This window comes from Electrona antarctica (assembly GCF_951216825.1).
Source record: "Electrona antarctica genome assembly, contig: scaffold_164, whole genome shotgun sequence".
Classification (NCBI taxonomy): domain Eukaryota; kingdom Metazoa; phylum Chordata; class Actinopteri; order Myctophiformes; family Myctophidae; genus Electrona; species Electrona antarctica.
Window position 1 is genome coordinate 1 of NW_027637772.1, and position 72,089 is coordinate 72,089.

At 49.5% G+C, this 72,089-nt stretch overlaps 2 protein-coding genes across 2 annotated transcripts; both read right to left on the bottom strand.

The window, feature by feature from the left end:
- Positions 1 to 3,478: 3,478 nt before the first annotated feature.
- Positions 3,479 to 13,975, bottom strand: LOC306918665 (solute carrier family 2, facilitated glucose transporter member 1-like; the record flags this gene model as incomplete). Its single annotated transcript, XM_079531549.1, has 5 exons — positions 3,479 to 3,641; positions 4,605 to 4,845; positions 12,051 to 12,211; positions 13,302 to 13,400; positions 13,925 to 13,975. Coding segments are annotated over 5 exons (715 nt in total), but the record flags the coding sequence as incomplete, so codon positions are not given.
- Positions 13,976 to 45,114: 31,139 nt separating this feature from the next.
- LOC306918668 (uncharacterized protein) lies at positions 45,115 to 52,190 on the bottom strand (the record flags this gene model as incomplete). Its single annotated transcript, XM_079531551.1, has 17 exons — positions 45,115 to 45,525; positions 45,722 to 45,832; positions 45,986 to 46,033; positions 46,148 to 46,357; positions 46,477 to 46,762; positions 46,847 to 47,095; positions 47,577 to 47,740; positions 47,889 to 47,960; positions 48,092 to 48,318; positions 48,391 to 48,562; positions 48,709 to 48,927; positions 49,085 to 49,117; positions 49,202 to 49,285; positions 49,372 to 49,440; positions 49,521 to 49,643; positions 51,904 to 52,000; positions 52,119 to 52,190. The coding sequence occupies 17 exons, from the start codon at positions 52,188 to 52,190 to the stop codon at positions 45,299 to 45,301; spliced, it is 2,463 nt and encodes an 820-aa protein (XP_079387677.1). The 3' UTR covers positions 45,115 to 45,298.
- Positions 52,191 to 72,089: the final 19,899 nt, after the last annotated feature.

Sequence of the window (72,089 nt, forward strand, 5' to 3'; positions counted from 1 at the left end):
GAAGGCTCTGTTCCATTCTGGTCAAACAGAGTCAGTGTAATGATGCTAACGAAGGCTCTGTTCCATTCTGGTCAAACAGAGTCAGTGTTAATGATGCTAATGAAGGCTCTGTTCCATTCTGGTCAACAGAGTCAGTGTTAATGATGCTAACGAAGGGCTCTGTTCCATTCTGGTCAAACAGAGTCAGTGTTAATGATGCTAACGAAGGCTCTGTTCCATTCTGGTCAAACAGAGTCAGTGTTAATGATGCTAACAAAGGCTCTGTTCCATTCTGGTCAAACAGAGTCAGTGTTAATGCTGCTAACGAAGGCTCTGTTCCATTCTGGTCAAACAGAGTCAGTGTTAATAATGCTAACGAAGGCTCTGTTCCATTCTGGTCAAACAGAGTCAGTGTTAATGATGCTAACGAAGGCTCTGTTCCATTCTGGTCAAACAGAGTCAGTGTTAATGATGCTAACGAAGGCTCTGTTCCATTCTGGTCAAACAGAGTCAGTGTTAATGATGCTAACGAAGGCTCTGTTCCATTCTGTCAAACAGAGTCAGTGTTAATGATGCTAACGAAGGCTCTGTTCCATTCTGGTCAAACAGAGTCAGTGTTAATGATGCTAACGAAGGCTCTGTTCCATTCTGGTCAAACTGAGTCAGTGTTAATGATGCTGATGGAAGGCTCTGTTCCATTCTGGTCAACAGAGTCAGTGTTAATGATGCTAACGAAGGGCTCTGTTCCATTCTGGTCAAACAGAGTCAGTGTTAATGATGCTAATGAAGGCTCTGTTCCATTCTGGTCAGACAGAGTCAGTGTTAATGATACTAATGAAGGCTCTGTTCCATTCTGGTCAGACAGAGTCAGTGTTAATGTCCTCTCCTCCTCTCCTCTCCTCTCCTCTCCTCTCCCCCCCTCCATTCCAATCCCTCTCTCATCTGCCCCCTGTCTCCCAACCTCTGTCCTGCGGCCTATAGCTGCCGTTTGTCAATTACAAATCTCTCTCCCTCTCTCTCCCTTCCCTCTCCCTCTCCCTCCCCCCTCTCCTCTCCTCTCCCTCTCCCTCTCCCTCTCCCTCTCCCTCCCCCTCCCCCTCCCCCTCTCTCTCTCCCCTCTCCCCTCTCCCTCTCCCTCTCCCTCTCCCTCTCCCTCTCCCTCTCCTCTCCCTCTCCCTCTCCCTCTCTCTCTCTCTCTCTCTCCCTCTCCCTCTCTCTCTCTCTCTCTCTCTCTCCTCTCCCTCTCCCTCTCCCTCTCTGTGTCTCTGTGTCTCTCTCTGTGTCTCTGTGTCTCTCTCTCTTATTGTAGCCAATATTAGAACAGTTTGTATACAGAACAAAACCAAACAGAACAGAGGATGATAAGACACATTAAAGAGGCAAGCAGCAGTTACAGTATAATAATTATGACCCTTATGGATCTTCTTTATTCTATAAAATGAAACTTAAAGGACAACTTTAGTTTTTTTCAACCAAGGTTCATGTTTTAGGATGTTATTAGAGAAAGTAAAAGATGAGTGTCATTTTTTTTTCATTTGCTGCTTTCTTTCGTTTTAGGGATTTTAGCTGTTTTTGACAGGGGGGCGGGGGCATTCGAGCATGGGGCTAAATATGTATTTTTTTACAAAATATTATGGCGATTTATTTTTTTATTATTTACTATAGTCCTAATAAACCCCAGGAAATTACATCTGTCCACAAAAAAATCACAGGATCTACTGAATGTGAAGGTAGCCTACTGGGGGGAAGCCACACTGTGTGTCATAGGCTCAATATCAGTTTGACACATTCAGTAGATCTTGTGATGTTTTGTGGCCAGATGTAATTTCCTGGGGTTTATTAGGACTATAGTAAATAATTAAAAAAGAAATCGCTATAAAATGTTGTAAAAGAATACATATTTAGCCCCATGCTCGAATGCCCCCGCCCCCCTGTCAAAAACAGCTAAAATCCCTAAAACGAAAGAAAGCAGCAAATGAAAAAAAAAGGACACTCATCTTTTACTTTCTCTAATAACATCCTAAAACATGAACCTTGGCTGAAAAAAACTAAAGTTGTCCTTTAATCTTGGTTTGGTTGGGGGCCGTATAGACGAATTCAGAAACGGGTCTCATGGTCGCAGCTTACATATTTCCCGTAGGCCAAAAAAACAAACAAAAAACAAATGTAAAAATATCTACCGCTGTGGCTGAGACCAGAGGTGACTGAGACCAGAGACCAGAGACCAGACTGAGACCAGAGACCAGACTGAGACCAGAGGAGACTGAGACCAGAGACCAGAGGTGACTGAGACCAGAGGTGACTGAGACCAGAGACCAGAGGTGACTGAGACCAGAGACCAGACTGAGACCAGAGACCAGACTGAGACCAGAGGTGACTGAGACCAGAGACCAGAGGTGACTGAGACCAGAGACCAGACTGAGACCAGAGGTGACTGAGACCAGAGACCAGAGGTGACTGAGACCAGAGGTGACTGAGACCAGAGACCAGACTGAGACCAGAGGTGACTGAGACCAGAGACCAGAGGTGACTGAGACCAGAGACCAGACTGAGACCAGAGGTGACTGAGACCAGAGACCAGACTGAGACCAGAGACCAGACTGAGACCAGAGGTGACTGAGACCAGAGACCAGAGGTGACTGAGACCAGAGACCAGACTGAGACCAGAGACCAGAGGTGACTGAGACCAGAGCGGTGACTGAGACCAGAGCGACTGAGACCAGAGCGGTGGCTGAGACCAGAGCGGCGTCATTGAGTTATTCTTTTTAATGTTGCCACTATTGTTGGAGCAGCCATAAACTACACAGGTTCATCTCGATGTTCTGGAGCATCTTTGTAATGTTAGTGTTAGTAAAAAGCAGGTAAAAGAGTAACGTTTGAGGCAGACTAACATCAGTCACTCTACCGTTCACTGTAGTGGAAGAGGTGCGCCTGGTGAGGGTTTAAACCCCGCAGCTACGTCGGCTCCGCCTACAGGAAATACGTAAGCTGCGACCATGAGACCCGTTTCTGAATTTGTCTATAGCTTTGCGTGCCTGCATGCTCCTCCTGGCTGAGGTTGATCAGCAGGAAGCAGGTCAGGGTTAGGTTTCTGATTTATCACCTATGGGTTAAAGTTAGGTATAGTGTAGGGTATAGGGTTTAGCGTTTAGGGTTCAGGGTTTAGGGTTTAGGGTTCAGGGTTTAGGGTTTAAGGTTCAGTGTTCAGGGTATAGGGTTTAGGGTTAGGGTTTAGGGTTTAGGGTTTAGGGTTTAGGGTTTAGGGTTAGGGTTAGGTTTAGGGTTTGGGGTTTAGGGTTTAGGGTTTAGCGTTTAGGGTTTAGGGTTACCTTTGCGTGCCTGCTCCTCCTGGTTGAGGGTTAGGGTTAGGTTTAGGGTTACCTTTGCGTGCCTGCTCCTCCTGGTTGAGGGTTAGGGTTAGGTTTAGGGTTACCTTTGCGTGCCTGCTCCTCCTGGTTGAGGTTAGGTTTAGGGTTTAGGGTTTAGGGTTTAGGGTTACCTTTGCGTGCCTGCTCCTCCTGGTTGAGGTTGATGAGCAGGAAGCGAGGGCTCTCGGGGCAGAAGGGCAGCAGGATGCACTGCAGCACGGCGGGGGCCACCGTCAGGGACAGCAGCAGGGGCCACAGCTTGTCAGAGCCCAGGAGGGCCTCCAGGCCGAACACCTGGAACCATGAGGAGACAGGGTTAGGGCCAGGGGCCACAGGGGTAGGGCCAGGGGCCACATGAGGACAGGGTTAGGGCCAGGGGCCACAGGGTTATAGGGTCAGGGGCCACATGAGGACAGGGTTAGGGCCAGGGGCCACAGGGTTATAGGGTCAGGGGCCACATGAGGACAGGGTTAGGGCCAGGGGCCACAGGGTTATAGGGTTAGGGGCCACATGAGGACAGGGTTAGGGCCAGGGGCCACAGCCCGTCGCTAGGTACAGAGTAATATAGTAAGAGAGTGGCGACACTAGCGTTGACTCCCACTGTAACAATGGAATGCGGAAGTGCTCATTCTATCTCAATGGGATAGTTCCAATGTTTGGAGCTATAGCCCATAGCACCCCGCTTTGTCTCAATGGGATAGTTCCAATGTTTGGAACTATAGCCCATAGGCACCCCGCTTTGTCTCAATGGGATAGTTCTAATGTTTGGAACTATAGCCCATAGGCACCCTGCTTTGTGGCGAGATCAAAGTGTGTCGGAAAACCAAACAGTAGAAAACCTGTCATTTATTCTAACTAGCCCTTACCCGTTGTGAAATACTTGCCGCCTTGTGGCCACGGGGGGTACTGCGCCCTGTGGCCACGGTGGGTACTGCGCCCTGGGTGCGTTTTAGCATTTATAATTCAGTAATAAATTCATACTATATAGAAGTGTCTATTTGTACGTCTCTAAATGTTTTGATGAATTGAACAAGGTGGACCCTCTTGTAAACAAGTGTAATGCTTAATTGGGTCGTCCACTCACAGTTAACAGTCTTTGTATTGAGTTTGTGCTTGAAATGTACTGTAATTCTGCAAACTGTTAATAAATATTTCAATCAATCAATCAATCAATCAACCAATCAATCAATCAATCAATCAATCAATCAATCAATCAATCAATCAATCAATCAATCAATCAATCAATCACACACTGACCTGTGCGATCAGGATGCCCAGCACCACTCCCAGCTGGTGCAGGGTGCCGAAGGCCCCTCTCAGGGGCGTCGGGGACACCTCGCCAACGTACATGGGCGTCAGGCCGGTGAACAGGCCGCAGAACAGGCCGATGACCAGACGGCCGGCGATCACCATCTCGTAGGAGGAGCAGATTGTGGAGAAGCCCATCAGCAGACCGCCGATCACGGCCAGGACGTTGACCAGGAACATGGAGCGACGTCTGGCGAGCAACGGAGAAGGAGAGGTCATTAACCCATTTTGGGTGCCGGGAACCCCTTTCGGTTTTTTAAACATTGTTATAATTTAGCTATTGATAAAAAGCAGATCTACAAGCTCATAGCGCTACGAGCTTGTAGGTCTGCTATTTTTGAGAAATCCTGAAAATGTGGCACAAATCTTTGAATATATATTCTTTCAGAGTGAATGTTTTCACTCAATTTGTTTCTGGTGGGGGGGGGGGTCCCTGGAACAACATATTTTCAGATGGGGGTCGGAGGCCAATTACATATCATTCTGGGGATCCTTGACGTGACAATGTTTGAGAACGACTGACGTAGAAACATGGGGTTTTCAGAAAACTGTCAGGATTTAGAAGACATTTGTAGAATGGAGCTCAGGTCTAAATGGGTTAATGTGCCAACGACCAGGACGTTGACCAGGAACATGGAGCGACGTCTGGCGCGCAGCGGAGAGGGAGAGGTCATTATGCAACATGCGTTGTAACGGCTAGGATATTTCACTTTAAAAAAAACCTTTTGGTCATTTTATCATCTACTCAGGCTTATGTGAACACCCCAGACAGTTTATCATCTACTCAGGCTCATGTGAACAAAACTGAACACCCCAGACAGTTTATCATCTACTCAGGCCCATGTGAACAAAACTGAACACCCCAGACAGTTTATCATCTACTCAGGCCCATGTGAACAAAACTGAACACCCCAGACAGTTTATCATCTACTCAGGCCCATGTGAACAAAACTGAACACCCCAGACAATTTATCATCTACTCAGGCCCATGTGAACAAAACTGAACACCCCAGACAATTTATCATCTACTCAGGCCCATGTGAACACCCCAGACAGTGTATCATCTACTCAGGCTCATGTGAACCCCCCAGACAGTGTATCATCTACTCAGGCTCATGTGAACACCCCAGACAGTTTATCATCTACTCAGGCCCATGTGAACAAAACTGAACACCCCAGACAATTTATCATCTACTCAGGCCCATGTGAACACCCCAGACAGTTTATCATCTACTCAGGCTCATGTGAACACCCCAGACAGTGTATCATCTACTCAGGCTCATGTGAACCCCCCAGACAGTGTATCATCTACTCAGGCTTATGTGAACAAAACTGAACACCCCAGACAGTTTATCATCTACTCAGGCTCATGTGAACCCCCCAGACAGTGTATCATCTACTCAGGCTCATGTGAACCCCCCAGACAGTTTATCATCTACTCAGGCTTATGTGAACAAAACTGAACACCCCAGACAGTGTATCATCTACTCAGGCTTATGTGAACACCCCAGACAGTTTATCATCTACTCAGGCTCATGTAAACACCCCAGACAGTGTATCATCTACTCAGGCTCATGTAAACACCCCAGACAGTGTATCATCTACTCAGGCTTATGTGAACAAAACTGAACACCCCAGACAGTTTATCATCTACTCAGGCTCATGTGAACACCCCAGACAGTGTATCATCTACTCAGGCTCATGTGAACACAGACAGTGTATCATCTACTCAGGCTCATGTGAACACCCCAGACAGTTTATCATCTACTCAGGCTTATGTGAACACCCCAGACAGTGTATCATCTACTCAGGCTTATGTGAACACCCCAGACAGTGTATCATCTACTCAGGCTCATGTGAACACCCCAGACAGTTTATCATCTACTCAGGCTTATGTGAACACCCCAGACAGTGTATCATCTACTCAGGCTCATGTGAACACCCCAGACAGTTTATCATCTACTCAGGCTTATGTGAACACCCCAGACAGTGTATCATCTACTCAGGTTCATGTGAACACCCCAGACAGTTTATCATCTACTCAGGCTTATGTGAACACCCCAGACAGTGTATCATCTACTCAGGCTCATGTGAACACCCCAGACAGTTTATCATCTACTCAGGCTTATGTGAACACCCCAGACAGTGTATCATCTACTCAGGCTTATGTGAACACCCCAGACAGTGTATCATCTACTCAGGCTCATGTGAACACCCCAGACAGTTTATCATCTACTCAGGTTCATGTGAACACCCCAGACAGTGTATCATCTACTCCTATATACAAACCCATTATAACTTCAAATGTGAAATATCCCTTTAAAGGACCACTTCACCACTTTTCAACCTATCTTCATATAATAGGTCCTCACTAATAATCATGAAAAAATTGCACAATTGTTTTGTCTGTGTCTCATAGGACGGCTGTGGGCAGTTTAGAAACCGTCTTCCAGTGACATCATCATTAGGCAGATTATTTTTTTAAACAAGATTTCTTTACAAAAATATTTCGATTTTCATTATCGTGAGAACGATGGCTTCCATTTTCGCATTGCAACTTTTCAGGACTAGAAAGCCTGCAGTTTCTATTAGCTTGTATTCCCCATCGATGTCACTGGAAGACGGTTTCTGAACTGCCCACAGCCCTCCTATGAGACACAGACTGAGTAGAAAAAAATTGCACCATTTTTTCATGATTATTAGTGAGGACCTATTATATGAAGATAGGTTGAAAAGTGGTGAAGTGGTGCTTTAAGTATAAAATGTGAGTACGTTCTTCCACCACAATGTAGCTCAAGTTAAAAAGAATAAACATTGGAGACAAACATGCACTGATGTGTTACTGTAATTACTGTAATCCTAAACCGTCTGTTGCATCACGTGTCATGGTGATCGAGGTACAGTATATATCATGTACAGTATTTGGAGAAACGTAATTATTAAGTCATTTGTTCAACGTTGCCTTCCTAACGATGCAGTAATTGGTGGAGGGAAAATGGACCCTCAAAATGAGTTTAAGAACGTGACGATGTGCTCTTCTGTTTCTACCATTGTCTTGTTTCTTTGATTTGACCTAATCTGATTGATTTACATTTGATCTGATTTATTGGTCCAATTTCCAAACTGGACTGGGTTACTTTCAAATGCAGGACAGGGAACTGCAAAGTATAGCCTCCAAATAATTGGCAAAACAGTAAGATTTGTATGATAATATAATAATATAACATATGTGTTCTTTAAAATGTACTTTTCATTGTGATACCGATAGATATAGGAACATGTTCGGCTGCCAACCGAATTGGGCTCTCCACAGAGCCCAATGACGTCACATTGTAGTCTCTACAGAGCCGAGTCACAGGCTCCACAGAGCCCAATGACATCACATTGTAGTCTCTACAGAGCCCAATGACATCACATTGTAGGCTCTAAAGAGCCCAATGATGTCACATTGTAGTCTCTACAGAGCCCAATGATGTCACATTGTAGTCTCTACAGAGCCCAATGACGTCACATTGTAGTCTCTACAGAGCCCAATGACGTCACATTGTAGTCTCTAAAGAGCCCAATGACGTCACATTGTAGTCTCTAAAGAGCCCAATGACGTCACATTGTAGTCTCTAAAGAGCCCAATGACGTCACATTGTAGTCTCTACAGAGCCCAATGATGTCACATTGTAGTCTCTACAGAGCCGAGTCACAGGCTCTACAGAGCCCAATGACGTCACATTGTAGTCTCCACAGAGCCCAATGACATCACATTGTAGGCTCTAAAGAGCCCAATGACGTCACATTGTAGTCTCTAAAGAGCCCAATGATGTCACATTGTAGTCTCTACAGAGCCCAATGACGTCACATTGTAGTCTCTACAGAGCCCAATGACGTCACATTGTAGTCTCTACAGAGCCCAATGACGTCACATTGTAGTCTCTACAGAGCCCAATGACGTCACATTGTAGTCTCTAAAGAGCCCAATGACGTCACATTGTAGTCTCTACAGAGCCCAATGACGTCACATTGTAGTCTCTAAAGAGCCCAATGACGTCACATTGTAGGCTCTACAGAGCCCAATGACGTCACATTGTAGGCTCTACAGAGCCCAATGACGTCACATTGTAGTCTCTACAGAGCCCAATGACGTCACATTGTAGTCTCTACAGAGCCCAATGACATCACATTGTAGGCTCTAAAGAGCCCAATTACGTCACATTGTAGTCTCTAAAGAGCCCAATGATGTCACATTGTAGTCTCTACAGAGCCCAATGATGTCACATTGTAGTCTCTACAGAGCCCAATGACGTCACATTGTAGTCTCTACAGAGCCCAATGACGTCACATTGTAGTCTCTAAAGAGCCCAATGATGTCACATTGTAGTCTCTACAGAGCCCAATGACGTCACATTGTAGTCTCTACAGAGCCCAATGACGTCACATTGTAGTCTCTACAGAGCCCAATGACGTCACATTGTAGTCTCTAAAGAGCCCAATGACGTCACATTGTAGTCTCTACAGAGCCCAATGACGTCACATTGTAGTCTCTACAGAGCCCAATGACGTCACATTGTAGGCTCTACAGAGCCCAATGACGTCACATTGTAGGCTCTACAGAGCCCAATGACGTCACATTGTAGGCTCTACAGAGCCCAATGACGTCACATTGTAGTCTCTACAGAGCCCAATGACGTCACATTGTAGTCTCTACAGAGCCCAATGACGTTACATTGTAGGCTCTACAGAGCCCAACCCACTTTTATTCGGCTCTAAAATAGGAGTATGAATCGCTTTGGAGATCTTTTGAGTAGGCTCTCTGATCCAGACAAGGCTGCAGGGGAACCGCCGCTCTAGAAAAACAACAACAAATCATTTAAAAACAAAATGGAGGCCTGAAAGAACAAGCCAAGGCAACGCTAAACGGAAGGTGTAAAGACAGCCCAAATGCTTCCATTAAGGTTAACCCATTCTGACCTGAGATCAGATTCTAAAAATGTCTTCTATACATCCTGACAGTTTTCTGAAAAAGCTATGTTTCTATGTCAGCGGTTCTTCGATTTTTCAAAAAATAGCAGACCTACAAGCTTGTACATCTGCTATTTTTCAATAGCTAAAGCATAACATAATGCTAACACCAAAAGGGGTTCCCGCCCAAAATGGGTTAATAGCTTTTTGACAGCTATCACCTCAAGCTCAATTCAGGAAACACAAGAGACACTTTAAAAGGACCATAAGAATCCACTTAGCAACAGCAGCCGTGCATTAAAATGTTTCAACTATACGACAGCCTGATCAATACTCGCAAACAAAGATAATCCTTCTGGGAGATAGCAGAGACTTGAGAATGAGACCTGTTTGTATCATTTGGAAATCAGTCCAAATCCATATCTGACCCACTAGGTGTCACGATCCGTGACGTTTTCTGCTGTGTTCTAGTGTTCCTTGTTCCTAGTTTGTGTGTTTTAATGCTGTGCTCTTATTTTGTAGTATTTAGTGCCCTGGTTTTCTTTGTGGTTATGGTTCCCTGTCTTGTCTCACCTGTGATTATTAGTTTGCTCCACCTGTGTTCTGTTGGTCTCTCAGCCTATCACTGTCTTGATTTTGAGGTTTGTTCACCTGTGCCCTGTTTTCCCTGTGTGTATTTATAGCCCTGGTTTGTTGAGTTCCTTGTCAGTTCATTGTTGTATGTTAAGTGTGATGTTGCCTTGTATCCTGTATTTTGGAATAAACCCTCTAGCATCTAGACTTCTCTGCCTCTGCGCCTCCCTGTTCTGCACTTGGGTCCTACCTTATTGATTCACACCGTGACACTAGGTAGGTGGTCAACGTGCTCCAACTCAACGTAACATCCATCGAAATGCGTATAGTAGCTCCTATTCGCTACTTTTTCATGGACACTCTCAGTAGTCTTCTCTATTAGTACACTACTCTATTTTTAGACGACACCCCAGACAATTTTCCAGTTGCTTGATTCAGTATTTAGATATTTAATGTTCATTTAAAAACCTTTAAAGATGGAGTGCCATGATTTTTTTCCACCCTAAAACATGATCATCATGTATTATTATAATATAAGGAGGAAGAACTTTTTCCAAAAAGTGTACAGTATTTGTTAAAATCATGCTTTTATGTGGACACGCCCACCAGTTCATTAAGTATGCCTTGTTTGCCTGGTGGGTGGTGATCCACCTGAACTGAAGCCGCACCCACAGCTGTAGTTGTATGATAAAGGGGGAGGGGTTAGGGGAGGGGCTGATAGTGTGATGTCACTATATTACTGTTTATTTCATTGGCCTGTTTGACTGTCAAGGGTTCAGCCTCCAGGAAGAAACCCTAAATACAAAGTTAATACACCATTGCAGTAAACGACTCCAGGGTGTCTAATGAAGTACTGTCACCGCATAGACACATGAAAAACTGGAAAAACATTGTGGCACTCCATCTTTAAAACATTTAAAATGTGTGTACGTTCTTCCACCGCATGCTGAAATGTAGTGGTTCAAAAGAATTAACATTGGATGTGTTACTGTAATAATTACAGTAACACTGTAATAATTACAGTAACACATCAGTGCATGTTTGTCTCCAATGTTAATTACTGTAATCCTAAACCGTCTGTTGCACACGTGTCAGGGCGATGGAGGTATAAATCATGTACAGTATTTGGAGAAACGTAATTATCAAGTAATTTGTTCAACGTTGCCTTCCTAACGATGCAGTAATTGGTGGAGGGAAAATGGACCGTCAATCACAGCACGTGCGTGACTGTGTGACTGTGTGTGTGAGACGTGAGAGAGAGAGAGAGAGAGAGAGAGAGAGAGAGAGAGAGAGAGAGAGAGAGAGAGAGAGAGAGAGAGAGAGAGAGAGAGAGAGAGAGAGAGAGAGAGAGAGAGAGAGAGAGAGAGAGAGAGAGAGAGAGAGAGAGAGAGAGAGAATGAATACCAAGAGAGTATATTGGTATATTGCCATTGGTCGATTTGCCTGTCTACTTCCTGATTGGTTAGTCATTTCGACCGGGTTTTTTTTCCGACCAATGACAAAGCTTCTAGGAACATCTTTGAATGCAGATTGCGGCCCCTAGATGTGTCACAGAGACTCATTTTTTGGGGGGAGCGTTTTACTCATGGCTACCAAAAAAGGGGGAAAAAATCATAAAAATGTTGGCATAAATTATTGCTTATAGCTACTTTAAATCACTTATTTTAGATATTATTTTAGTAATAGTATAACATAAGGTTCCTTTCTCTGTCCGACTCGCTTTCTCGGTTAGCGGTTAGCATGTTGTTAGCGGTTAGCCCTGAACAGGTTCCTCTGTCTGTCTTACCGTCCGAAGCGGTTAGCCATGCGGTTAGCGGTTAGCCATGCGGTTAGCGGTTAGCCCTGAACAGGCTCCTCTGTCTGTCTTACCGTCCGAAGCGGTTGGCCATCACGCCCACGCTGAAGGACCCCACCATGCCTCCGATGCTGAAGATGGCGACGGAGAAACTCCAGACGACGGTCTGGACGCCCGGGCTGATGGGCTCTCCGTAGCGCTCCATCCACGTGGCGTTGAAGAACGCACGCAGTTTCTGCAGGAGGGGAGGGGAGGGGAGGGGGGAGGGGGAACACGATTTATTATTATTCATAATTTGTTATGCATGTTGAATTGATCTGTCCCTTAGTTTTTAACCTGTCGTAATATGTGCTCTATAAATAAAGTTTGACCTGAGTTCAGTTGAGTGAATATATATAGGCTATAGTGTTATATATATAGGCTATAGTGTTATATATATAGGCTATAGTGTTATATATATAGGCTATAGTGTTATATATATAGGCTATAGTGTTGACCCCGTCGACAAAAAAACGTGACGAAAAATGTTAGTCGACTATACCTTTTTTCACTGACGAAAACTGAATAAAAAGTAAATTAAAACACAATTCCTGCCACCATTAATTAATCCCTCGTTCGCACATTGCCATGGTTTAATCGCGCGTAACACTTACTTTGAAGATCCAAATATCCGGAACCGAATGTTACAATGACAAACTGCCACGTGTGGTCTCATGCCCGGATGTTGTTGTGTCGGTCGGTGGTGGAAAAAGGCGACCGCGAGTGTCAGCCCGCCTCCTACAGCCCGTTAAAAACCCCTGTATTCACCAGAAACGGACCCTCAATGTCCTTTCTGAGATACAGAGCTGTGAATGGTGGGCTTAGACTGGAAGTGGATGCGCGCGCATCTTCAAAATGGCCGCGGCAACTGTCTCACTCGGACTGTTGTGCTAACGAACGGTAGCTAACGATTCGATCGTATTAAAACATGTATTAAAGAATACATCGCTGTTAAAACGGCTTTTCCGGGTGTGGCGCGGTAGGCTACTAATTTAACCCTCTATGTTCCTGGCAGGCTTCGTGTTATTAAGAACTGAGCCGCGATGACTTAAAAGACTAAATATACCTTTCAGTATAGTAAGACAATTTCGTCAACAAATTAAAAACTACGCTAAAATGTTAGGGAGGGTGTTGCGCTCTGAAGATAGCAGAGCTCCAAGCTCAATTGGGAGCTTGTAGATCGGCTGTTTTCAGAGCGCAACCAAGTGTAAAATCAGGCATTACGATTCCATCAAGGCTTGAAGTGGTTAAAAAGAAATTCACAAAAGATGAAAGTGTTGTCTGACCATTTCAGGAGCATTGATGACCCCGGTGTTGTATCCAAACTGCAGGGAGCCGATGACCGCTGTGCACAACGAGAAGAGGAGGTAGCCGGTTACCTTATTCTGGAGAGGAGAGGAGAGGGGAGGGGAGGAGAGGAGAGGAGAGGAGAGGAGAGGAGAGGAGAGGAGAGGAGAGGAGAGGAGAGGAGAGGAGAGGAGAGGAGAGGAGAGGAGAGGAGAGGAGAGGAGAGGAGAGGGGGTCAGGAGAGAGAGAGACGGAGAAAGACAGGAGAGACACAACATTAATAATTTATCAAAGCTTATTACTTGACCTTTTGCCACACCATGACCAGACAGACAGACAGACAGACAGACAGACAGACAGACAGACAGACTTCAGCTCTCCTGTATGTAAACAACTTGTCTTTTCATCCAGTATCATCGTCAGACTGTCTGTGACATGTTGCACGTTTGATAAAGTCTGTGTTTGGTCTGTGGGACATTATGTAATATCCGCACGCACGCACGCACGCACGCACGCACGCACGCACGCACGCACGCACGCACGCACGCACGCACGCACGCACGCACGCACGCACACACACATTGATTGGTATATTAATATGCAGGAAGAACAGCCAGGCAACCTTAGGCACACAGGTGCCAACGTTGGCACAGGAGAGGGTGATCACTGGCATCAGGCCAAGATTTAACCAGCTGCGTGCGTGCGTGCGTGCGTGCGTGCGTGCGTGCGTGCGTGCGTGCGTGCGTGCGTGCGTGCGTGCGTGCGTGCGTCTGTTGATCATTACATCCTGATGTGAAAGAAAATATTCCCTAACAATATAAAGGTTACTGGGTATATGTATACTGTAGCATTATGGACAATGAAAATCTGTTGGACATCTAAATTAAACTTAACACATTTTGGGCGGGAACCCCTTTTGGTGTTAGCATTATGTTATGCTTTAGCTATTGAAAAATAGCAGATATACAAGCTCGTAGCGCGGCACTCGGTGGCACGCTACGAGCTTGTATATCTGCTATTTTTGAAAAATCGAAGAACCACTGACATAGAAACATAGCTTTTTCAGAAAACTGTCAGGATGTAGAAGACATTTTTTGAATCTGATCTCAGGTCAAAATGGAGTTGACACGTTGTAGCACACAGACTATCAAAGTCAAGACAATGAAAACATGGCACTTCATGTCATAAAGGTCGCCGACTCTTTTTATACAGTATATGCAAAATAAGTGTGACTCTTTTTGATACAGAGACAGTCATGGCTGATGGCAGTAAGACTAACTGTTCAGGAGATTATTCTTTTATGCAAAATGAGTTAACCCATTCTGACCTGAGATCAGATTCTAAAAATGTCTTCTACATCCTGACAGTTTTCTGAAAAAGCTATGTTTCTACATCAGTCGTTCTTCGATTTTTCAAAAATAGCACACCTATCAAGCTCGTGAGCTTGTAGATCTGCTATTTTTCAATAGCTAAAGCATAACATAATGCTAACACCAAAATGGGTTAATAGCACGTCTGAAATAAATGTCAGAGCTGAAATCGACAATAAACATGTAGCTAAGTGTAATGTTAGAGACCACAGAAGACATGTAAATATGAAATAAATGCTTAAACATGTAGCTAGGTGTAATGTTAGAGACCACAGAAGTGAACCTTTCAAGCCTGTTTTCTCAACTCGCTGTTTCTCTGCAAGACATTACTCTATAAGCCATATCTCCACAACAGGTGGGTCAAACTGAACAACCAATATGAAGCTCTGACTCCCTGCTTTCATAAAAAATTAAAAACGAAAATAAAAAATAAATAATGAAGGACTTAGCCTGAGGTAGGAAACGTTATGCATGAAACAGGTGAAAGAAAGATCACCAATGAGAGCAACCTCTAAGGCCGATATCTGGTGAAAGGAGTCAAAGGATAAACCGTATCTGGAGCCTAACTTTAAAGGAGTCAAAGGATAAACCGTATCTGGAGCCTAACTTTTATACTGAATCATTACGGTGTTACTGTATAAAACATAAACACATGGGTGGTTCAGCAATATAAGCTACTGTGGTTTTGCCTGAGTGTATTTGTCAGATGACATGATTGTAACCCTACACCTGCCCACTATGGCAGCCAGGCACACATCCACCCACCATGTGCCTTGTCTACACCTGCCCACTATGGCAGTCAGGCACACATCCACCCCTGATGTGCCTTGTCTACACCTGCCCACTATGGCAGCCAGGCACACATCCACCCACCATGTGCCTTGTCTACACCTGCCCACTATGGCAGCCAGGCACACATCCACCCATCATGTGCCTTGTCTACACCTGCCCACTATGGCAGCCAGGCACACATCGACCCATCATGTGCCTTGTCTACACCTGCCCACTATGGCAGCCAGGCACACATCGACCCATCATGTGCCTTGTCTACACCTGCCCACTATGGCAGCCAGGCACACATCGACCCATCATGTGCCTTGTCTACACCTGCCCACTATGGCAGCCAGGCACACATCGACCCATCATGTGCCTTGTCTACACCTGCCCAGACCTTAGAGTATATATTAATAGAGACGGCACCCGAGTTCTCCTCCATCCACTTGCATTAAATTGCTCTAAAGCGCATGAGGCGATTTCACTCCTCCTTCCTTGTAGGAACAGAGTGCATTCTGGGATGGATTTGCACCAAACACATGAACGTGCTGGTCCGTTGACTATCATTACACGTGTTCACGTGCGTTCACGTATGAACCAGCGTTCACGTGTCATCGTGAACGTGCACAATGATAGTCAACGGACCAGCGCGTTCATGTGTTTGGGCCCACGCTGCAATGCCAAATTGTAGCCAAAACACCCCCGAGGCGATCGACGACAACGGGAGGTATGATTAATTCTAACGCGACTAGCGACAGGACCGCGATGCGCCGTCTAAAATGTAATCTTTGGTTAGAATTAGACGGATTGAGTTAGATCAAGAGTTATTCACGTTTTAAGATTTTCGGTCTCATCCACTAAAATGGGGGGGAACACTTTAGATGACGTCCCAACCGGAAATGACATCGAATGTTGCCCCAACAGCCTGTTGGCTAAATTGTCAATTATTACTTATAAGAAAGAGGCAATCATTGTGACAATAGGGCTTGTAGGGCTATTTTCACAATATTTATCTGTGAAACAAACTAAACGTAATGCCTACAATTCCAAGTGCTTGTCAGGGTTGGGGCGTCCCCAGGGGGTCCCCTGGGGTCCCTGGTCAGCTGACCCCCAGGGGACCGATTATTTGAACCCAGGGGGTCCCCGAGGGTCCCCGGTCGGCTGACCCCGAGGGTCCCTGGTCGGCTGACCCCCAGTGAGGGGTCCCCGAGGGTCCCTGGTCGGCTGACCCCCAGGGAAAACCTTTTCATATTTTTGGGGGTCACTGACATTGTTTGAAGACCACTGGCCTTGTACAGCATCAGTCCACTGTGCTGACGTGACACCTTGTGCAGAGAGAGAGAGAGAGAGAGACCTTGTGACAGTGTGCAGAGAGAGAGAGAGAGAGAGAGAGAGACACCTTGTGACAGTGTGCACAGAGAGAGAGAGAGAGAGAGAGAGAGAGAGAGAGAGAGAGAGAGAGACACCTTGTGACAGTGTGCACAGAGAGAGAGAGAGAGAGAGAGAGAGAGAGTCATGCTGACAGGACAGTATTGTTGGAAGTTATATGAGACACTGGGAGGCCTGAACCCTTCCTCAGGTGACCTGATGCCCTTCGTGGGCCACCTCTAGCGTGCGTGCGTGCGTGCGTGCGTGCGTGCGTGCGTGCGTGCGTGCGTGCGTGCGTGCGTGCGTGCGTGCGTGCGTGCGTGCGTGCGTGCGTGCGTGCGTGCATGCGATAGAGAGAGAGAGTTGTGTGTATCAATATTCATCTCTCAGCACCATTCACTGCCCTAAACATGTAGTGTTGTTGTTAGTAGGAATAAACACAGAAGCACCCAGAAGGAAGTGGACGCCCCCCCCCCGTTTACCCAATGGGTTCCATGATTGACTCTTAGTGCAAAAACAAATTACTAATTAAAATAACTCAGTCATTGCATCATATCCAGAACATGAGCACATACTTTTGACCACTCACTATTAATGTGTTTTCTAGCTCCTTTGCCAGCAGGCCTTTATATTTATGCAATGCGGGCTGTTAAGATTTATATGTGGCATTTAGGAGAAGTCAATATTCAGGCCTCTACTGTCCAGAGAGACGCAGAGATATTATGAATGAATCTTCTGTCGGGACAATGATCTATAACTCTGTAACTCTGACAGTATCCACTCTCTGAGTAAACCCATTCAGGCCTGACGTTGAAATAAAAAAAAAAGTTCATTCTGAAAGAATATATATTCAAAGATTTGTGCCGCATTTTTACTATTTTTCATAAATAGCAGATCTACAAGCTCATAGCGCGCCACCGAGTGGCGCGCTACGAGCTTGTAGGTCTGCTATTTTCCAATAGCTAAAGTATAACATAATGCTTAGTTAAAACACCAAACGGGGTTCCCGTCCATGCAGAATGGGTTCAATTAACACTGTGAATTTACAGCGCATATTGGTGTCCCCCACAATGCACAATTTACAATTTAGGCATTTAGCAGACGTTCTTAATCCAGTGCGAATCAAATACCTAAAAAACAGTCATCAAGAATCTAAGAAGCTAAGAACATAACATCCATAACATCCCTAACATCCATAACATCCCTAACATCCCTAACATCTCAACATCTTTTCCTCATTGGTCACTTCATGGGGCTTCAGTCCAATGGAGGCTCTCCTACATAGACTTCTATTGGTCACTTCATGGGGCTTCAGTCCAATGGCGGCTCTCCTACATAGACTTATATTGGTCACTTCATGGGGCTTCAGTCCAATGGCGGCTCTCCTACATAGACTTCTATTGGTCACTTCATGGGGCTTCAGTCCAATGGCGGCTCTCCTACATAGACTTCTATCGGTCACTTCATGGGGCTTCAGTCCAATGGAGGCTCTCCTACATAGACTTCTATTGGTCACTTCATGGGGCTTCAGTCCAATGGAGGCTCTCCTACATAGACTTCTATTGGTCACTTCATGGGGCTTCAGTCCAATGGAGGCTCTCCTACATAGACTTCTATTGGTCACTTCATGGGGCTTCAGTCCAATGGAGGCTCTCCTACATAGACTTCTATTGGTCACTTCATGGGGCTTCAGTCCAATGGAGGCTCTCCTACATAGACTTCTATTGGTCACTTCATGGGGCTTCAGTCCAATGGAGGCTCTCCTTAATAGACTTCTATCGGTCACTTCATGGGGCTTCAGTCCAATGGAGGCTCTCCTACATAGACTTCTATTGGTCACTTCATGGGGCTTCAGTCCAATGGAGGCTCTCCTACATAGACTTCTATTGGTCACTTGGGGCTTCAGTCCAATGGAGGCTCTCCTACATAGACTTCTATTGGTCACTTCATGGGGCTTCAGTCCAATGGAGGCTCTCCTACATAGACTTCTATTGGTCACTTCATGGGGCTTCAGTCCAATGGAGGCTCTCCTACATAGACTTCTATCGGTCACTTCATGGGGCTTCAGTCCAATGGAGGCTCTCCTACATAGACTTCTATTGGTCACTTCATGGGGCTTCAGTCCAATGGATGCTCTCCTACATAGACTTCTATTGGTCACTTCATGGGGCTTCAGTCCAATGGAGGCTCTCCTACATAGACTTCTATTGGTCACTTCATGGGGCTTCAGTCCAATGGAGGCTCTCCTACATAGACTTCTATTGGTCACTTCATGGGGCTTCAGTCCAATGGAGGCTCTCCTACATAGACTTATATTGGTCACTTCATGGGGCTTCAGTCCAATGGAGGCTCTCCTACATAGACTTCTATCGGTCACTTCATGGGGCTTCAGTCCAATGGAGGCTCTCCTACATAGACTTCTATCGGTCACTTCATGGGGCTTCAGTCCAATGGAGGCTCTCCTACATAGACTTATATTGGTCACTTCATGGGGCTTCAGTCCAATGGAGGCTCTCCTACATAGACTTCTATCGGTCACTTCATGGGGCTTCAGTCCAATGGAGGCTCTCCTACATAGACTTCTATCGGTCACTTCATGGGGCTTCAGTCCAATGGAGGCTCTCCTACATAGACTTCTATCGGTCACTTCATGGGGCTTCAGTCCAATGGAGGCTCTCCTACATAGACTTCTATTGGCTTCAGTCCAATGGAGGCTCTCCTACATAGACTTCTATTGGCGAAGAGCATAGTGAAGAGTGACAATGTCCTGGGCCCAGGGACGGATTAACCCCAACGAGGGCCCCTGGGTCGTTCAGTTTTGCAGGGCCCCTATAGCTCGCGTGCGCGCGGCATTTTTGCGTTTTTCCGTGTTTTTATCATCTTTTTGACCTAAATTTAACAAAATCAATGGCCAATGAAGGGCCCCTGGAGCCCTTTTCAGGGCGTCAAACCTAGTACCACACTGTCCAATTTCCCTGAAGGGCCCCTGAGAGCCAAGGGCCCCTGGGCCACGGCCCCACTGGCCCAATGGCTAATTTGTCCCTGCCTGGGCCGTGAATGCACGGGACTCAGGGCAACAGTCCGGCTTGAATCCCTTTTATTTTAGATCGTTTTTTGTTTTTTTTAGTACAACATAAACATTACAGAGACTTTAGTTGTGACTGTACAAAAAACTTTAAAACAGTTGTCATGATGCGCGCATGGCTAAGAATTCTGATATTTTGCGCCGCCCTCGTTGAAAACAATGTATTCCCAACTCCAGCTTATTGTCCCAGTCCAGGCTGCATGAACAGCTTATTGTCCCAGTCCAGGCTGCATGAACAGCTTATTGTCCCAGTCCAGGCTGCATGAACAGCTTATTGTCCCAGTCCAGGCTGCATGAACAGCTTATTGTCCCAGTCCAGGCTGCATGAACAGCTTATTGTCCCAGTCCAGGCTGCATGAACAGCTTATTGTCCCAGTCCAGGCTGCATGAACAGCTTATTGTCCCAGTCCAGGCTGCATGAACAGCTTATTGTCCCAGTCCAGGCTGCATGAACAGCTTATTGTCCCAGTCCAGGCTGCATGAACAGCTTATTGTCCCAGTCCAGGCTGCATGAACAGCTTATTGTCCCAGTCCAGGCTGCATGAACAGCTGCTTATTGTCCCAGTCCAGGCTGCATGAACAGCTTATTGTCCCAGTCCAGGCTACATGAACAGCTTATTGTCCCAGTCCAGGCTGCATGAACAGCTTATTGTCCCAGTCCAGGCTGCATGAACAGCTTATTGTCCCAGTCCAGGCTGCATGAACAGCAGCTTATTGTCCCAGTCCAGGCTGCATGAACAGCTGCTTATTGTCCCAGTACAGGCTGCATGAACAGCTGCTTATTGTCCCAGTCCAGGCTGCATGAACAGCGCTGCTCGAGCGCTCAGTTTTCTGCCCCCTCAATGTCGTAACTCCGTTTTATACTCGTTTTATTTATGGAGATGCTTGAAATTAAATTAAATTAATATAAAGCAGAGGTTTCTTCTGTAAATGAACCCCACCCCCGCTCTGTACGCTGTTGCCATCCCTGACCTCAATTTCACCTTCCTCTTTCCCTCTCTTCCTCCCCCCCCCCCCCCCCCCCCCTTCTCTTTTTGTAAGCTCACCATGACTCAGTAGAAAGCACAGCGAGGTCACATGACGGCCACTACATCAACCTGATGTTTGGGTTGAGGAAGGAAGCGACCCGACGCAGCCGTAATGTCAACAAACGATGGCAGCAGCCGGCCGCCACGGCACGGCCGCCACGGCACGGCTGATGTAACCACGTGTACCATTTATGCAATTCAGGCATTTAGCAGACGCTCTTAATCCAGAGCGATTTACATTAAAACCCATTTTGGGCGGGAACCCCTTTTGGTGTTTTAAGCATTATGTTGTACTTTAGCTATTGAAAAATAGCAGATCTTCAAGCTCGTAGCGCGGCACCGAGTGGCGCGCTATGAGCTTGTAGATCTGCTATTTTTGAAAAATCGAAGTACGACTGACATAGAAACATAGCTTTTTCAGAAAACTGTCAGGATGTAGAAGACATTTTTAGAATCTGATCTCAGGTCAAAATGGGTGGAATAAAACAACGACCTCTGCGTCCACGGGATGCGCTACTGTACTGTACTACTGTACTGTACTACTGTACTCAGAATGTCCAGTAAATATAATCCACGTCAAAAGAAAATCGCGAAAAGAAATTGCGGTAGTTTATGTTGCTAGCTTTAGTTATAATAATCATTTCTTCTTCTGTTTTCTACATGAATATAACCACATTATAAGCATATACAATGAAACGGGAGTTAAATGCTGCAATTTGTAAAAAGAAAAAGGCAAAATATGACTCCTAACGTCGTTGAAGTGGGACTCGTATAATGTCCCTGGGACTCATTTCTAAAAGACCATCCCTGCATCCTGGGACTCATTTCTAAAAGACCATCCCTGCATCCTGGGACTCATTTCTAAAACACCATCCCTGCATCCTGGGACTCATTTCTAAAAGACCATCCCTGCATCCTGGGACTCATTTCTAAAAGACCATCCCTGCATCCTGGGACTCATTTCTAAAAGACCATCCCTGCATCCTGGGACTCATTTCTAAAAGACCATCCCTGCATCCTGGGACTCATTTCTAAAAGACCATCCCTGCATCCTGGGACTCATTTCTAAAACACCATCCCTGCATCCTGGGACTCATTTCTAAAAGACCATCCCTGCATCCTGGGACTCATTTCTAAAAGACCATCCCTGCATCCTGGGACTCATTTCTAAAACACCATCCCTGCATCCTGGGACTCATTTCTAAAAGACCATCCCTGCATCCTGGGACTCATTTCTAAAAGACCATCCCTGCATCCTGGGACTCATTTCTAAAAGACCATCCCTGCATCCTGGGACTCATTTCTAAAAGACCATCCCTGCATCCTGGGACTCATTTCTAAAAGACCATCCCTGCATCCTGGGACTCATTTCTAAAAGACCATCCCTGCATCCTGGGACTCATTTCTAAAAGACCATCCCTGCATCCTGGGACTCATTTCTAAAACACCATCCCTGCATCCTGGGACTCATTTCTAAAAGACCATCCCTGCATCCTGGGGCTCATTTCTAAAAGACCATCCCTGCATCCTGGGGCTCATTTCTAAAACACCATCCCTGCATCCTGGGACTCATTTCTAAAAGACCATCCCTGCATCCTGGGACTCATTTCTAAAAGACCATCCCTGCATCCTGGGACTCATTTCTAAAAGACCATCCCTGCATCCTGGGACTCATTTCTAAAAGACCATCCCTGCATCCTTGGACTCATTTCTAAAAGACCATCCCTGCATCCTGGGACTCATTTCTAAAAGACCATCCCTGCATCCTGGGACTCATTTCTAAAAGACCATCCCTGCATCCTGGGACTCATTTCTAAAAGACCATCCCTGCATCCTGGGACTCATTTCTAAAAGACCATCCCTGCATCCTGGGACTCATTTCTAAAAGACCATCCCTGCATCCTGGGACTCATTTCATTGAAAACCTGTTTGCATCACTGATACTGCAGTGTAGAACTAATCTGTTACTAGTAAAATGTCCGGAATTCAACATGTATACTTGAGTAAAAGTACAAAAGTAAAATATAAACTGTAAAGGTATAAAATAATACTCATTAGGCAGAATGTGCCATTTCCAAGTTTTTAAATGTGTTACAGATCTTTTTGCAAATAGACTCTAATACGAGATCGTAGATCGGCTATTTTCAAAAAGGCCGACATGGTATATTATATACAGCCTCCATTATGGGATGGCTTTCAGGGATTGGCGTTGAAACCGCCACATTATGGGAAACACTTTCACCGTGTGTGTGTGTGTGTGTGTGTGTGTGTGTGTGTGTGTGTGTGTGTGTGTGTGTGTGTGTGTGTGTGTGTGTGTGTGTGTGTGTGTGTGTGTGTGTGTGTCATAGAAATGCTGACGGTCGGTAGCCCTCCTTCACACCCCGGACCGACACAACCCACAACTTACACAACTCGGCCTATAATAGTCCACCAAACATAATGCGCCCATTTCTTCTTTGATGTCACAGTCTTACAAAACACACATTTTTGGAATACTTCTGAACAATGCTTCTCCTGGCAAGTGCCAGCCACTTCGTTCAACTCATCTCTCTTCGTTCAACTCATCTCTCTTCGTTCAACTCATCTCTCTTCGTTCAACTCATCTCTCTTCGTTCAACTCATCTCTCTTCGTTCAACTCATCTCTCTTCGTTCAACTCATCTCTCTTCGTTCAACTCATCTCTCTTCGTTCAACTCATCTCTCTTCGTGAATCTTTGATGTTAAACTCTTGAACTCAATAAAGAAGTGGAAGTCATTTTTCTGTCCCTGTCAAGCAGTTTCCATCTAAGAATGGATGACATTATCTGGCTTTCCTGCTCTTTTCCTCCCTCCCCCTCCCTCTCTCTCCCTCCCTCCCCCTCTCCCTCTCCCTCCTCCCCCTCTCCCCCTCTCCCTCTCCTCTCTCCTCTCTCCCTCTCACTCTCCCTCTCTCTCTCTCTCTCTCTCCCTCTCTCCTCCTCTCTCTCTCTCTCCCCTCTCTCTCTCTCTCTCTCTCTCTCCTCTCCCTCTCTCCCTCTCCCTCTCCCTCTCCTCTCCCTCCCTCCCTCTCTCTCCCTCTCCCTCTCCCTCTCCCTCTCCCTCTCCTCTCTCTCTCTCTCTCTCTCTCTCTCTCTCTCTCTCTCTCTCTCTCTCTCTCTCTCGGCTCCCGCGCGTTTGAATGACGCCCACGTTTAATGTGTTCACACACACACACGCACACGCACACGCGCACACTCATCCTTCCAATATAATAAGAGTGCTGCATCTCGCCCTTCCCTTACTGGCTTACTCCTTCGTTCCTGTGCTGTCATAGTAACCGTCCTCGTCAACCAATCACAGTAACCGCCTGGACGTCACATGACAGCCCAGAGCAGACCTAAACAAACATAGCATGAGAGTGGTGTGTGTGTGTGTGTGTGTGTGTGTATGTGTGTGTGTGTGTGTGTGTGTGTGTGTGTGTGTGTGTGTGTGTGTGTGTGTGTGTGTGTGTGTGTGTGTGTGTGTGTGTGTGTGTTTGGAAGAGCAAGTGTATAGGGTGCACGTGACTGAGCCCCATGTCTGGGTATTAGTGAGTAATTTGAAACTAATGGCTCCATTTCTCCACTCTCAGAGTTACAGACCCACAAGGGTCCATTTGGGTCCATGTGTCCACTCTCAGAGTTACAGAACAGTAAAGGGTCCATTTGGTTCCATTTCTCCACTCTCAGAGTTACAGACCCACAAGGGTCCATTTGGTTCCATTGCTCCACTCTCAGAGTTACAGAACAGTATAAGGGTCCATTTGGTTCCATTGCTCCACTCTCAGAGTTACAGAACAGTAAAGGGTCCATTTGGTTCCATTTGTCCAGTTATAGGACAGTGAGTGTCCACTCAGTCACTAGCCTGCGGTCCACCTCTGCTTTACCATGGGCTTCCCTTTACCATGGGCTTCCATTTACCATGGGCTTCCCTTTACCATGGGCTTCCATTTACCATGGGCTTCCCTTTACCATGGGCTTCCATTTACCATGGGCTTCCCTTTACCATGGGCTTCCATTTACCATGGGCTTCCCTTTACCATGGGCTTCCCTTTACCATGGGCTTCCATTTACCATGGGCTTCCCTTTACCATGGGCTTCCATTTACCATGGGCTTCCCTTTACCATGGGCTTCCATTTACCATGGGCTTCCATTTACCATGGGCTTCCCTTTACCATGGGCTTCCATTTACCATGGGCTTCCCTTTACCATGGGCTTCCCTTTACCATGGGCTTCCATTTACCATGGGCTTCCCTTTACCATGGGCTTCCCTTTACCATGGGCTTCCCTTTACCATGGGCTTCCATTTACCATGGGCTTCCATTTACCATGGGCTTCGCAAACACGTGAGGACCGTGAGAATCTCCACAAGTGGGCCCCCTGAATAACTGACAAAATATACGATTTGAAAGTTAATATCTCATTAATATAATATTTGAAAGAATTTAAAATGACGTGGTGTGTTTTTGTTTTTCCTCTTTAACCCATTTTGGGCGGGAACCCCTTTTGGTGTTAGCATTATGTTATGCTTTATAGCTATTGAAAAATAACAGATCTACAAGCTCGTATGTCTGCTATTTTTTGAAAAATCGAAGAACGACTGACATAGAAACCGCTTTTTCAGAAGTCACAACATGACCATATAGCACTGCGCTAACCCAATGGACAGAACCGATTGGATACCACTGTCCTATAACCCAATGGACAGAACCGATTGGATACCACTGTCCTATAACCCAATGGACAGAACCGATTGGATACCACTGTCCTATAACCCAATGGACAGAACCGATTGGATACCACTGTCCTATAACCCAATGGACAGAACCGATTGGATACCACTGTCCTATAACCCAATGGACAGAACCGATTGGATACCACTGTCCTATAACCCAATGGACAGAACCGATTGGATACCACTGTCCTATAACCCAATGGACAGAACCGATTGGATACCACTGTCCTATAACCCAATGGACAGAACCGATTGGATACCACTGTCCTATAACCCAATGGACAGAACGGATTGGATACCACTGTCCTATAACCCAATGGACAGAACCGATTGGATACCACTGTCCTATAACCCAATGGACAGAACGGATTGGATACCACTGTCCTATAACCCAATGGACAGAACCGATTGGATACCACTGTCCTATAACCCAATGGACAGAACCGATTGGATACCACTGTCCTATAACCCAATGGACAGAACCGATTGGATACCACTGTCCTATAACCCAATGGACAGAACCGATTGGATACCACTGTCCTATAACCCAATGGACAGAACCGATTGGATACCACTGTCCTATAACCCAATTACACAACATGACCGTAGCACTGCCCTAACCCAATTACACAACATGACCATAGCACTGCCCTAACCCAATTACACAACATGACCATAGCACTGCCCTATAACCCAATTACACAACATGACCATAGCACTGCCCTAACCCAATTACACAACATGACCGTAGCACTGCCCTAACCCAATTACACAACATGACCAGAGCACTGCCCTAACCCAATTACACAACATGACCATAGCATTGCCCTAACCCAATTACACAACATGACCATAGCACTGCCCTAACCCAATTACACAACATGACCATAGCACTGCCCTAACCCAATTACACAACATGACCATAGCACTGCCCTAACCCAATTACACAACATGACCATAGCACTGCCCTAACCCAATTACACAACATGACCATAGCACTGCCCTAACCCAATTACACAACATGACCATAGCACTGCCCTAACCCAATTACACAACATGACCATAGCACTGCCCTAACCCAATTACACAACATGACCATAGCACTGCCCTAACCCAATTACACAACATGACCATAGCACTGCCCTAACCCAATTACACAACATGACCATAGCACTGCCCTAACCCAATTACACAACATGACCATAGCACTGCCCTAACCCAATTACACAACATGACCATAGCACTGCCCTAACCCAATTACACAACATGACCATAGCACTGCCCTAACCCAATTACACAACATGACCATAGCACTGCCCTAACCCAATTACACAACATGACCATAGCACTGCCCTAACCCAATTACACAACATGACCATAGCACTGCCCTAACCCAATTACACAACATGACCATAGCACTGCCCTAACCCAATTACACAACATGACCGTAGCACTGCCCTAACCCAATTACACAACATGACCGTAGCACTGCCCTAACCCAATTACACAACATGACCGTAGCACTGCCCTAACCCAATTACACAACATGACCATAGCACTGCCCTAACCCAATTACACAACATGACCATAGCACTGCCCTAACCCAATTACACAACATGACCATAGCACTGCCCTAACCCAATTACACAACATGACCATAGCACTGCCCTAACCCAATTACACAACATGACCATAGCACTGCCCTAACCCAATTACACAACATGACCATAGCACTGCCCTAACCCAATTACACAACATGACCATAGCACTGCCCTAACCCAATTACACAACATGACCATAGCACTGCGCTAACCCAATTACACAACATGACCATAGCACTGCCCTAACCCAATTACACAACATGACCATAGCACTGCCCTAACCCAATTACACAACATGACCATAGCACTGCCCTAACCCAATTACACAACATGACCATAGCACTGCCCTAACCCAATTACACAACATGACCATAGCACTGCCCTAACCCAATTACACAACATGACCATAGCACTGCCCTAACCCAATTACACAACATGACCATAGCACTGCCCTAACCCAATTACACAACATGACCGTAGCACTGCCCTAACCCAATTACACAACATGACCGTAGCACTGCCCTAACCCAATTACACAACATGACCGTAGCACTGCCCTAACCCAATTACACAACATGACCATAGCACTGCCCTAACCCAATTACACAACATGACCATAGCACTGCCCTAACCCAATTACACAACATGACCATAGCACTGCGCTAACCCAATTACACAACATGACCGTAGCAGTGCCCTAACCCAATTACACAACATGACCGTAGCACTGCCCTAACCCAATTACACAACATGACCGTAGCATTGCCCTAACCCAATTACACAACATGACCGTAGCACTGCCCTAACCCAATTACACAACATGACCATAGCACTGCCCTAACCCAATTACACAACATGACCATAGCACTGCCCTAACCCAATTACACAACATGACCATAGCACTGCCCTAACCCAATTACACAACATGACCATAGCACTGCCCTAACCCAATTACACAACATGACCATAGCACTGCCCTAACCCAATTACACAACATGACCATAGCACTGCCCTAACCCAATTACACAACATGACCATAGCACTGCCCTAACCCAATTACACAACATGACCATAGCACTGCCCTAACCCAATTACACAACATGACCATAGCACTGCCCTAACCCAATTACACAACATGACCATAGCACTGCCCTAACCCAATTACACAACATGACCATAGCACTACCCTAACCCAATTACACAACATGACCATAGCACTGCCCTAACCCAATTACACAACATGACCATAGCACTACCCTAACCCAATTACACAACATGACCATAGCACTGCCCTAACCCAATTACACAACATGACCATAGCACTGCCCTAACCCAATTACACAACATGACCATAGCACTGCCCTAACCCAATTACACAACATGACCATAGCACTGCCCTAACCCAATTACACAACATGACCATAGCACTGCCCTAACCCAATTACACAACATGACCATAGCACTGCCCTAACCAAATTACACAACATGACCATAGCACTGCCCTAACCCAATTACACAACATGACCATAGCACTGCCCTAACCCAATTACACAACATGACCATAGCACTGCCCTATAACCCAATTACACAACATGACCATAGCACTGCCCTAACCCAATTACACAACATGACCATAGCACTGCCCTATAACCCAATTACACAACATGACCATAGCACTGCCCTAACCCAATTACACAACATGACCATAGCACTGCCCTATAACCCAATTACACAACATGACCATAGCACTGCCCTAACCCTAATTAGGGATATTATTGCTATTTATCGGGTATTGAGGGCTAATTGGGCGTTGTGTTGATGGGTTATTGGGTCTAGGGGTTGATGGGTTATTGGGTTATTTTGATACGAAGTTGGGTATCGCCCTATTAATCTTTTTTCACATGTTTAATCATGTTATAAAAAATTATTGACAGGTGATAAATTAAGTTCCCACCCGTGTCTTTCCCTTAAAAATACCGAGGGGTCTTTATCTCATTTCTAGACAGAGATATGATTTTTTGAAAAAAAATTGGTTAGGGTTTTTTAGGGGGGCACTACACAACTTACAACACACGATTGAGGGGGGCGTAAGGGCTGGATTTGAGCCCCCAATTAACCATAATTGACCCCTCCCAATGCTTATTAATTGTCCCTAAACCCTAAGCTAGACCCCCACCCCAAAACCCATCAAGGAACACCCCCCAATGCATATTAATTGTCCCTAAACCCTAAACTGGCCGCCCACCCCAAAACCCATCAAGGACCACCCCCCAATGCATATTAATTGTCCCTAAACCCTAAACTGGCCGCCCACCCCAAAACCCATCAAGGACCACCCCCCAATGCATATTAATTGTCCCTAAACCCTAAACTGGCCCCCCACCCCAAAACCCATCAAGGACCACCCCCCAATGCATATTAATTGTCCCTAAACCCTAACCTAGCCCCCCACCCCAAAACCCATCAAGGACCACCCCCCAATGCATATTAATTGTCCCTAAACCCTAACCTAGCCCCCCACCCCAAATCCATCAAGGACCACTCCCCAATGCATATTAATTGTCCCTGAACCCTAAGCTGCTCCTTAATTGTCCCCGAATCAAAGCTAGACCCTATAAAAACATAATCATAAATACACTTTTTTGCAAGCTTAGGGACCCACAAATGTGTCACTACAAACCCTTACCAATTGACTCCAAATCGTCTGAAACATGCTCCTAGCTCATTTCCCCACGACCATTTTGACAGTGCCCCCCCAGTGTCCCCCAGTACCCGCCCAGTGCCTCCCCAGACAGTGCCCCCTCAGTGTCCCCCCCAGTGAATCCCCAAGTGCCCCCCAAGTGCCCCCCCAGTGTCCCCCAAGTGCCCCCCCAGTGTCCCCCAGTGTCCCCCCAGTGCCTCCCTAGACAGTGCCCCCTCAGTGTCTCCAAGTGCCCCCCACCCCCAGTGTCCCCCCAGTTCCTCTCCAGACAGTGCCCTCCCAAGTTTCCCACCAGTGTCCCCCCAGTCCCTCCCCAGACAGTGCCCCACCAAGTGCCCCCCAGTGCCTCCCCAGACAGTGTCCCCCAAGTTCCCCCCACCCCCAGTGTCCCCACAGTGCCTCCCCAGACAGTGCCCCCCAAAGTGCCCCCCCAATCCCCCCCATTTTGGCCAAAATAATATCCCTAAGCCCCGCCCACCTGCAGTTTCAGATATTGGGTGAAAAATGAATGGAATTGATATGGAATTGGGCACCCCAATATCCTATCAAGTCCATTCATTTTTCACCCAAAAAGTCTCACTTCCGGTTTCTCCCCCCAGTGTCCCCCCAGTGCCTCCCCAGACAGTGCCCCCCAAGTGCCCCCCAAGTGCCTCCCCAGACAGTGCCCCCCAGTGTCCCCCCAGTGCCTCCCCAGACAGTGCCCCTCCAAGTGCCCCGCAAGTGCCTCCCCAGACAGTGCTCCCCCCAAGTACCGCCCCCAGTGTCCCCCAGTGTCCCCCCAGTGGCCCCCAAGTGCCCCCACAGTGTCCCCCCAGTGCCCCCCCATGTCCCCCAGTGTCCCCCCAGTGCCTCCCCAGACAGTGCCCCCCCAAGTGCCTCCCCAGACAGTGCTCCCCCCAAGTAGCCCCCCCCCCCAGTGTCCCCCAGTGTCCCCCCAGTGCCCCCAAGTGCCCCCCCAGTGTCCCCCAAGTGCCCCCCGTGTCCCCCAGTGTCCCCCCAGTGCATCCCTAGACAGTGCCCCCCCCCAAGTGCCCCACCAGTGTCCCCCCAGTCCCTCCCCAGACAGTGCCCCACCAAGTGCCCCCCCAGTGTCCCCCCAGTGCCTCCCCAGACAGTGCCCCCCCAGTGTCCCCCAATGTCCCCCCAGTGCCTCCCCAGACAGTGCTCCCCCCAAGTGCCCCCCCAGTGTCCCCCCAGTGCCCCCCAAGTGCCCCCCAAGTTCCCCCCACCCCCAGTGTCCCCAAGTGCCCCCCCAGTGTCCCCCCAGTGCCTCCCCAGACAGTGCCCCCTCAGTGTCCCCCCAGTGCCTCCCCAAGTTCCCCCCACCCCCAGTGTCCCCACAGTGCCTCCCCAGACAGTCCCCCCCAAAGTGCCCCCCCAATCCCCCCATTTTGGCCAAAATAATATCCCTAAGCCCCGCCCACCTGCAGTTTCAGATATTGGGTGAAAAATGAATGGAATTGATATGGAATTGGGCACCCCAATATCTTATCAAGTCCATTCATTTGTCACCCAAAAAGTATCACCTCCGGTTTTCAGATATTGGGTGAAAAATGAATGGAATTGATACAGAATTGGGCACCCCAATATCTTATCAAGTCCATTCATTTTTCACCCAAAAAGTCTCACTTCCGGTTTCTCCCCCCCAGTGTCCCCCCAGTGCCTCCCCAGACAGTGCCCCGCAAGTGCCCCCCAAGTGCCTCCCCAGACAGTGCCCCCCAAGTGCCCCCGAAGTGCCTCCCCAGACAGTGCCCCCCAGTGCCTCCCCAGACAGTACCCCCCAGTGTCCCCCAGTGCCTCCCCAGACAGTGCTCCCCCCAAGTGCCCCCCCAGTGCCCCCCAAGTGCCCCCCCAGTGTCCCCAAGTGCCCCCCCAGTGTCCCCCCAGTGCCTCCCCAGACAGTGCCCCCTCAGTGTCCCCCCAGTGCCTCCCCAAGTTCCCCCCACCCCCAGTGTCCCCACAGTGCCTCCCCAGACAGTGCCCCCCAAAGTGCCCCCCCAATCCCCCCCATTTTGGCCAAAATAATATCCCTAAGCCCCGCCCACCTGCAGTTTCAGATATTGGGTGAAAAATGAATGGAATTGATATGGAATTGGGCACACCAATATCCTATCAAGTCCATTCATTTTTCACCCAAAAAGTATCACCTCCGGGTTTCAGATATTGTGCCAGTGCCTCCGTAGACAGTGCTCCCCCCAAGTGCCCCCCCAGTGTCCCCCCAGTTCCTCTCCAGACAGTGCCCTCCCAAGTTTCCCACCAGTGTCCCCCCAGTCCCTCCCCAGACAGTGCCCCACCAAGTGCCCCCCAGTGCCTCCCCAGACAGTGTCCCCCAAGTTCCCCCCACCCCCAGTGTCCCCACAGTGCCTCCCCAGACAGTGCCCCCCAAAGTGCCCCCCCAATCCCCCCCATTTTGGCCAAAATAATATCCCTAAGCCCCGCCCACCTGCAGTTTCAGATATTGGGTGAAAAATGAATGGAATTGATATGGAATTGGGCACCCCAATATCCTATCAAGTCCATTCATTTTTCACCCAAAAAGTCTCACTTCCGGTTTCTCCCCCCAGTGTCCCCCCAGTGCCTCCCCAGACAGTGCCCCCCCAAGTGCCCCCCAAGTGCCTCCCCAGACAGTGCCCCCCAGTGTCCCCCCAGTGCCTCCCCAGACAGTGCCCCTCCAAGTGCCCCGCAAGTGCCTCCCCAGACAGTGCTCCCCCCAAGTACCGCCCCCAGTGTCCCCCAGTGTCCCCCCAGTGGCCCCCAAGTGCCCCCACAGTGTCCCCCCAGTGCCCCCCCATGTCCCCCAGTGTCCCCCCAGTGCCTCCCCAGACAGTGCCCCCCCCAAGTGCCTCCCCAGACAGTGCTCCCCCCAAGTAGCCCCCCCCCCCCCCAGTGTCCCCCAGTGTCCCCCCAGTGCCCCCAAGTGCCCCCCCAGTGTCCCCCAAGTGCCCCCCGTGTCCCCCAGTGTCCCCCCAGTGCATCCCTAGACAGTGCCCCCCCCCAAGTGCCCCACCAGTGTCCCCCCAGTCCCTCCCCAGACAGTGCCCCACCAAGTGCCCCCCCAGTGTCCCCCCAGTGCCTCCCCAGACAGTGCCCCCCCAGTGTCCCCCAATGTCCCCCCAGTGCCTCCCCAGACAGTGCTCCCCCCAAGTGCCCCCCCAGTGTCCCCCCAGTGCCCCCCAAGTGCCCCCCAAGTTCCCCCCACCCCCAGTGTCCCCAAGTGCCCCCCCAGTGTCCCCCCAGTGCCTCCCCAGACAGTGCCCCCTCAGTGTCCCCCCAGTGCCTCCCCAAGTTCCCCCCACCCCCAGTGTCCCCACAGTGCCTCCCCAGACAGTCCCCCCCAAAGTGCCCCCCCAATCCCCCCCATTTTGGCCAAAATAATATCCCTAAGCCCCGCCCACCTGCAGTTTCAGATATTGGGTGAAAAATGAATGGAATTGATATGGAATTGGGCACCCCAATATCTTATCAAGTCCATTCATTTGTCACCCAAAAAGTATCACCTCCGGTTTTCAGATATTGGGTGAAAAATGAATGGAATTGATACAGAATTGGGCACCCCAATATCTTATCAAGTCCATTCATTTTTCACCCAAAAAGTCTCACTTCCGGTTTCTCCCCCCCAGTGTCCCCCCAGTGCCTCCCCAGACAGTGCCCCGCAAGTGCCCCCCAAGTGCCTCCCCAGACAGTGCCCCCCAAGTGCCCCCGAAGTGCCTCCCCAGACAGTGCCCCCCAGTGCCTCCCCAGACAGTACCCCCCAGTGTCCCCCAGTGCCTCCCCAGACAGTGCTCCCCCCAAGTGCCCCCCCAGTGCCCCCCAAGTGCCCCCCCAGTGTCCCCAAGTGCCCCCCCAGTGTCCCCCCAGTGCCTCCCCAGACAGTGCCCCCTCAGTGTCCCCCCAGTGCCTCCCCAAGTTCCCCCCACCCCCAGTGTCCCCACAGTGCCTCCCCAGACAGTGCCCCCCAAAGTGCCCCCCCAATCCCCCCCATTTTGGCCAAAATAATATCCCTAAGCCCCGCCCACCTGCAGTTTCAGATATTGGGTGAAAAATGAATGGAATTGATATGGAATTGGGCACACCAATATCCTATCAAGTCCATTCATTTTTCACCCAAAAAGTATCACCTCCGGGTTTCAGATATTGTGCCAGTGCCTCCGTAGACAGTGCTCCCCCCAAGTGCCCCCCCAGTGTCCCCCCAGTTCCTCTCCAGACAGTGCCCTCCCAAGTTTCCCACCAGTGTCCCCCCAGTCCCTCCCCAGACAGTGCCCCACCAAGTGCCCCCCAGTGCCTCCCCAGACAGTGTCCCCCAAGTTCCCCCCACCCCCAGTGTCCCCACAGTGCCTCCCCAGACAGTGCCCCCCAAAGTGCCCCCCCAATCCCCCCCATTTTGGCCAAAATAATATCCCTAAGCCCCGCCCACCTGCAGTTTCAGATATTGGGTGAAAAATGAATGGAATTGATATGGAATTGGGCACCCCAATATCCTATCAAGTCCATTCATTTTTCACCCAAAAAGTCTCACTTCCGGTTTCTCCCCCCAGTGTCCCCCCAGTGCCTCCCCAGACAGTGCCCCCCCAAGTGCCCCCCAAGTGCCTCCCCAGACAGTGCCCCCCAGTGTCCCCCCAGTGCCTCCCCAGACAGTGCCCCTCCAAGTGCCCCGCAAGTGCCTCCCCAGACAGTGCTCCCCCCAAGTACCGCCCCCAGTGTCCCCCAGTGTCCCCCCAGTGGCCCCCAAGTGCCCCCACAGTGTCCCCCCAGTGCCCCCCCATGTCCCCCAGTGTCCCCCCAGTGCCTCCCCAGACAGTGCCCCCCCAAGTGCCTCCCCAGACAGTGCTCCCCCCAAGTAGCCCCCCCCCCCCAGTGTCCCCCAGTGTCCCCCCAGTGCCCCCAAGTGCCCCCCCAGTGTCCCCCAAGTGCCCCCCGTGTCCCCCAGTGTCCCCCCAGTGCATCCCTAGACAGTGCCCCCCCCCAAGTGCCCCACCAGTGTCCCCCCAGTCCCTCCCCAGACAGTGCCCCACCAAGTGCCCCCCCAGTGTCCCCCCAGTGCCTCCCCAGACAGTGCCCCCCCAGTGTCCCCCAATGTCCCCCCAGTGCCTCCCCAGACAGTGCTCCCCCCAAGTGCCCCCCCAGTGTCCCCCCAGTGCCCCCCAAGTGCCCCCCAAGTTCCCCCCACCCCCAGTGTCCCCAAGTGCCCCCCCAGTGTCCCCCCAGTGCCTCCCCAGACAGTGCCCCCTCAGTGTCCCCCCAGTGCCTCCCCAAGTTCCCCCCACCCCCAGTGTCCCCACAGTGCCTCCCCAGACAGTCCCCCCCCAAAGTGCCCCCCCAATCCCCCCATTTTGGCCAAAATAATATCCCTAAGCCCCGCCCACCTGCAGTTTCAGATATTGGGTGAAAAATGAATGGAATTGATATGGAATTGGGCACCCCAATATCTTATCAAGTCCATTCATTTGTCACCCAAAAAGTATCACCTCCGGTTTTCAGATATTGGGTGAAAAATGAATGGAATTGATACAGAATTGGGCACCCCAATATCTTATCAAGTCCATTCATTTTTCACCCAAAAAGTCTCACTTCCGGTTTCTCCCCCCCAGTGTCCCCCCAGTGCCTCCCCAGACAGTGCCCCGCAAGTGCCCCCCAAGTGCCTCCCCAGACAGTGCCCCCCAAGTGCCCCCGAAGTGCCTCCCCAGACAGTGCCCCCCAGTGCCTCCCCAGACAGTACCCCCCAGTGTCCCCCAGTGCCTCCCCAGACAGTGCTCCCCCCAAGTGCCCCCCCAGTGCCCCCCAAGTGCCCCCCCAGTGTCCCCAAGTGCCCCCCCAGTGTCCCCCCAGTGCCTCCCCAGACAGTGCCCCCTCAGTGTCCCCCCAGTGCCTCCCCAAGTTCCCCCCACCCCCAGTGTCCCCACAGTGCCTCCCCAGACAGTGCCCCCCAAAGTGCCCCCCCAATCCCCCCCATTTTGGCCAAAATAATATCCCTAAGCCCCGCCCACCTGCAGTTTCAGATATTGGGTGAAAAATGAATGGAATTGATATGGAATTGGGCACACCAATATCCTATCAAGTCCATTCATTTTTCACCCAAAAAGTATCACCTCCGGGTTTCAGATATTGTGCCAGTGCCTCCGTAGACAGTGCTCCCCCCAAGTGCCCCCCCAGTGTCCCCCCAGTTCCTCTCCAGACAGTGCCCTCCCAAGTTTCCCACCAGTGTCCCCCCAGTCCCTCCCCAGACAGTGCCCCACCAAGTGCCCCCCAGTGCCTCCCCAGACAGTGTCCCCCAAGTTCCCCCCACCCCCAGTGTCCCCACAGTGCCTCCCCAGACAGTGCCCCCCAAAGTGCCCCCCCAATCCCCCCCATTTTGGCCAAAATAATATCCCTAAGCCCCGCCCACCTGCAGTTTCAGATATTGGGTGAAAAATGAATGGAATTGATATGGAATTGGGCACCCCAATATCCTATCAAGTCCATTCATTTTTCACCCAAAAAGTCTCACTTCCGGTTTCTCCCCCCAGTGTCCCCCCAGTGCCTCCCCAGACAGTGCCCCCCCAAGTGCCCCCCAAGTGCCTCCCCAGACAGTGCCCCCCAGTGTCCCCCCAGTGCCTCCCCAGACAGTGCCCCTCCAAGTGCCCCGCAAGTGCCTCCCCAGACAGTGCTCCCCCCAAGTACCGCCCCCAGTGTCCCCCAGTGTCCCCCCAGTGGCCCCCAAGTGCCCCCACAGTGTCCCCCCAGTGCCCCCCCATGTCCCCCAGTGTCCCCCCAGTGCCTCCCCAGACAGTGCCCCCCCAAGTGCCTCCCCAGACAGTGCTCCCCCCAAGTAGCCCCCCCCCCCAGTGTCCCCCAGTGTCCCCCCAGTGCCCCCAAGTGCCCCCCCAGTGTCCCCCAAGTGCCCCCCGTGTCCCCCAGTGTCCCCCCAGTGCATCCCTAGACAGTGCCCCCCCCAAGTGCCCCACCAGTGTCCCCCCAGTCCCTCCCCAGACAGTGCCCCACCAAGTGCCCCCCCAGTGTCCCCCCAGTGCCTCCCCAGACAGTGCCCCCCCAGTGTCCCCCAATGTCCCCCCAGTGCCTCCCCAGACAGTGCTCCCCCCAAGTGCCCCCCAGTGTCCCCCCAGTGCCCCCCAAGTGCCCCCCAAGTTCCCCCCACCCCCAGTGTCCCCAAGTGCCCCCCCAGTGTCCCCCCAGTGCCTCCCCAGACAGTGCCCCCTCAGTGTCCCCCCAGTGCCTCCCCAAGTTCCCCCCACCCCCAGTGTCCCCACAGTGCCTCCCCAGACAGTCCCCCCCCAAAGTGCCCCCCCAATCCCCCCATTTTGGCCAAAATAATATCCCTAAGCCCCGCCCACCTGCAGTTTCAGATATTGGGTGAAAAATGAATGGAATTGATATGGAATTGGGCACCCCAATATCTTATCAAGTCCATTCATTTGTCACCCAAAAAGTATCACCTCCGGTTTTCAGATATTGGGTGAAAAATGAATGGAATTGATACAGAATTGGGCACCCCAATATCTTATCAAGTCCATTCATTTTTCACCCAAAAAGTCTCACTTCCGGTTTCTCCCCCCCAGTGTCCCCCCAGTGCCTCCCCAGACAGTGCCCCGCAAGTGCCCCCCAAGTGCCTCCCCAGACAGTGCCCCCCAAGTGCCCCCGAAGTGCCTCCCCAGACAGTGCCCCCCAGTGCCTCCCCAGACAGTACCCCCCAGTGTCCCCCAGTGCCTCCCCAGACAGTGCTCCCCCCAAGTGCCCCCCCAGTGCCCCCCAAGTGCCCCCCCAGTGTCCCCAAGTGCCCCCCCAGTGTCCCCCCAGTGCCTCCCCAGACAGTGCCCCCTCAGTGTCCCCCCAGTGCCTCCCCAAGTTCCCCCCACCCCCAGTGTCCCCACAGTGCCTCCCCAGACAGTGCCCCCCAAAGTGCCCCCCCAATCCCCCCCATTTTGGCCAAAATAATATCCCTAAGCCCCGCCCACCTGCAGTTTCAGATATTGGGTGAAAAATGAATGGAATTGATATGGAATTGGGCACACCAATATCCTATCAAGTCCATTCATTTTTCACCCAAAAAGTATCACCTCCGGGTTTCAGATATTGTGCCAGTGCCTCCGTAGACAGTGCTCCCCCCAAGTGCCCCCCCAGTGTCCCCCCAGTTCCTCTCCAGACAGTGCCCTCCCAAGTTTCCCACCAGTGTCCCCCCAGTCCCTCCCCAGACAGTGCCCCACCAAGTGCCCCCCAGTGCCTCCCCAGACAGTGTCCCCCAAGTTCCCCCCACCCCCAGTGTCCCCACAGTGCCTCCCCAGACAGTGCCCCCCAAAGTGCCCCCCCAATCCCCCCCATTTTGGCCAAAATAATATCCCTAAGCCCCGCCCACCTGCAGTTTCAGATATTGGGTGAAAAATGAATGGAATTGATATGGAATTGGGCACCCCAATATCCTATCAAGTCCATTCATTTTTCACCCAAAAAGTCTCACTTCCGGTTTCTCCCCCCAGTGTCCCCCCAGTGCCTCCCCAGACAGTGCCCCCCCAAGTGCCCCCCAAGTGCCTCCCCAGACAGTGCCCCCCAGTGTCCCCCCAGTGCCTCCCCAGACAGTGCCCCTCCAAGTGCCCCGCAAGTGCCTCCCCAGACAGTGCTCCCCCCAAGTACCGCCCCCAGTGTCCCCCAGTGTCCCCCCAGTGGCCCCCAAGTGCCCCCACAGTGTCCCCCCAGTGCCCCCCCATGTCCCCCAGTGTCCCCCCAGTGCCTCCCCAGACAGTGCCCCCCCAAGTGCCTCCCCAGACAGTGCTCCCCCCAAGTAGCCCCCCCCCCCCCAGTGTCCCCCAGTGTCCCCCCAGTGCCCCCAAGTGCCCCCCCAGTGTCCCCCAAGTGCCCCCCGTGTCCCCCAGTGTCCCCCCAGTGCATCCCTAGACAGTGCCCCCCCCCAAGTGCCCCACCAGTGTCCCCCCAGTCCCTCCCCAGACAGTGCCCCACCAAGTGCCCCCCCAGTGTCCCCCCAGTGCCTCCCCAGACAGTGCCCCCCCAGTGTCCCCCAATGTCCCCCCTAAGCCCCGCCCACCTGCAGTTTCAGATATTGGGTGAAAAATGAATGGAATTGATATGGAATTGGGCACCCCAATATCTTATCAAGTCCATTCATTTGTCACCCAAAAAGTATCACCTCCGGTTTTCAGATATTGGGTGAAAAATGAATGGAATTGATACAGAATTGGGCACCCCAATATCTTATCAAGTCCATTCATTTTTCACCCAAAAAGTCTCACTTCCGGTTTCTCCCCCCCAGTGTCCCCCCAGTGCCTCCCCAGACAGTGCCCCGCAAGTGCCCCCCAAGTGCCTCCCCAGACAGTGCCCCCCAAGTGCCCCCGAAGTGCCTCCCCAGACAGTGCCCCCCAGTGCCTCCCCAGACAGTACCCCCCAGTGTCCCCCAGTGCCTCCCCAGACAGTGCTCCCCCCAAGTGCCCCCCCAGTGCCCCCCAAGTGCCCCCCCAGTGTCCCCAAGTGCCCCCCCAGTGTCCCCCCAGTGCCTCCCCAGACAGTGCCCCCTCAGTGTCCCCCCAGTGCCTCCCCAAGTTCCCCCCACCCCCAGTGTCCCCACAGTGCCTCCCCAGACAGTGCCCCCCAAAGTGCCCCCCCAATCCCCCCCATTTTGGCCAAAATAATATCCCTAAGCCCCGCCCACCTGCAGTTTCAGATATTGGGTGAAAAATGAATGGAATTGATAAAGAATTGGGCACCCCAATATCTTATCAAGTCCATTCATTTTTCACCCAAAAAGTCTCACTTCCGGTTTCTCCCCCCCAGTGTCCCCCCAGTGCCTCCCCAGACAGTGCCCCGCAAGTGCCCCCCAAGTGCCTCCCCAGACAGTGCCCCCCAAGTGCCCCCGAAGTGCCTCCCCAGACAGTGCCCCCCAGTGCCTCCCCAGACAGTACCCCCCAGTGTCCCCCAGTGCCTCCCCAGACAGTGCTCCCCCCAAGTGCCCCCCCAGTGCCCCCCAAGTGCCCCCCCAGTGTCCCCAAGTGCCCCCCCAGTGTCCCCCCAGTGCCTCCCCAGACAGTGCCCCCTCAGTGTCCCCCCAGTGCCTCCCCAAGTTCCCCCCACCCCCAGTGTCCCCACAGTGCCTCCCCAGACAGTGCCCCCCAAAGTGCCCCCCCAATCCCCCCCATTTTGGCCAAAATAATATCCCTAAGCCCCGCCCACCTGCAGTTTCAGATATTGGGTGAAAAATGAATGGAATTGATATGGAATTGGGCACACCAATATCCTATCAAGTCCATTCATTTTTCACCCAAAAAGTATCACCTCCGGGTTTCAGATATTGTGCCAGTGCCTCCGTAGACAGTGCTCCCCCCAAGTGCCCCCCCAGTGTCCCCCCAGTTCCTCTCCAGACAGTGCCCTCCCAAGTTTCCCACCAGTGTCCCCCCAGTCCCTCCCCAGACAGTGCCCCACCAAGTGCCCCCCAGTGCCTCCCCAGACAGTGTCCCCCAAGTTCCCCCCACCCCCAGTGTCCCCACAGTGCCTCCCCAGACAGTGCCCCCCAAAGTGCCCCCCCAATCCCCCCCATTTTGGCCAAAATAATATCCCTAAGCCCCGCCCACCTGCAGTTTCAGATATTGGGTGAAAAATGAATGGAATTGATATGGAATTGGGCACCCCAATATCCTATCAAGTCCATTCATTTTTCACCCAAAAAGTCTCACTTCCGGTTTCTCCCCCCAGTGTCCCCCCAGTGCCTCCCCAGACAGTGCCCCCCCAAGTGCCCCCCAAGTGCCTCCCCAGACAGTGCCCCCCAGTGTCCCCCCAGTGCCTCCCCAGACAGTGCCCCTCCAAGTGCCCCGCAAGTGCCTCCCCAGACAGTGCTCCCCCCAAGTACCGCCCCCAGTGTCCCCCAGTGTCCCCCCAGTGGCCCCCAAGTGCCCCCACAGTGTCCCCCCAGTGCCCCCCCATGTCCCCCAGTGTCCCCCCAGTGCCTCCCCAGACAGTGCCCCCCCAAGTGCCTCCCCAGACAGTGCTCCCCCCAAGTAGCCCCCCCCCCCCAGTGTCCCCCAGTGTCCCCCCAGTGCCCCCAAGTGCCCCCCCAGTGTCCCCCAAGTGCCCCCCGTGTCCCCCAGTGTCCCCCCAGTGCATCCCTAGACAGTGCCCCCCCCCAAGTGCCCCACCAGTGTCCCCCCAGTCCCTCCCCAGACAGTGCCCCACCAAGTGCCCCCCCAGTGTCCCCCCAGTGCCTCCCCAGACAGTGCCCCCCCAGTGTCCCCCAATGTCCCCCCAGTGCCTCCCCAGACAGTGCTCCCCCCAAGTGCCCCCCCAGTGCCCCCCAAGTGCCCCCCAAGTTCCCCCCACCCCCAGTGTCCCCAAGTGCCCCCCCAGTGTCCCCCCAGTGCCTCCCCAGACAGTGCCCCCTCAGTGTCCCCCCAGTGCCTCCCCAAGTTCCCCCCACCCCCAGTGTCCCCACAGTGCCTCCCCAGACAGTCCCCCCCAAAGTGCCCCCCCAATCCCCCCCATTTTGGCCAAAATAATATCCCTAAGCCCCGCCCACCTGCAGTTTCAGATATTGGGTGAAAAATGAATGGAATTGATATGGAATTGGGCACCCCAATATCTTATCAAGTCCATTCATTTGTCACCCAAAAAGTATCACCTCCGGTTTTCAGATATTGGGTGAAAAATGAATGGAATTGATACAGAATTGGGCACCCCAATATCTTATCAAGTCCATTCATTTTTCACCCAAAAAGTCTCACTTCCGGTTTCTCCCCCCCAGTGTCCCCCCAGTGCCTCCCCAGACAGTGCCCCGCAAGTGCCCCCCAAGTGCCTCCCCAGACAGTGCCCCCCAAGTGCCCCCGAAGTGCCTCCCCAGACAGTGCCCCCCAGTGCCTCCCCAGACAGTACCCCCCAGTGTCCCCCAGTGCCTCCCCAGACAGTGCTCCCCCCAAGTGCCCCCCCAGTGCCCCCCAAGTGCCCCCCCAGTGTCCCCAAGTGCCCCCCCAGTGTCCCCCCAGTGCCTCCCCAGACAGTGCCCTCCCAAGTTTCCCACCAGTGTCCCCCCAGTCCCTCCCCAGACAGTGCCCCACCAAGTGCCCCCCAGTGCCTCCCCAGACAGTGTCCCCCAAGTTCCCCCCACCCCCAGTGTCCCCACAGTGCCTCCCCAGACAGTGCCCCCCAAAGTGCCCCCCCAATCCCCCCCATTTTGGCCAAAATAATATCCCTAAGCCCCGCCCACCTGCAGTTTCAGATATTGGGTGAAAAATGAATGGAATTGATATGGAATTGGGCACCCCAATATCCTATCAAGTCCATTCATTTTTCACCCAAAAAGTCTCACTTCCGGTTTCTCCCCCCAGTGTCCCCCCAGTGCCTCCCCAGACAGTGCCCCCCCAAGTGCCCCCCAAGTGCCTCCCCAGACAGTGCCCCCCAGTGTCCCCCAAGTGCCTCCCCAGACAGTTCCCCCAAGTCCCTGTCCATCCCCAGACAGTGTCCCCCAGTGCCCCCCCCAAGTGCCCCCCAATGCCTCCCAAGACAGTGCCCCCCAGTGTCCCCCAAGTGCCTCCCCAGACAGTGCCCCCCCAAGTGTCCCCAAAGTGCCTCCCCAGACATTGCCCCCCCAAGTGTCCCCCAAGTGCCTCCCCAGACAGTTCCCCCAAGTGCCCCCCCAGTCCATCCCCAGACAGTGCCCCCCAGTGTCCCACCAGTGCCCCCCCAAGAGCCCCCCAATGCCTCCCCAGACAGTGCCCCCCCAAGTGCCTAAGCCCCTGGGTTAGGGTTAGGGTTAGCCCTAAGCCCCGCCCACCTGCATTTCAGAATGGAATTGATATGGAATTGGGTAACCCTAATTGAATGGAATTGATATGGAATTGGGTAAACAAAATCGAAAAAATGACTAAGTGTAACCCTAAGTGCCCCCCCAGTGTCCCCCAAGTGCCTCCCCAGACAGTGCCCCCAAGTGCCACCCCAGTGCCTCCCCAGACAGTGCCCCCTCAGTGCCCCCACCCAGTGCCTCCTCAAGTGCCCCCCAAGTGTTCCCCAAGTGCCTCCACAGACATTGCCCCCCCCAAGTGTCCCCCAAGTGCCCCCCCAGTCCATCCCCAGACAGTGGCTCCCAGTGTCACCCCACTGCCCCCCCCCCCCCAAGTGCCCCCCCAATACCTCCCCAGACAGTGCCCCACCCCCCAAGTGCCTAAGCCCCTGGGTTAGGGTTAGGGTTAGCCCTAAGCCCCGCCCACCTGCATTTCAGAATGGAATTGATATGGAATTGGGTAACCCTAATGGAATGGAATTGATATGGAATTGGGCACCCCAATATCTTATCAAATCAATTCATTTCTTCACCCAAGAAGGTATCACTTCCAGTTTCAGATATTGGGTGAGAAATTAATGGAATTGATACGGAATCGGGCACCCCAATATCTTATCAAATCAATTCATTTCTTCACCCAAACAGGTATCACTTTCGGTTTTCAGATATTGGGTGAAAAATGAATGGAATTTATATGGAATTGGGCACCCCAATATCTTATCAAATCAATTCATTTTTTTCACCCAAAAAGTCTCACTTCCGGTTTCTCCCCCCCAGTGTCCCCCAGTGTCCCCCTAGTGCCTCCCCAGACAGTGCCCCCTCAGTGCCCCCCCCCAGTGCTTCCCCAAGTGCCCCCCCAGTGCCTCCCCAAGTGCCCCCCACCCCCAGTGCCTGAATTTTTTTTCAGTGCCCCCCCAAGTGTCCCCCAAGTGCCTCCCCAGACAGTGCCCCCCCAGTGTCCCCCAAGTGCCTCCCCAGACAGTTCCCCCAAATCCCAGTCCATCCCCAGACAGTGCCCCCCAGTGTCCCCCCAGTGCCCCCCCCCCAAGTGCCCCCCAATGCCTCCCAAGACAGTGTCCCCCAAGTGCCTCCCCAGACAGTGCCCCCCAGTGTCCCCCAAGTGCCTCCCCAGACAGTTCCCCCAAGTCCCTGTCCATCCCCAGACAGTGTCCCCCCAGTGCCCCCCCCAAGTGCCCCCCCAATGCCTCCCAAGACAGTTCCCCCCAGTGTCCCCCAAGTGCCTCCCCAGACAGTGCCCCCCCAAGTGCCCCTCCCAGTGTCCACCAAGTGCCCCCCGCCCCAAGTGCCCCCCAATGCCTCCCAAGACAGTGCCCCCCCCCCAAGTGCCCCCCCAATGCCTCCCCAGACAGTGCCCCCCCCAAGTGCCCCCCCCAGGGTCCCCCAGTGCCTTCCCAGACAGTGTCCCCCCCCCCCCCCCCCAAGTGCCTAAGCCCCAGGTTATGGTTAGAGTTAGCCCTAAGCCCCGCCCACCTGCATTTCAGAATGGAATTGGGTAACCCTAATTGAATGGAATGGATATGGAATTGGGTAAACAATATCTTATCAAATCAATTCCTTTTTCCACCCAAAAAAGGACTCACTTCCGGTTTCAGATATTGGGTAAGCATACATTGGAATTGATATGGAATTGGGTATACCAAATATATCAAATCAATATTTTTTTCAACCAAAAAGTCCCCACTGTCCCCCCAGTGCCTCCCCAGACAGTGCCCCCTCAGTGCCCCCCCCCCCAGTGCCTCCCCAAGTGCCCCCCCAGACAGTGCCCCCCCAGTGTCCCCCAAGTGCCTCCCCAGACAGTTCCCCCAAGTGCCCCCCCAGTCCATCCCCAGACAGTGCCCCCAGTGTCCCCCCAGTGCCCCCCCCCAATGCCTCCCAAGACAGTGCCCCCCCAAGTGTCCCCCAAGTGCCTCCCCAGACAGTGCCCCACAGTGTCCCCCCAAAGTGCCCCCCCAATCCCTAAGCCAGTTTCAGATATTGGGTGAGGAATGAATGGAATTGATACGGAATTGGGCACCCCAATATCTTATCAAGTCCATTCATTTTTCACCCAAAATTGTCCCTAAACCCTATGTTAGCCCCAGAACCCATCAACCCAGCCCAATAGCATATCAATTACATGAATTATCTCTAAATCTTAACCAAAGCCTCACACGTATCCCTGGCCAACCAAAGTCTTGAAAGAAACAACCATAGCTCAAAGTTCAAACATTTATTATTTTTTCACGCACACACACACACACACACACACACACACACACACACACACACACACACACACACACACACACACACACACACACACACACACACACACACACACACACACACACACACACACACACACACACACACACACACACACACACACACACACACACGAGGCAACTGTGCCTGAAACACAATAGCCTTATCAAAGGCACACAACACAAATAAAACAATGGGGTTGGGGATAAAAACAAAATAAAACGACCTGCCTCAGGTGACTTAAATGAGAAAAAAATTAAAACAAACAAAAAGAAACAGCCGTGCTGTTCGGCTCACATCTAGCCAGGGCTAGAAGGCTTCCTCGTTCTCAGAGTCTTCAAATTGGATGGGGTGGGGTAGTGGGGTAGCCTCAGTCTTGGAAGCGGATGGGGGGGGTAGTGGGAGGAGGGGGGAGGCTTCCTCAGCCTCAGAGTCTCGGAAGAGGATGAGGGAGGTAGTGGGAGGAGGGGGGGAGGCAGGGAAAGGAGGTTGTGGAAGTCCTCCAGTGGATCCTTCCACTACTCGGGGAGCTTTATCTGTTGAAATAAAGATGATTTATTTAGTTTTACTGACACACACACACACACACACACACACACACACACACACACACACACACACACACACACACACACACACACACACACACACACACACACACACACACACACACACACACACACACACACACACACACACACACACCAATTCCTCTTGAGTAATTGTTCTCACCTTGTGGCTCTGCTGGGCTGGAGGGACGGAGTCCCAGGGAAAACATTGGCGGAAGGATACGCCGGTGAGGAACTCGTCCACGACGGGGGCCACCTGTTGACCTCTCCTCTCCTGTTGAAACAAACATTATGGATGTTAGACACCATTATTATTCGATGTCCTTTGTTTTGCATGTGTGAAGGTTGTCAGGACCAATGTCATATCAAGTCCTATGTTAAATATCCCAATAAGGGCCAAGGACCCTCTACATGTATTTTTTCTCACTTTTGTGCTCTGCAGCTGCGTTAGCATCCTTTCTTTGCATTAGTCCTTCTGGAGGTGTTGGAACAAATAGAACATATAGGTGGTCAGGACCAATTCCAGTCCTATTGATCCAGTCACACACAAGTATTCTTACAATTTGAAGAGTAATTGTAAATGTCTTACCTAAGCCTTTGAACAGTCGAATCCTAGGATTCAAGTCTTGCGGCTTAATCCTTCTGAGTGCCTTCTCTGTTCTTGGGGTGAACTTTATTTTATCAACAAGAACCACTACAGGGGAGGAGGATGGAGAGCGTTGCCGCTTTCGTGCTAGCCTTCTTTCCTCCTTCTTTCCTCCTCTTTCCTCCTGTTCCTCCTCAGATGAAGTCGAGGACTCTGTAATAATATCGAACAAAACATAATTAGTCTGATAGTGTGTTGTCAACTGGTCAACGTAATTGCTGAATATCTTGGTTCAAGAGAATCTTGCATACGTGTACAGCATTGGCACTCACCGGAGCGATCATCATACAGGACATCACAGTCACTGTTGCTTGTGTCCGAGACGTTGATTGCCTCCTCCCTTTTGTCCTCGTCTGCCTCCTCCCGTTCCTTCTCCCGTGCCTCTCTGCTGTCCTTCGCCGCCTTGCACTGCTTGTACCCCTCCATGAGGAGGACGCGGGCCGTCATGACCTCCTCCTCATCGGCGATGCTCATATAGAAGCGGCTGGCTGTCTCCTCCGAATGCTTCATCGCCTTGCTGACCTTTGCCCGGCTGGTCACATCAAGGCTTTTCCGTGCCTTTGAATGGAAGAGAAAGGATCTAAATCATACTACTTAACTTTAATAGTTGTCTGTTAAACGTGCTTGGTCTGAAAGATTTACCTTGCTGGATGCTGAGGACCTGATGAGGTTGAAGGTTGGCTTCCCTTCAAGCCCAAGTATTCCCCACACCTTCTCAATTCTTTTTCCGAGGTTTCGCACCTCCTTCCCCCCGCTGGTGCAAAACACAAGTTCAGTGCTGGTCCCCTGACACTTGGTGGTGTTTATGAGTTCGAGCAGCCACTGCAGCTCTTCCCTCTTCAAGGCCAGGGGGGCAGGACCGTGGCTGTTGAATGATTTGTGATTTCGAACCTACCACAGGTGGATATCATTGTTTGATGTTAGGGTTGAAAAATAAGTTGGGAAAACCATTTCCTATCAAATCAATTAAGTTTTCCACCCAAAAAAGTGTCGCCATACTAACCCTGATCACAGAAACCTCTTATGGAGCACGTTCACTGAAAAGTGGTGTTTATAGGGACCCCAATAATTCTACCAACATAACGGTACCACACAAAGACATTTAGACATGATAAGACCACTGGAAGTTGGTGAAAATAGAATGTATTACTTTTTGGTTGTAAATATAAATGTATATGATAAGAAGTTGGGCAAACAATTTCCATCAAGTCCATTCAGGTTTCCACCCAAAAAAGTGTCACCATACTAACCCTGATCACATAAACCTCTTTAGTTTAATGAAATGTGGAACAGGGACCCCAATAATTCTACCAATATAATGGTACCACAAAAATACACATTGATAATGGAATCGTTAGAAGTCTTGACTCACATAAATCACAAATCCGCTCTTGGAGGGTTTGGCATCGTTCACTTCAGACACTGTCAGGTTCTTGAACACACCGGCCCGATGGCCGTGCGTGATCGCAAGGAATCCGGCCAGGAACCCATGTATCTCCTGCACAGCATTGAGTGTGAAGCAGGCCTGGAGTTGTTCTAAAAAGAAAAGATAGTTTAAACTTGGCATTTGTTTAACAACCGGTACACATATCAACTTGTGTTGAATATTCCTTTTGTTGCAGGTCCACTGGTAAGTATCATTATTTCTTTCTTCAAAGGAATATTTCTTTACAAGTTTACTTACCGAGCAGCCCCGGCAGCCGATCCTCGGCGACCTTCAGGAACCTCATCTCCATATTTATGTCCAGCTCCTCGTCTGTATAGAAATGCATACAATTAGTTTAAGATAAAGGTCTTACTGTGTGCTGTGGCATTGTGTTTGATAGAGAATACAGTGTCTTGGACAAACCAAAAAACTATGACATTACGGTCTGTAAATACACTCACTCGATTTCTTAACGAGGACTGCATATTTCTGGGCGAGCAAGGGGACGGTGAGGCTCTTCTGCATCGCCGACATGCTGTACTGGACACTATCAAGCTCTACCTGGGTGAGGGTGGACTGCTTCCTGAACCTGGGTACACCTTTGACGTGTCTCAGGAAGCCCAAAAAGTCGAGAACATAGGTCTTTAACGTGCCGGGTTTGGCCGTTTTGGACAGTGCTCTAAAGAAGCTGTGAAAGACAATATATGAGTTAAAAACTAAGGAGTTAGTCTTTGGTGGAAACTCTGTGGACTCTACCTACTCTCTGGTCTTGTCCAGGTCCAGGAGGGGACGGAGGTGGGCTTTCCCCACACAGCCCAGGCTCTTGCAGACCTTAGCTGCACGTCTGCCTCTTTGCTGCTGGTTGTCCAGGTATTTTGGGTCGTCTTGTCTCAAAGAGACAAGATGTTCCACCCAATCATCAATGATGATGGCTGTTGACAGAAACACATTTGTGAGTGAATACAGGATTTAAATGTTTTTTTCCCATTTCAAAAGGACACACGTCAACATGTCGTAAATCCTCAAAGTCACTAACAAATTCCATTTAAGAAAATGTAAAAATGAAAAGAATACTTACAAAAGAGGCCCTGCTCCCCCTCCGAGAGCTTTGTCTTCTCGGTGGCCTTTCTGCCGGTGCCCTTGACCGGGGTGGCCTTTCTGCCGGTGCCCTTGACCGGGGTGAGGTGGACCTTTTTAAATGTTTCGAGCTCCATCAGCCTCCTCCTCAGCTCCAGGTTCTCACCCAAAATCCTCTCAAACTCTGCCCGCAGGTCCACGCAGGCCGACTGCGAGCAGACTGGGGTTGAATTTGAAGAAACATAATTAATATAGATAAGCTGTCAAACATCCTTATTATTCAATATTGATTTGGTCAGGCACAACTTCATATCAATCCCTATGTTAAATGACCCCATAAATGCAAAAGACCCTAACTTGAAGAGTATTTTTCTCACCTTTTTGACCTGAAGGGCGGTTGGTAGGCAGATCTGTTAAAACAAACATCATTAATATGGATATCCTTGCTGTCAAACACAAGTATCCTTACAATTTGGAACAATTATTGCCCTCACATTTAACGCCTGACGTTGACGGAGGTGACATCCCATAGGTGACAGGTGTCACCGGACCTGGTGAGGACATGTCGTCACCTGGAGCTGTTGAAACAAACATCATGAATCTAGATGTAAGGACACAAAACACAATTGTATATTCTCACAATTGGATGAGTAATTGCACTTACGCTCAATAGAGTCGGAGGTAGGCCCAAGCAGGTCAAGGGCCCTGCACACCTCATCCACTTCGTCAGTCGCTGTTGAAATAAACATTATTAATGTAGTTGCCCTTAAACAACACAAGTATTCTTACAATTGGAAATGTGATCGTTCTTACTCAGCTGGGTGGGGTTGGCCTGATTATCTGGAGGGCTGGGCACTGGGCGCTGGGCCCTGGGCACTGGTCCTGGGCGCTGGGCCTGGGTGCTGGGCACTGGGCACTGGGCACTGGGCACTGTAGCTGTTAAAAAAAACATTAATGTAGTTGACCTTAAAACAACACAAGTATACTTACAATTGCAATGGTAATTGGACCTGCCTCTTTCGAACAGGTCAAGCCGGCTGACCATTCCGACACCCGTGGCCCGTAGGGCAGCCAATTTGCTGATGGTCAAGAAGCGCTTCGCTGCTGTTACAAGTCTCTTTTTTTCATCCCCCTGTTGAAAAGCAACAGGTTAAAATAATGTACAACCGGGTCAATCACAGGATGTTGGGGTAGTGAGGTTCCTATTCATTGGCATTCTACTTTGACCCAATGCGTGTTCCCTGACAGGATTTGACTTCTAGGGGTCACCATGTCACGGGGGCCCTCAGAAGCCAACTGGGGGAAAGTCTTTCCAAAGGGTTAGGCCATGTTGCCCCCTAATTGGGATTTTTTTTAGAGAATAAGACATGCAAGCTGACACATATCTGTTTTAACCCAATATCAGGTCTCAACAATCTGGGACACAATTTACTATAATTATTTGTTTGGGTGGTTCTAGTTGTTAACCACTTGAACCGGTTAGGGTGATGACTGGTAATTGGGTGAAAAAGTAAGAGAGGTTAATACTTAGCTGGGTTGCAGAGTTTTAGGGTATTGGCCCAATAACAGTGCAAAATACCCTAACATAGCAGGCTTTTTTCAGCTTTCTTCGCAATACCAATGCTAAGGTTTAAGTGGTTAAGTAGCAAGCACACATAATTAACTTACTTCTATCAGGTGGACGTCAGCAAGATGCTTATCAATGCGTGCATTGTTCTTCTTGCCACAAATGTCACAGGTGGGATAGTCCATTTTTTTGACTCTACAGTTACAAAACAAATGTATACAAGGTAAGCCAAACCAGTGTAGAAAGCGCACCATTACACAATAATCATGTTCTCATTAAAAAATAACACTGCAGGAGTCAACTTTACCTTCCATATGCATAGTCCTGGATGAGAAGCCTCTCCACATTATTTGTGACCTTGTGGCCTTTTTTCAGGTGGGAGGTAAGGAAGACCACCTTTGAGCATATTGGACAATGGACTTTGTCCACGGTAGCCTAAAAAAAAAGTTAAAAATTGGGATTAGTACAGTTAATGGAAAGGTTTTCCATTGTTGATTTCTCCATCCAGAAATCCATCCCTTTTTAAAACCATTTTGATAGAATTATTCTCTGCTCCCCAAAATGTACACACATGTTGAAAATGAAAATCAATTATACTTCACCAAAACCTAACCCAAAATCTAGCAAAATCTAACCACCAAATCATAGGCCCCAAAAATATAGAATATTTACTCACAGGCATGTTGATGCGTTGTTGGAATGCAGGATTCAGTTGATTGTAATGTGAGTTATCTAGCAGCTTGCAGCACTCTCTCCCTCTCTCAATACAGACAATGAATGAAGCACATGGCACTTCCCCTCCCTTATAAACCCTTCCAGCAGGTGAAACAAATTCTGTCAATTAGTCATTAATTTGACATGGGTAGGGTTGTTGTCAGTAATTGGGCTATATAAAACATGGAATTGATAGGATGTTGGGCAAAGGCAAGTGTTTGGATGAGTGTGGTCGACATGGAAAGAATGCATGGATTTGATAAGGAATTGGGTACCCAAACTCCTATCAAATTTAATATTTTTTTCAACCAATTTGGGATGAAATTATCTAACCAATCAAATCCATTCATAATGGATATGATGTGAAATTGGGCAACCCTAGCCTAACCATAAAATCTAAATGAATGGAATAGAAAAACCATTCAAGACAGAGTTATCCTCTGTGCCCCAACATTTACACAATAAAGACCACATACCCCAGACCCATTAAGAACCCTCCCTCTACATATTAATTGCCCCTAAACCCTTTGCTAGCCCCCCACCCCAAAACCACTCAAACCCTGCCCACTGGAATATCAATTACATTTTAATTATCTCCAACCCCTGTCACTAATTATCACTAATCACCAACTACATGATATCACTACATGATATTACCATTTTTTGGAGAGACTATTCATAAATGGATGACTCAGATTTACGTGTAAGAGGAACAACATTTATTTAGGAAAAATCAAAAGCAAGAAAAAACAAAAGGAATAACAAAACAAACAATAACAAATCATTTTTAGGATGCCCCAGATCCTCCGGAGGCCCCAGATCCTCGGGCTGGAGGTCGAAGGCGTCTCCTCAGAATGCGCTGTCTGGCCTCCAGAAATTGGGCGTAAATGAGGAGTATCTCGTACCTCCTCCTGCCTCTGACCTCGATAACAAATTCCTCTTCCTCCGAATCCTCCTCTGAATTTGTTGGAACCAAATATTGTGGCTCCTCCAGGACCTGGTCATCATGTGTCTGTAGACAAACATAATTGGATTAATGTATATCCCTGTGTTGAAAGGTACAATGAATTTGAATGATTAGGTCGCTCTAAAAAGGTTTGCAGCCACACATCTTTTTAGGATGTACTTACATCTTCAGGAGAAGGGTTGGTGGTGGTGTCAGGCGGTGTCGGGGGGTCTCCCTCCTGGCTTGGTTGTTCCATTCTGTATAATATTATAAAGATTTCAGATTGCAAACCATGCAATGTTGATAGTCTTTTCGAAAGAAGATAGTTGATGTAGAATTTGTAGAACAATATTTAACAAAAATACCAACCTCTTGGTTGCTTGTTAGTCCTTTGTCAGTCCTTCTTCCATGCAAGTCTGATGCTGTCTGACAGTCACTCTGACTCAAAACATATATAGTGTGCCATTAGCTTCAATAACCAACACCTGGTCCGACTTGATTAACTCCAGCTGGATCAATTATATGCATGTCAACGCATGGAATACCTTAGGCGTAGGGTGGTAATATGTAATTGGGTGAAAAGAAAAGGGAGTTTGATAGTTAGCTGGATGGTCTCATCCAGCTACCCCAGCCTTTAGGGAGAGAAGCTTGCTCTTTGGAAACCACGCGACAGCCGCGCACAGCACCGGCTCGAGGCCGGTACCGGCGCATTGGGCTCGGCCTCACGATTCAGAAAACGTCCTGTCTGTGCAAAAAGGACCCCCCCATAGGATTTTGGTTAGGATCATAAAAAGGTTAGGGCGGTAACTAGTCATTGGGTGAACAGTAAAGGGAGGTTGATGGTTAGCTGGGCGGAGGCCTCGAATGAAGCCTCACTCAAGTTTGGGGGTCATACGTATTTTGATTGACCTCTCGTGAACCGTACATGCTAGGGTCATAATGAAGATGTCTATGCGTTCGGCAGACAATTCTGAAAAGAATGGATGGACATTGAACTCCTGCGGGACCCCATGACATGACTTATGGGAGGTCATGGCCTCCGAGTCAAAAGCCTCTGTTAGGAGAGGAGCTCGCTCTTTCGCAACCACGCGGCAGCCGTGCACAGCACCGGCTCGAGGCCGGTACCCCAGATAGTTCTCCCCCCAAGTGCCCCCAAGTGTCCCCCAGTGCCTCCCCAGACAGTGCCCCACAAGTGCCCCCCTTATGTCCCCCCAGTGCCTCCCCAGAGAGTGCCCCCCAGTGCCTCCCCAGACAGATCCCCCCAAGTGCCCCCCAAATGCCTCCCCAGACAGTCCCCCCCAGTGTCTCGCCAGTGCCCCCCCAGACAGTAATCCCCCCAAGTGCCCACCCAGTGTCCCCCCATTGCCTCCCCAGACAGTGCCCCCCAGTTTCCCCCCAGTGCCTCCCCAGACAGTTCCCCCCAAGTGCCCCCCCAGTGTCCCCAGTGCCCACCCAGTGCCTCCACAGACAGTGCCCCCCAGTGCCTCCCCAGACAATTCCCCCCAAGTGCCCCCCCAGTGTCCCCCAGTGCCTCCCCAGATAGTTCTCCCCCCAAGTGCCCCCAAGTGTCCCCCAGTGCCTCCCCAGACAGTGCCCCACAAGTGTCGCCCCAGTGCCTCCCCAGACAGTGCCCACCCCCCAAGTGCCCCCACAGTGTCCTGACAGAAACATCAAGTATGATTTCCGGCACACCTCGTCGCTGCGAATCCAATGGTCTTGCGTAAAGTAATATCTTATCTTTATCTTATCTTTATAGAGTTAGGTATGTAGGTTAGGGTTAGGCCATGCATGTCAATGCAAACAATAAACTATCAAACATAATTAATAAAATGCCCAATTAGCGGAATGAGCCATTAATCCTACCATTCCCCTCCCCCGATGAAAAATCCTTGAGGGGGATCTGACACAGATATTCACTGGATGCCTGGGAGCAAGGTGGGGAGCGATTCTGGGAAGTTGCTGGGTTATTGGGGTTAGGGTTAGGGCTATTACATATTAATTGTCCCTAAACCCTTTGCTAGTTCAAACTCCTCTTCATCATCGTCCTCCTCATCCTCCTCCACCTCTGGGGGATTAGGTGCAACCTCAGGAGGGGGGTTAGGCTGGAGATGTTGGGGTAACCCCTCCTCCTCATCCTCTTCCTCCTGGTCATCAGGTTAGGGTGGTAACTTGTAATTGGGTGAACAGTAAAGGGAGGTTGATAGTTAGCTGGGTGGGGGCCTCAAATGAAGCCTTAGTACATTTCCGGGATCGTAAGTACTTTGATTGACCTCTCGTGAACCGTAAATGCTAGTATCATAATGCAGCAGATAATTCCGAAAAGAATGGATGGTGATTGAATACCTGCGGGACCCCATGACCTGACATATGGCAGGCCAAAGGTCAGGGTTAGGGTTTCGACACTAAAATGGGTGGCATCTGCATGATAATTGGGGGCCTCTAAATACCAACTGGATGGCGTCTGGGGTCTGTTTTTCGGACCAAACGTACCCAGGGCTGTGATCTCTGCTGTATTCTGAGCACTAGGCCCTGAGCCATGCACAACCGACATGAACCCTCAAAACATAGGAGCTGGGTTAGCGTTATATGTTAATGGGTGATTGGGTCAATCTCTTTTTTATAACCATTCGAGATAGAATCAATCTCTGCTCAACAACCTTTATACACTTGTTTGCTGAAGCCCAGGGGATGTGCCCTTCGAAGGACGGGCCACTTGGACCCTCGCCCCCTGAGTTCTGAGCTCTTAGACAGCAGCCTTTGTTAGGAGAGGAGCTTGCTCTTTCGAAACCACGCAACAGCCGTGCACAGCACCGGCTCGAGGCCTGTAACGACGGATTGGGCTCGGCTTCACGATTCAGAAAACGTCCTGTCTGTGCGAAAAGGACGCCCCATTTATGATATATCTTTGTTCCAATTAGTGATCAATCTCCATGATAATCACGCCCAAAAGACCCCTGCAACACTAACCCGTCTATAAAATTGTGCACACTAATTAACCACTTTCCCGACGTGGTACAGCCACGGGACCAACACCATTCGATTCAGCGTGAAAAAGTAAGTCAGACTAAGTTGTCCTTTTTTGGAATAAGAAAAACGTCTATAGTGCACCTAATTACGAGTGTTTAACTCCGCCCACAAAGGCCGCATGGAGGCGTGGCGCACATCCATGCGTAGGGCTCGACGAGACGAACACGTTGTTATGTGTTTCTCCACACACAGTCATGTGGTTCATAAAATCAGGGTTACACTTTGACGCACGATAACTCCGCCCACAAAGGTCGAAAAGGGGCGTGCCGCACATCCACGCATAGCTCTCGATTTTACGAACGCGCCCATATTTGTTTCCCCGCACACGGATTTATGGTTCTCAAAATTAGGAATAACATTTTCACATTCACTATGGTGTTAGAGGGTATACTTCTATGTACCATTAGAAAGACAGGCCATAGTTGGAAAACTCCTCCTACAAGGGTCGCATGGAAAAGGCGAACATATCAGAGCGTAGATCTGGGCAAGCTGAACGCGCCCCTCTAAATTACTTCGCGAACGGACTTTTCGTTGGCGATCTATCGTGCGTCGAAAAGTAACCCTAACCCTAGCCAATTAAGATAACCGTAAGTCTGTGTGCGCAGAAACACATATGGGCGTGTTCGGCTCTTCGCGCTGAGTCCAGAAATGGTCTTGGTTTTGTCGAGACGTGTCCGGGGGGCAGGGTTAGGGTCTTGAATCTTTTTGGTTAGGATAATAAAAAGGTTAGGGTGGTAACTGGAAATTGGGTGAACAGTAAAGGGAAGTTGATAGTTAGCTGGAAGGGGGCCTCATATGAAGCCTTACTAAAGGTTGGGGCATTTTGATTGACCTCTTGTGTACCGTACATGCTAGGATCATAATGCAGATGTCTACGCATTAGGCAGAGAATTCTGAAAAGAATGGATGGTGATTGAACACCTGCGGGACCCCATGACATGACTTATGGCAGGTCAAAGGTGAGGGTTAGGGTTTCGACACTAAAATGGGTGGCGTCTTCATGATACTTGGGGGCCTCTAAAGACCACAATGATGGCGTCTGGGGTCAGTTTTTCGGACCAGACGTACCCAGGGCCGTGATCTCTGCTGTATTCTGAGCACTAGGCCCTGAGCCCTGCGAAACCGACCTCAGCCCTCCAAACATATGAGCTGGGTTAGCGTTATATGTTAACGGGTGATTGGGTCAATCTCTTTTTTTATAACCATTCGAGATAGAATGAATCTCTGCTCAACAACCTTTATACACATGTTTGCTGAACCCCAGGGGACGTGCCCTTCGAAGGACGGGCCACTTGGACCGTCGCCCCCTGAGTTCTGAGCTTTTAGACAGCAGAAGGCCGTAATAGAGGCCTTGGTTAGGGGTAGCGCTTGCTCTTTCGAAACCACCACACACATGACCATGGAGGTCAGCAGTGAGGTGCCACACATGTCAGAGCTTGATTCCTGACTCATGTAGAAAAAGGTTAGGGTGGTAACTTGTAATTGGGTGAACATTAAAGGGAGGTTGATAGTTAGCTGGGCAGAGGCCTCGGATGAAGCCTTACTAAAGTTTGGGGAGCTTGCTCTTTCGAAACCACGCGACAGCCGTGCACAGCACCGGCTCGAGGCCTGTAACGACGGATTGGGCTCGGCTTCACGATTCAGAAAACGTCCAGTCTGCACAAAAAGGACCCCCCATTTATTATAATATATCTGTGTTCCGATTAGTAATCAATCTCCATGTTAATAACGCCCAAAATACCCCTGCCCACACTAACCCGTGTATAAAATTGTGCACACTAATTAACCACCTTCCCGACGAGGTACAGCCACGGGACCAACACCATTCGATTCAGCGTGCAAAAGTAAGTCAGACTAAGTTGTCCTTTTTTGGAATAAGAAGAAAGTCTATAGCGCACCTAATTAAGAGTGTTTAACTCCGCCCACAAAGGCCGCACAGGGGCATGGCGCACATCCACGCGTAGGGCTTGACGAGACGAACACGTTGCTGTGTGTTTCTCCACACACGGTCATGTGGTTCAGAAAATGAGGATTACACTTTGACGCACGATAACTCCGCCCACAAAGGTCGAAAAGGGGCGTGCCAAATATCCACGCATAGCTCGCGATTAGACGAACGCGCTCATATTTGTTTCCCTGCATACGGACTTATGGTTCTCAAATTTAGGTTTAGCATTTCACCATTCAATACAGTGTAAGGGTTACCAAGTCTATAAGGCTTGTTGATGACGGGTCAGAGTTGGCGAACTCTTGCTACGGGTGTCGCACGAGTGTGGCGGACCTATTGGAGCGTAGATCTTGGAAAGCTGAACGCGCCCATGTAAATGACATCGCAAACAGACTTTTCGTTGGCGATCTATCGTGCGTCGAAGAGTAACCCTAGCCCTAGCCAATTAAGAGAACCGTAAGTCTGTGTGCGCAGAAACCCATATGGGTGCGTTCGGCTCGTCGCGCTGAGTCGTAAAATGGTCTTGGTTTTGCCGAGACGTGTCCGGGGGCAGGGTTTAACCTCTAGTGTTAGGGTCATACAAAGGTTAGGGCGGTAACTAGAAATTGGGTGAACAGTAAAGGGAAGTTGATAGTTAGCTGGGCAGGGGCCTCATATGATTAGATTAGGGGATCTTAAGAATGTTGATTGACCTCTCGTATACCGTACATGCTAGGATCATAATGCAGATGTCTACGCGTTAGGCAGAGAATTCTGAAAAGAATGGATGGTGATTGAACACCTACGGGACCCCATGACATGACTTATGCGAGGTCAAAGGTGAGGGTTAGGGTTTTGAGATTAAAATGGGTGGTGTCTTCATGAAACTTGGGGGGCTCTAAAGACCACCTGGATGGCGTCTGAGGTCTGTTTTTCGGACCAAACGTACCAAGGGCTGTGATCTCTGCTGTGTTCTGAGCACTAGGCCCTGAGCCCAGCGAAACCGGTCTCAGCACTCCAAACATAGGAGCTGGGTTAGCGTTATATGTTAATGGCTGATTGGGTCAATCTCTTTTTTATAACCATTCCAAATAGAATCAATCTCTGCGGAACAACCTTTATACACTTGTTTGCTGGAGCCCAGGGGATGTGCCCTTCGAACGACGGGCCACTCGGACCCTCGCCCCCTGAGTTCTGAGCTCTTAGATAGCAGAAGGCCGTAATCAAAGCCTTGGTAGGGAGAGAAGCTTGCTCTTTGGAAACCACGCCACAGCCGCAGACAGCACCGGCTCGAGGCCGGTACTGACGGATTGGGCTCGGCTTCACGATTCAGAAAACGTCCTGTCTGTGCGAAAAGGACCCCCCCCCATAGCATTTTGGTTAGGATCATAAAAAGGTTAGGGCGGTAACTAGGCATTGGGTGAACAGTAAAGGGAGGTTGATAGTTAGCTGGGCGGAGGCCTCGAATGAAGCCTCACTGGTGTTTGGGGGTCTTACGTATTTTGATTGACCTCTCGTGAACCGTACATGCTAGGGTCATAATGCAGATATCTACGCGTTCGGCAGACAGTTCTGAAAAGAAGGGATGGACATTGAACACCTGCGGGACCCCATGACATGACTTATGGCAGGTCAAAGGTGAGGGCTAGGGTTTTGACACTAAAATGGGTGGTGTCTTTGTGAAACTTGGGGGGCTCTAAAGACCACCTGGATGGCGTGTGAGGCCTGTTTTTCGGACCAAACGTACCCAGGGCTGTGAACTCTGCTGTGTTCTGAGCACCAGGCCCTGGGCCCCTGCGAAACCGGCCTGAGCACTCCAAACATAGGAGCTGGGTTAGCGTTATATGTTAATGGGTGAATGGGTCAATGTCTTTTTTTATAACCATTGGAGATAGATTCAATCTCTGCTCAACAACCTTTGTACACTTGTTTGCTGGAGCCCAGGGGATGTGCCCTTCGAACGACGGGCAACTCGGACCCTCGCCCCCTGAGTTCTGAGCTCTTAGACAGCAGAAGGCCATAATCAAAGCCTTTGTTAGGAGAGGAGCTCGCTCTTTCGCAACCACGCGGCAGCCGTGCACAGCACCGGCTCGAGGCCGGTACCGACGGATTGGGCTCGGCTTCACGATTCAGAAAACGTCCAGTCTGCGCAAAAAGGACCCCCCATTTATGATATATCTGTGTTCCGATTAGTAATCAATCTCCATGTTAATAACGCCCAAAATACCCCTGCCCACACTAACCCGTGTATAAAATTGTGCACACTAATTAACCACCTTCCCGACGAGGTACAGCCACGGGACCAACACCATTCGATTCAGCGTGCAAAAGTAAGTCAGACTAAGTTGTCCTTTTTTGAAATAAGAAGAAAGTCTATAGCGCACCTAATTAAGAGTGTTTAACTCCGCCCACAAAGGCCGCACAGGGGCATGGCACACATCCAGGCGTAGGGCTTGACGAGACGAACACGTTGCTGTGTGTTTCTCCACACACGGTCATGTGGTTCAGAAAATGAGGATTACACTTTGACGCACGATAACTCCGCCCACAAAGGTCGAAAAGGGGCGTGCCAAATATCCACGCATAGCTCGCGATTAGACGAACGCGCTCATATTTGTTTCCCTGCATACGGACTTATGGTTCTCAAATTTAGGTTTAGCATTTCACCATTCAATACAGTGTAAGGGTTACCATGTCTATGAGGCTTGTTGATGACGGGTCAGAGTTGGCGAACTCTTGCTACGGGTGTCGCACGAGTATGGTGGACCTATTGGAGCATAGATCAAGGAAAGCTGAACGCGCCCATGTAAATGACATCGCAAACGGACTTTTCGTTGGCGAGCTATCGTGCGTCGAAGAGTAACCCTAGCCCTAGCCAATTAAGAGAACCGTAAGTCCGTGTGCGCAGAAACCCATATGGGCGCGCTCGGCTCGTCGCGCTGAGTCGGAAAATGGTCTTGGTTTTGCCGAGACGTGTCCGGGGGCAGGGTTTAACCTTTAGGGTTAGGGTCATAAAAAGGTTAGGGCGGTAACTAGAAATTGGGTGAACAGTAAAGGGAAGTTGATAGTTAGCTGGACGGGTCCTCATATGCTATCTAGCCTTGCTAGATTAGGGGATCGCTCTTTGGAGACCACGCGACAACCATGCACAGCACGGGCTCGAGGCCGGTACCGACGCATTGGGCTCGGCTTCACGATTCAGAAAACGTCCTGTCTGTGCGAAAAGGACTCCCCCATTTATGATATATCTGTGTTCCAATTAGTGATCAATCTCCGTGATAATAACGCCCAAAACACCCCCTAACACCAACCCATCTATAAAATTGTGCATACTAATTAACCACTTTCCCGTAAGTCTGTGTGCATGGATACGGTCACGTTCGGCTCGTCGTGCTGAGTCCGAAAATGGTCTTGGTATGTAAGTATGCACCCGGGGGGGTGCATACTTAGTTTAGACTAGTCATTGGTTAGACATGGGTTAAGGTTAGGTTTAGGTGTGCTGCCCCGTGGGAGGTTAGGTTTAGGGTGAGGGTTTGAGATAGGTTGTAGTTGTAGGACTAATGACTGGTCTAACCAATGACTAGTCTAAACCAAAAACTGTCTAAACTAAGTACTGCACCCGTCCGGGGGAGCAGGGTTAGAGTGTACCAGCAGATGGCAGCAGAGGATAAGGCATATAGTGAGTAGTGTACATAGTGCCCCTTCTTTGGTGTTAATGGAGTGGGGGGTCATTGGTTAGGGGGTTAGGGATAATTGATGTGGAATTGATATATCATTGGTTAGGCTCTTGATGGGTTTTGGGGTGGGGGTCAGGGGTGGGGGTCATAGGTTAGGGGGTTAGGGATAATTAGTGTGGAATTGATATGTCATTGGTTAGGCTCTTGATGGTTTTTGGGGTGGGGGTCATAGGGTCATAGGATGGTTAGGGGGTTAGGGAAACGTTGACTGTAATTGATAGTACATTGGGTTATTGGGCAGATATTGGGTGAAGGAAGGAAGGAAGGAAGGAAGGAAGGAAGGAAGGAAGTTAGGGGTTAGGGATAATTAGTGTGGAATTGATATGTCATTGGTTAGGCTCTTGATGGGTTTTGGGGTGGGGGTCAGGGGTGGGGGTCATGGCTTAGGGGGTTAGGGATAATTGATGTGGATTTGATATATCATTGGTTAGGGTCTTTATGGTTTTTGGGGTGGGGTCATAGGGCTAGGGGGTTAGGGAAGAGTTGACTGTTATTGATAGTATATTGGTTATTGGGTGGATATTGGGTGAATTATAGCGCCCCCTACTGGACCGGGGTGAAACGGGGTGGAAAAACAGCACCCCCCGGTGGCCGTTTCGGGAAATTGGGTGCGTACCCAATGACCTATCAACCAACACATTCAAAGACATATCAATCCCATTGATCCGTTTTCTTATCAAGTTGATAGGATCCGGGATAAAGTTATAGGGAAATCGTCTTGAAACCAACCCCTCATCAACTCCTATGTTAAATCGCCCAATAACCCCCCAAATGTCCCTATCCCAATTACACAACATGACCATAGCACTGCCCTAACCCAATTACACAACATGACCGTAGCACTGCCCTAACCCAATTACACAACATGACCATAGCACTGCCCTAACCCAATTACACAACATGACCGTAGCACTGCCCTAACCCAATTACACAACATGACCATAGCACTGCCCTAACCCAATTACACAACATGACCATAGCACTGCGCTAACCCAATTACACAACATGACCATAGCACTGCCCTAACCCAATTACACAACATGACCATAGCACTGCCCTAACCCAATTACACAACATGACCATAGCACTGCCCTAACCCAATTACACAACATGACCGTAGCACTGCGCTAACCCAATTACACAACATGACCGTAGCACTGCCCTAACCCAATTACACAACATGACCGTAGCACTGCCCTAACCCAATTACACAACATGACCGTAGCACTGCCCTAACCCAATTACACAACATGACCATAGCACTGCCCTAACCCAATTACACAACATGACCATAGCACTGCCCTAACCCAATTACACAACATGACCATAGCACTGCCCTAACCCAATTACACAACATGACCATAGCACTGCCCTAACCCAATTACACAACATGACCATAGCACTGCCCTAACCCAATTACACAACATGACCATAGCACTGCCCTAACCCAATTACACAACATGACCATAGCACTGCCCTAACCCAATTACACAACATGACCATAGCACTGCCCTAACCCAATTACACAACATGACCGTAGCACTGCCCTAACCCAATTACACAACATGACCATAGCACTGCCCTAACCCAATTACACAACATGACCATAGCACTGCCCTAACCCAATTACACAACATGACCATAGCACTGCCCTAACCCAATTACACAACATGACCATAGCACTGCCCTAACCCAATTACACAACATGACCATAGCACTGCCCTAACCCAATTACACAACATGACCATAGCACTGCCCTAACCCATTGGACAGATGACACATGACTATAGGATTCGTTAACCCATTCTGACCTGAGATCAGATTCTAAAAAATGTTGTCCTCTACATCCTGACAGTTTTCTGAAAAAGCTATGTTTCTATGTCAGGCGCTATACAAGCTCGTAGCGCGCCACTCGGTGGCTCGCTATGAGCTTGTAGATCTGCTATTTTTCAATAGCTAAAGCATAACATAATGCTAACACCAAAAGGCGCTCCCGCCCATAATGGGTAAACGTGGCCTCATGTCGCTCCAATCCGTCCGTGCCTTAGATAGATTTCTCATCAGGATTCCGGACGCAACCAGCTGTGCTATCAGCTGGTTGGAGGCTGAGTGGATATCCTGTTATAGCCTTAAGTCCTGTTTTGATTTGTTTGGTACTTTTAAAAAGTCCCCGTTTTCTAATCCGTTTCACCGTAAACAGAGCATGTCTCTGCAATTCATCGCATTTGACTGATTTTGTTTTTGCTGCATGGGAAGCACTTTGGAAGCCATTCGGGGAACGGTCATATGAAGATGATGTACTTGCTGTGTTCGTGTACCGGATTAGAACTACAGACATGGATTAGAACTACAGACACTTCTGCTTATATGGAAATAATATGTGTTTGTGTGCGAGGTATAAGTCAGAAAGCACACCTATATACACTAAGGGCAGTATTATGCGTGTCTTAAGTACCAGGTCTTATTACTTAACTTAAGACCTGGAGGCGTGATCAATGTCATTTGGCTATTCTGAGTGGCCAAACAGCATTGACCACGCCTCCATGTCTTATGTTAAGTCATAAGACCTGGTACTTAAGACACGCATAATACTGCCCTAACACTTTAAAGGATAACCGTAATCTGATAATATTACATATATCCATTAACCACAAGTCCTTCTCTGTTTGTTTTCTTTTGTACAAAGACAGACCTCATTTTCATTTATCACATGTGCCACATGCTGTTTTTATTGTCTGTGCAAAAATCAATAAAGAGATTTGTAAAACAAAGTCCTTCTCTGGCACGCTGTACAGCTCTGAGCTATACAGCGCGCGGGGGTCGGCCCGGAAGCTATACAGCGCGCACGGGGGTCGGCCCGGAAGCTATACAGCGCGCACGGGGGTCGGCCCGGAAGCTATACAGCGCGCACGGGGGTCGGCCCGGAAGCTATACAGCGCGCGGGGGTCGGCCCGGAAGCTATACAGCGCGCACGGGGGTCGGCCCGGAAGCTATACAGCGCGCACGGGGGTCGGCCCGGAAGCTATACAGCGCGCGGGGGTCGGCCCGGAATCTATACAGCGCGCACGGGGGTCGGCCCGGAAGCTATACAGCGCGCACGGGGGTCGGCCCGGAAGCTATACAGCGCACGGGGGTCGGCCCGGAAGCCTATTTGATACAATAAACTCAGTGGACGCATTTCCGACTATCATGAAAGACAGCTGTAAACAAAAACTAAAATAATTGTCGAGCGGTCGGAATGAGCGATTTAGAGATCGACCTGGTGCCTTGCACGGTCGGAGCTGAGCAGCATTTGGCATGGAGTTATTTTTTGTCTCTACCACTGGTTAGTAGGCAACATTCGGAATTCGGTAAGAAAACGGCTACTCCGGAATTCTCCTTTAACGCACGCACGCACGCACGCACGCACGCACGCACGCACGCACGCACGCACGCACGCACGCATACATACATACATACATACATACATACATACATACACAAATGTGACCAAATACACACAAACAAATGCACCAATGTCCTATATATATATATATAGTCCAACTGAGCCAGCCACTAACAGTCTTCACCGTCACCCCATTCATTCATACCATTCATTTATCCCGTCATCAAGAACCAATCAAATTGAGGAACATCAAATAACCAGCTGGAGGTGAACGGATTGGACGATAAGCTCTATTTCAGGTGTTGTTGAAAGGATTCCAACCCCCCGTGGGCCGTGGCTGCATGTGTTGATTCACTGGTCAATACCTAAGTCATGCCCTGGCCAAACCCCTCTATACACATGAGACACACACACTGGTCAATACCTGAGTCACGTCTGGCCAAACCCCTCTATACACATGAGACACACACACTGGTCAATACCTGAGTCACGTCTGGCCAAACCCCTCTATACACATGAGACACACACACTGGTCAATACCTGAGTCACGTCTGGCCAAACCCCTCTATACACATGAGACACACACACTGGTCAATACCTGAGTCACGTCTGGCCAAACCCCTCTATACACATGAGACACACACACTGGTCAATACCTGAGTCACGTCTGGCCAAACCCCTCTATACACATGAGACACACACACTGGTCAATACCTGAGTCACGTCTGGCCAAACCCCTCTATACACATGAGACACACACACTGGTCAATACCTGAGTCACGTCTGGCCAAACCCCTCTATACACATGAGACACACACGGACAGAACAACAAAATATTTGAATAATCTGTGGGCGGAATATAATATATATGTAAATAAATAGCCGATCTACAAGCTCACAATGCGTCACGTTGCGACGCATTGAGAGCTTGTAATTGTTCTATAAATGTATAGGGTTGAAGTGGTTAATGTATGTTTTCTAATCAAAATTAAAATCGCCAAAGTAACTAGTAACTAAAGTTTTCAAATAATTGTAGTGAAGTAAAAGTACAAATTTTGGCTCCGAGATGTAGTGGTAATAGAAGTAAAAGTACTGGAAATTGGAAATACTCAAGTAAAGTACAAACACCTCAAAATTGTACTTAAGTACAGTACTTAAGTAAAAGTACTTAGTTACTTTCCACCACTGATTTCACAACACAACTCGGCACAGTCAGAGAGAGCACATTGGGTCTCCCTGCACGGGACCTGCAGTCTACACTGTAAAATGTCTGTGCACGCCCCTGTCCTGCCCCTCTAAATGTCTGTGCACGCCACTGTTCACCTGCCCCTCTAAATGTCTGGGCACGCCACTGTCCTGCCCCACTAAAGGTCTGTGCACGCCACTGTTCACCTGCCCCTCTAAATGTCCGTGCACGCCCCTGTCCTGCCCCTCTAAATGTCTGTGCACGCCACTGTTCACCTGCCCCTCTAAATGTCTGTGTGCACGCCACTGTCCTGCCTCTCTAAATGTCTGTGCACGCCACTGTCCCCTCCTCTCTAAATGTCTGTGCACGCCACTGTTCACCTGCCCCTCTAAATGTCTGTGCACGCCACTGTCCTGCCCCTCTAAATGTCTGTGCACGTCACTGTCCTGCCCCTCTAAATGGCTGTGCACGCCACTGTCCTGCCCCTCTAAATGGCTGTGCACGCCCCTGTCACTGTCCTGCCCCTCTAAAGGTCTGTGCACGCCCCTGTCCCCTCCCCTCTAAATGTCTGTGCACGCCACTGTCCTGCCCCTCTAAATGTCTGTGCACGCCACTGTCCTGCTCCTCTAAATGTCTGTCCACGCCACTGTCCTGCCCCACTAAATGTCTGTACACGCCACTGTCCTGCCCCTCTAAATGTCTGTGCACGCCACTGTCCTGCTCCTCTAAATGTCTGTGCACGCCCCTGTCCTGCCTCTCTAAATGTCCGTGCACGCCACTGGAAGGAAGGATGGAATTACTGTAACGATAAACGTGATTAACTGTTGCATGCAGCCCTGTACTGTAAGTAATATTAGCCAGGAGACAGATTTAATGTATTTAGATTTAACCCTGTAAGCCCCAACGATGCTTCTCTGTAACATTTTTATTTTAATTAATTACTTAATAAAAAAAATTCACCTAAACATCATAAATGATGTTCATTGTTTAGTCTTGCAATGCCATTGGTCATGATATTTGCATATAAATACCCCCCACAGAGGCACACATTTACACAACTTCAAAATCTCTGGTACATCTCTGGTGCAATTTTTAATCAAATCTGTTGCAATAATTAACACCTCAAAATTGTACTTAAGTACAGTACTTAAGTAAAAGTACTTAGTTACTTTCCACCACTGATTTCACAACACAACTCGGCACAGTCAGAGAGAGCACATTGGGTCTCCCTGCACGGGACCTGCAGTCTACACTGTAAAATGTCTGTGCACGCCCCTGTCCTGCCCCTCTAAATGTCTGTGCACGCCACTGTTCACCTGCCCCTCTAAATGTCTGGGCACGCCACTGTCCTGCCCCACTAAAGGTCTGTGCACGCCACTGTTCACCTGCCCCTCTAAATGTCCGTGCACGCCCCTGTCCTGCCCCTCTAAATGTCTGTGCACGCCACTGTTCACCTGCCCCTCTAAATGTCTGTGTGCACGCCACTGTCCTGCCTCTCTAAATGTCTGTGCACGCCACTGTCCCCTCCTCTCTAAATGTCTGTGCACGCCACTGTTCACCTGCCCCTCTAAATGTCTGTGCACGCCACTGTCCTGCCCCTCTAAATGTCTGTGCACGTCACTGTCCTGCCCCTCTAAATGGCTGTGCACGCCACTGTCCTGCCCCTCTAAATGGCTGTGCACGCCCCTGTCACTGTCCTGCCCCTCTAAAGGTCTGTGCACGCCCCTGTCCCCTCCCCTCTAAATGTCTGTGCACGCCACTGTCCTGCCCCTCTAAATGTCTGTGCACGCCACTGTCCTGCTCCTCTAAATGTCTGTCCACGCCACTGTCCTGCCCCACTAAATGTCTGTACACGCCACTGTCCTGCCCCTCTAAATGTCTGTGCACGCCACTGTCCTGCTCCTCTAAATGTCTGTGCACGCCCCTGTCCTGCCTCTCTAAATGTCCGTGCACGCCACTGGAAGGAAGGATGGAATTACTGTAACGATAAACGTGATTAACTGTTGCATGCAGCCCTGTACTGTAAGTAATATTAGCCAGGAGACAGATTTAATGTATTTAGATTTAACCCTGTAAGCCCCAACGATGCTTCTCTGTAACATTTTTATTTTAATTAATTACTTAATAAAAAAAATTCACCTAAACATCATAAATGATGTTCATTGTTTAGTCTTGCAATGCCATTGGTCATGATATTTGCAAATAAATACCCCCCACAGAGGCACACATTTACACAACTTCAAAATCTCTGGTACATCTCTGGTGCAATTTTTAATCAAATCTGGTGCAATAATTAATCTTTAACCCTGATAAAAGTAACTAAAGTGCATTTAATACATATATTTGTGTGGTCATTAGAATGTCTAGAACATGTGTCCTGTATTATTGTGAAAGATAGCCACCGAATGTAAATTATTAATTTATTATTATTATTTTAATAATTATTATAAATGTGCATAGCATTTTCATTTTCTTTTTTTTCCTTTTTTTTTTAAACATAATTTCCTCTGATAAGTCCTAGTAGTACAAAGTAATAGTAAGGTCGAAATCTCTTTTTTGCAAGTAGAAATATATCTGGGTCTTAAAGTAACACGGTTGACTTTGATGCTCTATAGCAGGGGTGCCCAAAAGGTAGATCGTGATCTACCAGTAGATCACAAAGGGTGTGCAGGTAGATCACATGACATGGCCCTAAAATATATCATTTAAATATATTTATTTAAATGGCATCTGCCACTTGAATTACGTTGACTTGAGTGATTGACATCAAAAGGGGACTGTCAGCTGAAACCCACAAAGCACTCTGTTTTCAATAGTTGCGCACAAACGTCAGTAGCATTACGAAGTTACTGTATATACAAGAAAACCATTCCAATTCCATCACCCCCCCCCCCCCTCTTGTTTTCAGCAATGGAATAATACTTTTTTGATGGGTAGATCTTGTTGAGCGGGTCATTTTGAAAGTAGCTCTCAAGTCAAAAAAGCATGGGCACACCTGCTCTATAGCACTGGTTCCCAAACTCTCTTTGTGTCAAGGACCCCCAAATCAACATTTATTAGGCCACGGACCCCCCATTTGAAAACATATGCCAGTGACCCTGATAAGGGAGGATTTTTACGGCTCTGGCAGTGATTCCGAAACATATTAATTTCAAGGACCCCCCAGTTTCACACGCATTATGCTACGGACCCCTGATTTAATGGCATTTCTATCTCTGAGACCCCAATTTATTTTGTAAAACAGTAAAACCACTGTTAATTGAACTCTGAGAGTGTGCACTCAGACACATAAGGGTCCATTTGGTTCCCAACTATCTCTAATTTAGCTAGGGACCCCCTGGAACTCCCTCAAGTACCCCCAGGGGTCCCCGGACCCCACTTTGGGAACCCATGCTCTATAGGGAACGAATAATAGAATAATGAATTTGACATTCTTCTGATCCATCCATCCATCCATCCATCCATCCATCCATCCATCCATCCATCCATCCAACCATGCCATCCATCCCTATAGAAATCATATCATTCCATCCATCCATGCATGTATAATCTATATATATTGTACAAACACTACAGTCTGATCAGACGCACGCACGCACGCACGCACGCACGCACGCACGCACACACGCACACACACACACACACACACACACACACACACACACACACACACACAGCAAGCCACAGCAGCATTCATCATGATGAGTGATGATGACATCATGACTCATAACATTTGTACAGTATGCAGTCATGACGTCACGCAGACACACAGCTCTGTTTTCTCTGCTTGCATAAATAATGCATAAATCACTATAGCAAAAATACACTTTTAAAGCATATGATTAAAAAATAACTCTGCCCACCAATGTTTTATGTTTTTCTCTCTATATATACAGATACAGTTGTTTCAGTGAGTTTCTGTACTAAACATTAACTCTAGCCTATATATATACTTTCCTTTTTTTAACATAGCCTAAAATATATAGAAAAGCCCAAAACACATCAGTCATGCAGAGCTCGGGAACACTATAAAAACATCCGCGGGTACACAGACAGACTTCATGCTATTCTGAGTATGTGAAACATCACAACCACCACGCTATAGTAGTCTAGGTACTTGCCTGTTCCTCCATTTTGTCCTATAAACGAACGGATCGGGGGTCCCAATCCCGGCTCTTATAGTACAGTATCTAGTCCACAAGAAGAGAAGAGGTGATATCCTCAGGTGGTGGTCCGTCGGCCGCACGGTGGGCCTGGCTGTGTGTACGGTCAGAGTGCAGAGTATAGACCCCGCCCGGCTGGGAGAGCTTCAAGCCTACACGTCCGAGAGGGAAAAGGAACGTAGCTGTTTTAGGCGCTGTCCATGGTGCCTAACCTACTACGGACTGTACACAGCATATTATACACACACGTTGTTCGCCTGGCTGTGTGTGTACACTACTTTCACCGTGTACATACACACACACACACACACACACACACACACACACACACACACACACACACACACACACACACACACACACACACACACACACAAATGTTCACTTTTAATTCTGACGAATGTTAAGGGACAAAAATCATTGAGCCAATAATTCAGCGCGGGGTTACAGCCTTATATATCTCTCGCTTTTATAGTCTACTATTATACTGTGGTGTTTAATAGGCTATATGCGAAAGTGGTCAAGAATATATAGCGAAAATGGCACAAGCTTATAAGCTCAATACGAGATATAGTAGCCTATATAACCTTCAGGCTTAACTGGTATAGAACAAACTACAGTAGCCTAAAGAAGAAGGAGAAGTCACGAATCACGACCCATATCTTTTAAACGCCCACATCCATCCACGTTTGTTTTATTAGCTCCGTTTCTCTCGTCCATGTGACAGATATACAGTGACAGCAGCGACATGATAAATCATCACATCAAACGATAATGTTTGTATAGCCTATTATAGTTGAACATATTAATCCATTATTCACCTGTCGTGACCAACAGGGATTGACGGTGTCCTCCACCACCACCACGACCCGTGATGCTGCTGCTGCTGCTGCTGCTGCTGGTGGCATCAACGCGACAAAAAAACACGACCGTTACATCCAAACCGTTACAACCGTCCGTTGGACTCCGTGCATGGTGACTGTTGGGAGTCCTTTAATATAATGAGTCGGGGGGCGCGAGCCGATCCGCACGTCGTTTCTCCCCCCCTCGCCCCCTCCCCTTTTGACGAAATCTCCCACGGTACGTCGGTCCCACCCTCCCGACGAATGAAAGTCCGAGAGAGAGAGAGAGAGAGAGAGAGAGAGAGAGAGAGAGACACACGCGCCTCGTCGTCGATCGCCGTCAATAATGCGACCCGGCCGCGTGACAGCCGTGTGCGCGCGTGTGCGTGTGCGTGTGTGTGTGTGTGTGTGTGTGTGTGTGTGTGTGTGTGTGTGTGTGTGTCGTCACGGGCAGAATGGGGGGGGGGGGGGGGGGGGGGGGGTGGACGGACGGAGCCGCACGCACGCCAGATAGTGGTCCTTTTTTTTGCTAGACTCTACAGATCCCATATCCCGGAGAGACTGGGGTTTAACAGGCAAGATGATGATGACAACAATGTTCGAAGTTGCAACATGCCGGTGGTGGGGAAGAAGTACTCACATTCCTTGTGTATACTCACAAGTATTATACTTGTGAGTATACACTTTTTTTCCCCCATATATACTTGAAGTATATATAGGCTATCAATACATTATATATACTGTAGAAATACTGTTACAAAGTAAAGTACAGAATTCAAATTTGAGTAAAAGTAGCCTACAAAAGTATTGGCATCAAAATAGGCTGTACTTGAAGTGTTACGATATCGTAACTAAAGTTCATACATCATTTCCAGATGTAGTGCAGTAGAATAAGTAAAAGTATTGGAAAGTAATACCCCAATGGAGTAAAAGTACCTCAACATGTACAGTACTTGAGAAAATAGTTTTTTTTTTTTTTTTTTTTTTTAATAATTTTCATCCTACGATTTTGTAACCCGTTTTTCACCCCTGTGTCAATGATCTAATGTGACCCTGGGCTCTACACACCCTCCGCCAGCCTAGTCCCCATATATGGGGGACATGGGGAGAGCAACGGACTAGTCCCCATATATGGGGGACATGGGGAGAGCAACGGACTCTACACACCCTCCGCCAGCCTAGTCCCCATATATGGGGGACATGGGGAGAGCAACGGACTAGTCCCCATATATGGGGGACATGGGGAGAGCAACGGACTAGTCCCCATATATGGGGGACATGGGGAGAGCAACGGACTAGTCCCCATATATGGGGGACATGGGGAGAGCAACGGACTAGTCCCCATATATGGGGGACCTGGGGAGAGCAACGGACTAGTCCCCATATATGGGGGACATGGGGAGAGCAACGGACTAGTCCCCATATATGGGGGACATGGGGAGAGCAACGGACTCTACACACCCTCCGCCAGCCTAGTCCCCATATATGGGGGACATGGGGAGAGCAACGGACTCTACACACCCTCCGCCAGCCTAGTCCCCATATATGGGGGACATGGGGAGAGCAACGGACTCTACACACCCTCCGCCAGCCTAGTCCCCATATATGGGGGACATGGGGAGAGCAACGGACTAGTCCCCATATATGGGGGACATGGGGAGAGCAACCTAGTCCCCATATATGGGGGACATGGGGAGAGCAACGGACTCTACACACCCTCCACCAGCCTAGTCCCCATATATGGGGGACATGAGGAGAGCAACGGACTAGTCCCCATATATGGGGGACATGGGGAGAGCAACGGACTAGTCCCCATATATGGGGGACATGAGGAGAGCAACGGACTAGTCCCCATATATGGGGGACATGGGGAGAGCAACGGACTAGT